This window comes from Bolinopsis microptera, chromosome 10, assembly GCF_026151205.1.
Source record: "Bolinopsis microptera isolate Bmic1 chromosome 10, MBARI_Bmic_1.0, whole genome shotgun sequence".
In the NCBI taxonomy this organism is placed as follows: Eukaryota; Metazoa; Ctenophora; class Tentaculata; order Lobata; family Bolinopsidae; genus Bolinopsis; species Bolinopsis microptera.
In genome coordinates this window covers 12,764,239-12,836,327 of record NC_087081.1, presented here as the reverse complement: position 1 = coordinate 12,836,327, position 72,089 = coordinate 12,764,239, and the positions used below count along the sequence as shown (strand labels likewise).

The 72,089-nt window shown below is 39.0% G+C and overlaps 3 protein-coding genes and 3 non-coding genes across 6 annotated transcripts; 4 read left to right on the top strand and 2 right to left on the bottom strand.

Moving 5' to 3' along the window:
• Positions 1–14,169: 14,169 nt before the first annotated feature.
• LOC134821635 (uncharacterized) lies at positions 14,170–40,641 on the bottom strand. Its single transcript, XM_063832337.1, has 6 exons — positions 40,580–40,641; positions 40,047–40,173; positions 34,578–36,516; positions 14,791–14,860; positions 14,452–14,527; positions 14,170–14,253 (listed from the first exon to the last, which is right to left on the bottom strand). The coding sequence occupies exons 1-6, from the start codon at positions 40,639–40,641 to the stop codon at positions 14,170–14,172; spliced, it is 2,358 nt and encodes a 785-aa protein (XP_063688407.1).
• A 6,012-nt stretch (positions 40,642–46,653) lies between these two features.
• Positions 46,654–70,767, bottom strand: LOC134822417 (anaphase-promoting complex subunit 7-like). The gene is made up of 14 exons (XM_063833469.1): positions 70,615–70,767; positions 70,151–70,245; positions 69,901–69,980; positions 65,462–65,592; positions 65,093–65,207; positions 64,767–64,945; positions 64,429–64,625; positions 64,113–64,290; positions 53,971–54,134; positions 53,632–53,720; positions 53,284–53,394; positions 51,898–51,979; positions 51,471–51,512; positions 46,654–48,204 (listed from the first exon to the last, which is right to left on the bottom strand). Exons 1-10 carry the CDS (start codon positions 70,697–70,699, stop codon positions 53,661–53,663), a joined length of 1,284 nt encoding a protein of 427 aa, XP_063689539.1. The 5' UTR covers positions 70,700–70,767; the 3' UTR covers positions 46,654–48,204; positions 51,471–51,512; positions 51,898–51,979; positions 53,284–53,394; positions 53,632–53,660.
• Positions 60,145–61,968, top strand: LOC134822272 (uncharacterized). The gene is made up of 4 exons (XM_063833179.1): positions 60,145–60,258; positions 60,488–60,546; positions 60,824–60,973; positions 61,080–61,968. The coding sequence occupies exons 1-4, from the start codon at positions 60,156–60,158 to the stop codon at positions 61,875–61,877; spliced, it is 1,110 nt and encodes a 369-aa protein (XP_063689249.1). The 5' UTR covers positions 60,145–60,155; the 3' UTR covers positions 61,878–61,968.
• Positions 63,111–63,222, top strand: Trnal-caa (transfer RNA leucine (anticodon CAA)). The gene is made up of 2 exons: positions 63,111–63,148; positions 63,177–63,222. It is a non-coding gene; the product is annotated as a tRNA-Leu (tRNA).
• Trnal-caa (transfer RNA leucine (anticodon CAA)) lies at positions 63,747–63,858 on the top strand. Its single transcript has 2 exons — positions 63,747–63,784; positions 63,813–63,858. It is a non-coding gene; the product is annotated as a tRNA-Leu (tRNA).
• Trnal-caa (transfer RNA leucine (anticodon CAA)) lies at positions 68,955–69,066 on the top strand. The gene is made up of 2 exons: positions 68,955–68,992; positions 69,021–69,066. It is a non-coding gene; the product is annotated as a tRNA-Leu (tRNA).
• Positions 70,768–72,089: the final 1,322 nt, after the last annotated feature.

Here is a 72,089-nt window from a genome sequence, read left to right as displayed (position 1 = left end):
GTGTCCCTCAAGTTAATTAGAAAGTTAGGACAGCTCTAGTGCTGAGATGCTAATTTATTTACCAAGTAACATCGCTATAACTGATAAACATTACTTTGCTGTGTGAATTAGGAGACCTTGTGCGCTGTAACTGGTTAATTTGTCCCTGTAAAGCTGTAAGAAGCTCTGAATTAAATTAATAAAAGATAATCGTGCAAAGTGGAATACAGAGGTGAAAGAAAATAATAAAAATCATGAAATTGACAAGTTTCTCCTTGTCTGCCAGCTGGGTCATGGGTGGGACATATGGTGATCTTCATTCATGGTCCGGCAGTCGTTTTCTACGTCGTTCAAGAGATGTGTGTGATGCAGGCCACTCCAACGACTAGAAGGACACCTATTCATGTAGCATGTATGTAGCATCACAGTGTCCCACATTCCAATCTTACCAACAAAATCACAGCACTGTGTAATATATCCAATCAGCTGTTCATAGTAAGATCCCAAACAGTATTTACTTCCTCTACAACCCGTGGCACCCGCCACCCTGCAGGCTGCATGTGGCATTACATTTTACAGCAACTGCTTAGCCACCCAGCTGCTACCTGTTTGCTGTGCACGACATGGCGTCAACTCCGAATGAGTAAATCCTTTATCATATGGCGCTAAAATTACAGTTAACGGCATGCTTCACGTACGCGCGCGCCAATATAATAAATTTGGTTCACACAAATTCTTGTTGTTACCATAATTTTAGTCGCAAATTTTTCGACTTTTCGAGACCATTTTCAATTCCATTAACCTAAAGAACGACAAATTTAGTCTGCCCCATCTGAGCATTACAGATTAAGCTGCAATGCGTTTTAAGGTGGGAAAAGCCGGCTTCGACGGTTTTGGTCATATTATATGTGACATGCGTGTATTAGACGGATAATCTGTGCGAGTTAGCCATTAGCGCTAAATGGCGATAACAAGAGCTGGATGGCGCTAGCTTTTGCGTTTACACTATCGCAACAGAACCAATTTTGAATATCAAAACGTCGTATTAATTTTTGTAGGACTGTGCGACAGCCTAGCGCTCTCACTGAATGAAAATATGAGAACAGATGTAGTCTACTTTGATTTTGCCAAAGCATTTGACTCGGTTAACCATGATCTTATATTATTTAAGCTAAAGAGCAAATTTGGTATTGATGGGAGGCTACTGAAATTCATCACTGATTATCTAAGAGACAGGCAACAACAGGTCTTGATAAGTGGCAAGTTTTCTTCTATGAGAAACGCCCAGTCTGGTGTACCTCAAGGGTCAATTCTGGGACCATTGCTGTTCATTATGTTCATTGATGATATATCAGTGGGGATTTCACCAGGCACACAACTGTCACTGTATGCCGATGATACTAAAATTTGGCGTAAGATTGTTTCGGAGTCTGATATCCTGCGACTGCAGAAGGACATTGATTATCTCCATGACTGGTCACTTTCTAATAAAATGAGATTTCATCCCGACAAATGTAAGGTCCTCACCGTCGCAGGAAGGATATCCGAAACAGTTTCCCTCCTTAGTGTCCTACCACTCTTTAACTTTGTATACTCCATGGGAAGAATCACACTTGACTATGTTGATCATGAAAAGGATCTGGGTGTAATTGTGACATCAAATCTCGATTGGAAAGATCAGTGCTCCAAAGTCCTTTCTAAGGCAAACCAAAAATTAGGCATGGCGAGAAGAAATTGTTATTTTGTCCAAGACGTAAATCGTCGTAGAGTACTGTATCTCACTTTAGTGAGGAGCCTATTTGAGCATTGCTCGGTTATATGGAGACCAGTCACAAAATCCCAGATAAGCAAGCTGGAGGGCCTCCAAAAGCGTGCTATTAAGTGGATTCTTCACGAGGAGTATATGAGTTATCCACCATCCACATACATTCAAAAATGCAGACAGCTGAAGATTATGCCGATTGAAGACCGCTTTGACTTCTTGGATCTCATCTTCTTCTTTAAAATTGTGAAGCAACATATACCTGTCACTTTACCCTCATATTTGCAACCATTTCAAGGCCACTCAAGGCTCAGAAATAGTCACATGGACTCTCTATGTTTTGTAAGCTCTATCTCACCTCGAGCAAGCTCCAACGCTTTTGCCAAGAATTTCTTCTATAGGACCCACACTAAGTGGAATCACATTCCTCTAGATATCCGTGAGATAGAGAGTATCACTGATTTTAAAAGTAAACTTTCCACTTACATGTGGGGGAAAATTATCCCGGTGGATTCGGACTCTGAACTTGACTATTCAATAGAAACAAATCCGTAAAATAGTTTATTCAAGATTATCTATTCTTGCTGTCTGCATTCACATATTTCTCAATTTCATCTCACAGCACAATATTTTATGAATTGATTGAATGGGTGTGTGATTTTGTTTAAAGTAACTTATTACAATTTTATAAGGGCCCATGCTTGTGCAGGAGCTGCATTTGCACTCAATATCTGTGTTTTGGTGACCCTCAGGTCCTTTGGTTACATACATTTTGTCCGAGACAATTTCAACTTTGACAATCCATGCTTAGAGGACAATATTATATTTAACTAATTCATTGTGTAAACTTGTATGTAATTGACTGATTTGAAAGATTTCAATAAAAAAAAAAAAATGCAAATGTAACTTTTATCTAAATCTTTTCAAACAATACATAATTATACATAATTGAATGCTTCTAAATAAACTCAGATATAAAAGGAGAAAACAAATATAGCCCGAATATCTAGTATCTGGTATCCCAGTATATCGAAACCCAAATTATTTATTGAAAGAGGGGTAACCAAAACACGGTAGTGTGCAGTAAGAAATACTACACCCGCATTAACATTGGGCCCTAGCAAAAAACTAATTAATCAATGAATAAAAACATATAATACTGTATTTATAGAAAATATATAACTCTCAAGGCTCCTTCTCTGAGCTAACAACTCTAAAGTTCCTGATTACATGAACTTTGTCAGGCTCTGCTGTCCTTTTATTGAGTAGCTGGTCGACAACTGTAGTGTAAAATATAATCCTGTATCTGGCTGGAAAGCCGCACAATGTTTTGAGTATAGAAAGTTTGTGATGTTATTTGGGTCTATTGGGGTCTGTAGATCAAAAAAAATTTGGGTAGACAAAAAGTTATGTGTCTTTAAAGTCTGTGGCCACGCCCTTTTGACGACCGTGGGAAAATTTAAACTTTAATTATTATAAATTCGTAATCATACCATTGCAGCAAGTGGGGTATCGAAACCAATGTTTTTTGACCCAAGGAATCGAATGGTGATGTCTATTCGACTCTTAGACCACGCCCATATCCGATAACCACGCCCATATTGAAAATTGATCACTAAAATTCCCGGAAACAAATACCGTTTTTGTAGGACAAGTGAGGTGTTGAATCCAATGTTTTTTGACCCAAGGAATCAAATTGCGATGTCTATTTGAATCTCAGACCACGCCCAGACAAGATAGCCACGCCCATATTGATAATTGAGCACCAAAAATCCCGAAAAGATGTTGTTGGACAAGTGGGTTGTCAAAACCTATGTTGTTTGACTCAAGAAATCGATTGGTGATGTCTATTTAACTCTCAGAACTCATACAGATAAGATAGCCACGCCCTTATTGATATTTGAGCAACAAATTTCCCAAAAAATTACGTAATTTCTTGAATTACACCTTTTTTGCACAAAAAGTTCGATTGGGGATATCGAATTTACTTTAAAATCATGCCCAGGCACGATAGAATCGACCAAATAACTTCACATATCCCAGGAATTATAATTAAATCCACGAAAACTAAGCAAGAACTAAATTCAAAAATATTTTTACGAGAAAGGGCCTGTTAATGACTATTGATATGTCAAAAAACTGTTCTGAAAACTGCCAAACAAAGGCAAAAGTTGGTGTATTTTGATCCTTCCGCTTTCGAACAAAATTAATGCTTAATTTCCCCTCTGTTCTGCAACGACAAGTGTTGCGAAGTTGGATCTAGGTCCGAATAACTCCAATTATCTCTCACCATTATATATATCCTTGTCGTGTATCGGAGTCGTCATTCTTCTTTAGAGTTTGTTTTCACTCAGTAACATAGATAATTGGAGTAAATAATATAGTAGAGCTGTATGTATTCCATCATAACTTCATAATATGACACAATGCGTACGATATAAGGCCCTACATCCTAATAGTATACATAAGACGCTTGACAGGTTATTCGAGGGGCTACAGATATCAGGGATTAAGGGATTGGGAATTGCAATCATGTGAACCTCTCTATTACGTGTTTCTTTTCTACACCGTACACTTTTTGTTTCCCTCGAGATGCCCGGTAGATCAAACCAACTATAATAACCTCAATTCTCTAGTCTTTTCAGACGCAGAATCATCCACACTATCTGACTTCTGATGTCTGAGACTTACGACCCCAGATGTAGCTTTAAACGACGTTTTATGAGCCCAACGGTCAGCTGTTCATCAGGATTACACTGGGCCAGGTCTTTCAGCCAGTTGCCAGTTGTCAATCCAGGTCTTGTTGTAGCGAATAAACCTAATAGTTAAGATGCTTTGAGGGACACTGCTGCAATGGTATGTATTCAGTGCCCTCCTCTTCTTATCCCGGTTGATGTTAAGGAAGTTGAATATTCGTGGTAGTGATAAGTGGTAGAACCCACGACACCCAACTTCTACCGTGAAGATATCCCCTTTACTGGCTGAGAGTGAGAGAATTCTACTCGGAGCAAGAACTTAAAAGCACAGTTGACGATGTCCGTAGATTTCAAAGCAATGCCTTCTGCAAAGTCCACGTCGGTGATGATCTTGGGCCCCACTCTTCTGCTGTTTCTAGTTTATTCTAGTTTATTGGCCAAAGTCACTCCTCGTCATCACCTATGGCTTTTTTCATACAGTAGACAAGGACTATAATTGCAAGTCACGTGGTAAATTATCACCCTGTAGCAAGCCTGCTTTCACCCCAACAATTCTGGAGATAGGACTTCGATTATTGTCTTCTCATACCTGACCAGTGGGGGCTCAACGATCTTTAAAGTTTAAGGGGATGTAGCCTATAGGCTACCAATACCTTGAACATTACATACTTACCTACAGTGCAGTGTAAACTGTACGTTATCAAACGCTTTCTTGAAACTTATATACCAGAACAGTTCCCGCCTTTCAGTAGTGCATGGTTACAGAAGTCTAAGGGGCCATCTACTTAGGACGTCCGCCATAATCGCAGATTTTCAGACCCCCTCCCTTCTAAGTGCCATTAAACGTATTTTGGGTGAAAATACTACAGGAAACATCTCCTGGACCTGAGGCAACAAAATGACCTAGAAGGGGTCTATTATAGCCAGCCCCCCCCCCCCCCCCCCCCCCCCCCTTCGCGGACCACTGTGCCCTGTCCGGGTGCCCTGTCCGGACGTCCGGTTTTCCAGCTACTTTTAAGAGTACAAATAAAACCAACTCAAATTCATTGTCAAAGAGTTGAAATTAATGAGACTTTTTCGTTAATTCTGCCAAAATTTCCGGACGTCCAGATTTTCAGAAACCACCCCCCTCCCCTGTCCGGATTTGTCCGAAATTCCAAAACCACCCCCTCCCTATTTGCTGGACGTCCTAAGTAGATGGCCCCTAATACAATTTGATCAAGATCGCATCATTTTAAGACTACCCAGGCTATCAAGGTTGTTAAATACGTCAAATTTTCGTGAAAGAATACGACGTATTCGGTTCTAATAAAGAATACGTCGTAATACGCCGTAATACGGTAATTTCTATGGATTGTTAAATACGTCCACGAATACGCCATAATACGCCGTAATACGCTGATTTGCCACCCTCATCATCGATCATGCATTAAAGGAGTGCAGTTATACATGATAACTTAAATTTGTAATAAAATTTCATGGATAATCCGATAAGCTAACATTTTTTGCGAAATTAATGTTAGCTTATCGAAATTTTCGTAATACGTCAATTTTCGAGGATTAATACGTATTCGTATTCCAATACGTATTCCCTCCTAATACGTATTTAACAACCTTGCAGGCTATGTGGTTGTCACAGCATGCTTTCTCTTCCTTGATATTGGAGTTTACTATCCTGTGTGTGTAATACTCAAATATGAACATATCTGTGCTGATATTCAGAAATTATTGGACAAGATCAATCTCCTCTACCACGGTCCACGAGTGTAAGCTCGTACCTGATCGATTATTTACCGGTTTTTTTGCTGGCTTTTGCCGGACTACTCATCAGTCATCATGATAGTTGTAATACCAGGAAAAGTGGCCAATCCATGGCATCGTCCTCTTGTCATGTAAATAGTCTTTTTTTCAATCAGCTGAATAATGTCTTTTTGTGCTAAACAATACCAACCCAACCAGTAGACGCCCCATTACTGGTTTTGCGGCCGAAGAAGGGATGAGATAACAGCTACAGAGATATCGATAATTTATTTCAGCAATGTGTACAGTCCAGTTCGGTTCTCCTGAATACTCATCGTTATTTCTACCTTTCTTAAGATGTTTTTACGGCAATTTCAAATTGCGAAACGTTCTGTTAAATCATCAGGGAAACACGAATTCGTTCTACGGTTAAATCTAAAATAAATTAGTAATTAATATCAATAAGTTAAGGACGTGGCTATTTTATCAATATAATTCCGGGGATATATGTTATTCCGGGGATTTAGGTTATTTGGTCGATTCTATCGTGCCTGGGCATCATTTTAAAGTAAATTCGATATCCCCAATCGAACTTTTTGTGCAAAAAGGTGTAATTCAAGAAATTATGTAATTTTTTAGGAAATTTGTTGCTCAAATATCAATAAGGGCGTGGCTATCTTATCTGTAGGAGATCTGAGAGTTAAACAGACATCACCAATCGATTTCTTGAGTCAAACAACATAGGTTTTGACAACCCACTTGTCCAACAACATTTTTTCGGGAGTTTTGGTGCTCAATTATCAATATGGGCGTGGCTATCTTGTCTGGGCGTGGTCTGAGATTCAAATAGACATCACCATTTGATTCCTTGGGTCAAAAAACATTGGATTCAACACCTCACTTGTCCTACAAAAGCGGTATTTGTTTCCGGGAATTTTAGTGATCAATTTTCAATATGGGCGTGGTTATCGGAGCTGGGCGTGGTCTAAGAGCCGAATAGACATCACCATTCGATTCCTTGGGTCAAAAGACATTGGTTTCGATACCCCACTTGCTGCAATGGTATGATTACGAATTTATAATAATTAAAGTTTAAATTTTCCCACGGTCGTCAAAAGGGCGTGGCCACAGACTTTAAAGACACATAACTTTTTGTCTACCCAAATTTTTTTTGATCTACAGACCCCAATAGACCCAAATAAAATCACAAACCTTCTATACTCAAAACATTGTGCGGCTTTCCAGCCAGATACTTGATTAATAAGGTGGGCAACCAGACCAGTCCTCCCGAGGCGTACCAATGGTATACAGTGCCTGCTCACAAGTCTCTCACTACACACTATACTCTCAGTCGTTGTAGCGACTGACAACTGCAATAACTCACAATAACTAAGTATTGAACTCTACGTTAATACGACAATCACGATAACTTTTATTGCCAATTACTCTGATATGACTACTACATACATGCAACTAAGTGCGGTGCTGTGAATCAAACGGTTCAAATGCTACAATTCGGTCCTAAGCTAGAGTTGAACAAAGGAAACAGTTGAATCGAGTAATAACGTTCGAATGATGAATATTAAGATATTATCAACAATCACAACTTAAACTGTGGCAAGACGGGCCACGTTTGGCGTTCTAGATCAGCGGTTAACACTTTGATTAAACACGTCACCTAAAGAGCTTTTCCAGAACTAATCCTAACGTGTCCAGAAATGCGTTATCGACACGCGCCACGTGATACCACGTGGTCACTTAACTACCTAAATCTACACTCATTACTAACGGTCATATTAATCACTAAATTACAATCTACACAACTGCTAAAACTACTCTAAAACTGCTGCAACCAGCCTACATATTACACTATATCCCCCGGGAAAATTTAATCGATTTCGTCAATATCTCCAGGAGGTATTGACAAATTCGACTAAATCCCCCCTACCTACTAAATCCTTAAAAAAATCCTAAAACTCCCTCTTAAACAACACCCTAAAAATAAAGATACCAACAAAATCCCCGTGATGCAACTCACGCGAAAAAAATACCCTTTAAAAAATTTACACGTGCTACAAAAATATAAAATTTAAAAAATACGTGTACCATCACGTACCAAATCTGAATAATTAAAACTACACGTGAAATCTCACGTGACACAATACAAATAAATTATAAAAACTAACGTGATACACTTCACGTTACAAACTTCAACTACTTCAAAATATTTACAAAACTTGCTACCCTACTAACTGTCCTTCTCCTAAACTGTCCATCCTACTTCCCTTACTTCTTCTGCTGTTCTGTCGAAGTCGTAGCACCGTCTACCATCCACCGTCTCTGTCCACACCACCCGTTGTTGAACACGTCCTCCACATCCATACTCCTAATCCAGGTACCGTACATCTAGGCACGAACCTACACTTACACAATTATCTCCGTACACCTAGTTACGAACATAACTTACACAATTATCTCCGTACACCTAGTTACGAACATAACTTACACCATTATCTCCGTACACCTAGTTACGAACATAACTTACACAATTATCTCCGTACACCTAGTTACGAACATAACTTACACAATTATCTCCGTACACCTAGTTACGAACATAACGTATACAATTATCTCCGTACACCTAGTTACGAACTTCACATAAGTCACTGCAGACCGTCATATTTATAGATATGAAGTCAAATCATCTAGATTAAACCTTATCGGCACATGATAAATCCAGTCATCTAAAGGCAAACCTAGGCATCAGGAGCGATGCTCTACCGGAACTCAAGGTGACTCACGCTCTACTCTTCTCCACGGTTCAATCAACTACTCCACCTCTAGCAAACTCTCCACTCTCCAGGGTAGCAAGCCCTTCAAAATAAAAACCAGACATCACTAACAATATCAACTGATATCAAGGACACCAGGCCTACCCTAAGCACGGCGGGAGATAAGAAATGCAACGATGACCACCTTCCACAGGTACCAGGTAGTCTGCAAAACATGACAACAATCGTCGTATCTGCCCGAGCAACAGGTTAACTGGCATCCCTTGACCAGCAATCCTCTAAAAACCAAGTAAACAGTCCTTCACCCCTTTCAAAACAACACTAATCTTCGACACCGGTCTATAGTAATCCGGCCTCTTTAACTGAGCTCTATTTCTTAGAGAACGTACTCCACTGGCTACAGGGGTACTCTGTTCATCAGGTGAGTAAGCTAGTGTACTGTTGCTCTCCCCCAGTATGACAGGACTCAAACTATTCTTCCAGCCATGTGCTCCATCACCGATTACTATCTCGCTCCCACTACTACACACTCTGCTGTTCTCTCCCATACCGCACATGACATTATCTGCGTTACTCATCACACTAAAACTATTCTCAGAGGATTCACTAACGGAATAAGCGTTGTGATCACCTGTAATATTACTAGAGGATTCACTAACGGCTGAAGCGTTGTGATCACGTGTAACATTACTAGAGGATTCACTAACGGAAGATGCGTTGTGATCACGTGTAACATTACTAGAGGATTCACTAACGGCTGAAGCGTTGTGATCACGTGTAACATTACTAGAGGATTCACTAACGGAAGATGCGTTGTGATCATGTGTAACATTACTAGAGGATTCACTAACGGCTGAAGCGTTGTGATCACGTGTAACATTACTAGAGGATTCACTAACGGAAGATGCGTTGTGATCATATGTAACATTACTAGAGGATTCACTAACGGCTGAAGCGTTGTGACTCGGAATGGTATTGACACCCACAGACCTGGTAAACTCTTCTCCGCCCGATCTCTCATCTAGAATGACCTCTGTCTGGCACGATGCTTCCGCAAAACTTCTTCTGAATGGAACTCTGCTTCGTCTGTCCTCCTCAGCATTAGACATTGTCGCCTTTATCATGTTCAGCCCGTGACTCTCAAACAACTCATTCTGAGTCCATCTCTCACCACTGAACTTTTCTGCCTGACCCCTGTTCTCCTGAGCCTGTCTATCAATCGCAGTCCCTCTAACACCGATATCGTGACTTCTGATCCTCTGCACGCCGTGTATAAATTTCTTACCGCCTACAGGTTTCAATAGTGCGACGATCTTGTTCTTGCGGATTGTTATTGGCTCATCAGTAGAGTTAACACACTTTATCGGGACCAATCTTTTATCAGAGTGCACAACTGCATGAGCGAATGAAATGCCCGTGTCCCCAATACCTTGCTTGTACTGTGGCTTAATCACACCTTTAAAATTCACTCCTTTCGCCTGTAACTTTCCCCTGATGTACTGCACCGTGTTAGGAGGAATAATTGTGACCTTGCTACATCTAACTTTTATCTGCTGCTTCACATTCTCCGGCTTCTCCGTGAATGGTACACTATCTCCATTAGTCAGCACCAGTCTGCACTTGCTGTAGTCCAGAGTTACCCTATTTGACCTCAAGAAATCATCTCCAATCAGGAATTCTGTGTCTAACAGATCAGTTACCACGAAGGTGTGTACAAATCTATTGCCAGCAACTACCACCTGTAGCTCTAACTCTCCCCTGATTTGTATCTTGTCTTGAGAAAATGACTTCAATGTCATGTCACACGGTCGGATCCCGCTCTCTACACCCAGTTCTCTCACAAAACCCGTGGACACAATACTCACAGCCGACCCGCTGTCAACAAAAAGGTAGGCTTCCACTCCTCTGCAACTCCCAGCCACCAAGATGTGCTCCCAGTTTACTGCATTTACCTCCTTCTGCTCCCCAGATGATTTAGATTGCGATTGACGGGGAATCAATTTCGTCCAGTCGCACGCCCGTTTAAATGGTCTCTCATTCCATACTGTTCAGTCTCTGTGGGTCTGTACTGCCCTCCTCGTCCTCCAGATCGCCCTCTGTCGACGTTGCAGAATCTTTGAATGTGACCCTCACCGTGACAATTATAACAAATCAACGGCCTGCGACTCTCTCCTCTACTCGCATCTCTACTCGCACCTCTACTCGCCTCTCTGCTACTCTGCTCAACCGGACTCACTCTACTCCTGCAAACACTGGCAACATGCCCTTTACCTTCACACAGCTGGCACACAATATTGCTCCAACACGAGTCATCCTTGTGACCCATCTTCCCACACATCTGACAGTCATTCTCATCCTTTTCTCTCTCACCTTGCCTGCCAACACCGTAAGTAGGTGCCGAGAATTCCAGTGTAGTCATCGGATCACTGTCCATATCTCCCTCTACTGCCTTGGATATGTGCTCCTCCTGTATAGCTAACCGGATCACGCTATCAAAATCTGTCTCCGTGTTCATCTGAAGGAGCCGTCTTTTAATAGCGGGGTCTCTCACGCCCTGTATCAACACAGTGATACCTGCACTCTCTCTCCACAGCTCTCGGGTAGATCTTCTCAGCAGTATCCCGTATTCTCTCTGCGAACTGCTCCACGCTCTCCAACACTTCCTGCTTCATCTTATGGAACGTTGTCCTCATTATTCTTGCATCAGTAGCGGGATATATCTCTCTTTTCACCGCACCAATCAGCATCTTCACGTCACCTCTCTCATCACTGGATAGCCGGATGTTCTTCACTTTCTTGAACTTTGCATCGTCTTCTATCTGATTTGCAAGCCTCAAGTCGAGATTGTCCTTTACTCCGCATAACAGGACCCACTGCTCGAATCTCTGCAGAAATGTACAGAAATCATCATTTTTCCTGTACCTCGGCGCCTTACATTTCATCGTGTACTCTCCCTTATCTCTCTCTGTATTTCCGGGTTGCAGATTCTCGCTCTCAGTCGTTCTCGCTCTTTCTTGAAATAAGTTGCTCGTGTTCTCCAACTTTACTTCTGGTTCCCTCATCAATCTCTCTCGCTCAAGCTCTGCTTCTTCTCTCCACCTGTTCATATCTCTCTCCAACTCTCTCACTCTGCTCAAACACTCCTCTCTCTTCTCGCTCAAATCAAACAACTCCACTTTGCTCTCTTTTATCTCCGCCTCTTTCTCACTTGTGTCCCAAGACTTCATTTCCATTTTCACCTCCACTATCTGGTCCACAATCCGTTTTTCCTCCTCTACTAGTTCCTTCATCTCCTGCTCCATTCCTGCGAGTCCAGACATGGTACCACTTTCCTAGGTTCTCCAGATAGTGTAAAATAAGGTGGGCAACCAGACCAGTCCTCCCGAGGCGTACCAATGGTATACAGTGCCTGCTCACAAGTCTCTCACTACACACTATACTCTCAGTCGTTGTAGCGACTGACAACTGCAATAACTCACAATAACTAAGTATTGAACTCTACGTTAATACGACAATCACGATAACTTGTATTGCCAATTACTCTGATATGACTACTACATACATGCAACTAAGTGCGGTGCTGTGAATCAAACGGTTCAAATGCTACAATTCGGTCCTAAGCTAGAGTTGAACAAAGGAAACAGTTGAATCGAGTAATAACGTTCGAATGATGAATATTAAGATATTATCAACAATCACAACTTAAACTGTGGCAAGACGGGCCACGTTTGGCGTTCTAGATCAGCGGTTAACACTTTGATTAAACACGTCACCTAAAGAGCTTTTCCAGAACTAATCCTAACGTGTCCAGAAATGCGTTATCGACACGCGCCACGTGATACCACGTGGTCACTTAACTACCTAAATCTACACTCATTACTAACGGTCATATTAATCACTAAATTACAATCTACACAACTGCTAAAACTACTCTAAAACTGCTGCAAACAGCCTACATATTACACTATATGTCTTGTAGCTTTGTAGGCAATCCTGTCTGCAGCTGATCTATCAGGAGTGATATAAACTTAGCTAAACCCCTCAACATGTCTTAATAGCTTAGTCTTGCTCAAGATGGTACGAGCTTGATCTGAACTATACAAAGTGAATTTCACTGGCTTGACTTGCTCAGTTGTACTTGTGTCCTTTCCAACTCGTTTACAGCTCAAGATTTTCGGTACTTCGTTGAGATGGTCCAACAGAATACCCGATACCTTAGCATGCAAGTTCTCCTCAGTCTCCGGAAGCCCAAAGATTATCAGACTTTTATTTCGATCTTCTTCGATGGCAACCCTTTTCACTGCAGCTTGGATCTTCTTCGGTGCAAAGGCGTTTTTGTACGTGTTTTTCTAAAGAGACGAAAAGGTTTTGATCTCTTTCTGAGCTGCACTTTTCACAGTTCCAATCTCATCATCCTTCTTCATAGCTAACTTCTCCTGCTAATCACTAATTTTTGCCATGTCTTCTTCTTGCTTGGACAGTAATCTTTCTTGTAGTTCTATGATTTTAGTTGTATCTGCTATTTTTTCTTTCCTGAACGTTCGGTTGTTGGTAGCTGTTTCCTCGGCGGATTGTAACAATGGACCACAATAATTGTTCAGCATACAGTACACTACTTTTAACCACTCTGACAACCTTCCTCTATGCGCACCTCTCTGGTTCAATCACACATCATCGTTGTGTTGAACACCGATTTTACTTTTTATCTCCTTGAAAATACTGTCAGTCGCCATGTGTATCTGATTCACATATTCCGTAAGGAACTCGCCATTCTCAATCATAGCATCATCTACCATATCCAAGTATTCAATTTCATTCTGTAGCGGAAAAGGCATCGTACACGATGTACAGAAAATGTACAAACAATGTATTCAAATCTACAAAGCCAGAGAGAGATAATTCAACGCGCACACAAAACTACTGATAAAAACTGCCTATAACTATAAGAATTCTATTATTATAAGAATCTCTATTTTGCTAGTACTTAAGTAAAGTTTTTCAAAACTGTTCCACATTCAAACGACGATTTGGCGTCAAAGTACAAATTCGGACTTTTGATGGTTTCGAATTCGAGTATTCATGTCAATGTCCGCGCTCACAATTATGTCCGTTCACGTAATGTCCGGTCAAATAAGGTCCGATAAGGTAGGTGTTAATCAATTTAAGCTGCATTATGGGTGCTGAATCAAGTTCATTTTCTTCAGAAGCACACAGCTCGAACAATCTCTGCGTAGCTAAGTTTACCGTCCTTATCAGCATCCATACAATCCAACAGTTCCAGAATCTAGAAAGAAAATACGAGAGTGAGACCCTAAAGCCATCTTCGTCGAACAAGCTACAGGTAAGCAACAAAAATCGTGCCCTATAATTATACTGAGATGAAAGATGGGTGTACCTGATCATGACTACCTCCCTCAGGAATAATACAACGACTCTAACCATTATGCAGTATTAACTTCAGATGTGTAATATGTTGTCTCACCTGCTCTTTCTTATGATTATCAGTATCACACCCTTCTAACAAATCCCCCAGTTCTTGTTGATCTAGTGACCCTGATCTACAGTCACAGAGATAAAGTGTGATAACATGTTTTATAAACTATCAGTGAACAAACGGCAAAGATTTTCAATATTTTGTATAGGTCAACATGGGGTGGATAAGATTAAATGAAATCAAACGACAAGTTAGTGGAGAACTTATAGTTATATCGAATAAGCGTGGTCTTTTATTTTTACTAGATATTATGGTGTCTTAAATCGTTTATAAACATTTAAAAAAAGTTCCCAGCAATTGTATTGTTGATATTAAAGAGAAACTAGCCGGTCTTTGTCGAGTTTAATAAAGTTCTCCCGAACCGCTGATTCAATTGGGTCTCCCAATGCCATCGAGACTGCCTGAAATACCAGTAATTAAGTAATTAGGGGTCGTTCACATATTGATATTACGTAATCAGCCGAGGGGGGAGGGGGTTTCCAAATGATTACGCTAGTGTAATTTTGACACAATAGCTATGTGTAAAACTGATTACGGAGGGGGGACGGGGACCCGGGGTAAACATTGTTCAAAAAGTGATTACGTAATGTGAATTACGTATGTGAACGACCCCTTAAAACAGCGGAATTCAATTTGAACGTCCAGAGATTGATGGCCGTCCGCGGTAGGGGCAGAAGTAAGAATGCAGTTCGGCCTTAACCGCTTCAGAGAACGGATTATGTTATCAGTTATGGCGCGAACTATATCTCCACAGAAGGCACATACAATTTGAAACATATGAAATAGTTCTTCTACTCGCTTGATTCTGCACTATTAGTAACGTGTTAAAGTTAACGTGTTTCGACCAAAATTGAGAGGGGAAACGTTTAAGAATACTGCACTTTCGAGGCACCTCGACATTGTGCTTTTCACGGAGAAATAAGACAGTAGTGTTTTTTGAATATGCTATTTTATCTTTGAAAAGTATTTTGAGTGATTTGTGTACGTGCATATATTGATTCTTAATGCATTGCAAAAGATTTGATCTCAATTCATGAAGTTTGAACTATCTTTTTGAGACTCTGACGTTACGAATAGCATGACGTCACTGAGAGGGAACTTGTGACGTCACTGAGAGGTAACTTGTGACGTCACTGAGAGGGAACTTGTTAAGCCGTGGGAACTGGGAGCAATTGTCGGTACGCCCTCTAAAGAACCTCTAAATCTGTAAATTGAGTAGCAAAATTGCACCATGCCCCCTCAAGATATAAGAGATGGGTTATCATATAACTATGAGAAAGATGATAAGCCTGAAACCCCTTAAATTCACAAAATTGATAGCTCATTTTCCTTCTTGTCGCTCATTCAAAAGTTTTTAATTTTTAAAATACTTGAATATGACAACAACCCAATACTATCATGAGGACAGTAACCAAACTGCTTACGGCATTAAAAGTGATGCTATAAGATACACTTGGGCAGGATACTATCTATTCGTCATTGCCTCATCTTTAATAGGAGACATAACCATTCTGATAGCATCAATAAAGTACAAAGCCTTTAGACTTCACCGAGTCATCATTGTCATCATCCAGCACATGGCATTCTGTGACCTGATGGTATCTGCTACCTACGTTTTCCCAAAGATGGTTTCTGTTATCTCTGATAGGTGGATGCTAGGAAAACTATTCTGCTACTTCTACTCATATGCACAGTTCTATTCAAATCTGACGAGTGCGCTGCTCATCTGTATCATGACAACCAGCAAACTGCTCCTCATCAAATATCCCCTCCAATTTGGAACAGCCACTCGGAAGAAAGCACACTTGATCTGCGTGGCATGCTGGTTGTTAGCTTTCACCTTACCGGTCATATTCCTTCTCGGAGATAAAGATGATGTTTTCTTTTCGTATAAGGGCTATCTATGTGATTATGGTTTCTCGTCGGAGATTTGGAACTATCTGAGGCCTTTTGTTGCAGTTCTATTTGGATTTATTCCAACATGCCTGGTTGTGTCAACCACCCTCTATTTGCTGATTGAAGCCAGACAAGTCGTTTACCGGAGCAGGGAAAGTTTGAAGTGGCAGGGAATCCTGACAACAGTTCTTACAGCAACTGTTTACTGTGTATCTATCCTACCATACGTTGCTTACCATATTGTGGAATCTATCATGAAACTAGAGGACAAGAGCAAGAGTTCATTCCATTTCCAAGTCACGTTTTTTAGAGCTGCAATCTCGCTGATGTCTTTAAACACCATGAGCAACTTCTACATCTATTGTCTGACCGTTTCTAGCTTCAGAGCATTTATCCGGTCGAAGATGCAGCTGTCTTATCAGCACATTACCAACGTGGAAACTTCTATAAATCGTGGTAAATGTTCAATGTTCATAGATAAATATTAATACTATCGATATTTATTTATCAACCTTATCATAGTCTTATGACAGCAGAATTTTAATCGAATCGCTTGATCTGATATTTTACATTAACAATAAAGGTTTTGTACAAATTTTTTCAGGAGGCCGAGGAAGGACGATCATTGGCACAGAAGCGGACGCTATTGAAGATATTGAACAAACAACAGTTTGATTGTGATATAATAGTGACCCAGAATATTCTTAGAGATGCAAAATACGAAATTTCAAGAACAATTTCAAGTTTTGATATATGGAATGGTTCTAAAACACTTCTAACTTTGAATTTAATTAATTTTTAAAAATAATTACAGATAAAATTAGTACAAAATATGTTGTAAATTTTTCCACAAAAACGATGAGCCCCATTATGCCATTATATAATGTGTTAATTAAATAATAACATTTAATTGTGCTTTGTTCTTTAAATACAATTTTATAGTGTCTTATCATTTTTAAAGTATCTAAGGCTCATGGTAGTCGGGTGGCGCGCACGAGCGATAAGACTTATGGCTCGGTCGACCGAGCGATAAGTAGCTCCTTATCGCTCGTGCGCGTCGTCACTTCAAGCACAGTTGCGCGTCGTATCGTACTCGATGCTTGCCAAAGAGCTTTAATACTTTGGTTTTGGCGTGTTACATCTGAAGTCCAGAAGATGAATCCGAAATTGTGGAACCAGATGATACGGTTTTTGAGGCATTTTGATACGGTCATTTCAGTCTTTTAAAGTAGTTTCAGAGTGCTGGAAATGGTTGAACGGTGTAGGGGGATGTGTTTACTAACTATTTTGACGTCAAAATAGTCGCCAGAGGCTCCCTGAGTCATGGAATGAACGGAATGAACAAAAATGAAATTGTTTCTAAAACTCGTCGGATTGCCCCAAAACAGGTCGGAATCGTTTGGTATTGACCCTTATAGTGTTCCTACAAAGTTTGGTGGCCCTAGCACTCCCAGAACGCCCACTAGAGACTTAATTCCATTTCCGTATCAAAAAGCTGGAGTATCCGATATTGATACGGTCATTTCAGTCTGTTAAAGGGGCTGCAGAGTGCTGGAGATGATTGTACGGTGTAGGGGGATGTGTTTACTAACTATTTTGACGTCAAAATAGTCGCCCAAGACTCCCTGAGTCATGGAATGAACGGAATGAACAAAAATTAAATTTTTTCTAAAACTCGTCGGATTGCCCCAAAACAGGTCGGAATCGTTTGGTATTGACCCTTATAGTGTTCCTACCAAGTTTGGTGGCCCTAGCACTCCCAGAACGCCCACTAGAGACTTAATTCCATTTCCGTATCAAAAAGCTGGTTCCTGAGTATCCGATATTGATACGGTCATTTCAGTCTGTTAAAGGGGCTGCAGAGTGCTGGAGATGATTGTACGGTGTAGGGGGATGTGTTTACTAACTATTTTGACGTCAAAATAGTCGCCCAAGACTCCCTGAGTCATGGAATGAACGGAATGAACAAAAATGAAATTGTTTCTAAAACTCGTCGGATGGCCCCAAAACAGGTAGGAATCGTTTGGTATTGACCCTAATAGTGTTCCCACAAAGTTTGGTGGCCCTAGCACTCCCAGAACACCCATTATACCCTTGGCTGGATTCAAGAATTTAGAACCAGTTGAGCAGATAAAACGGATTTTGAGAAATTTTGTCTGCTTGTGTTGTTGCAGAGAGTTGAATTTGGTTCAACAGTATTCAAACAAGATGTGTTCCAACTTAGTTTTGTAGCCCTACCAGTTTCATAACGTCCACTAGAATCCGGTTCCATTTTCTTCCAAGAAGCTGTAGACAAGGTTGTTTGAAATTTAAATTTAACCTCTCTGGTAATACAACTTTTTACTTGGATGGATTTCAATAATTAAAGAGAGCAGATTGTTACTTTGTTATTTTTGAGATTTGATTTTTTGATATCATGTGTATAAATGTATAAATCAGTTTCTACAAATTGTAACAGCAATTGGCAGTAATAAAGCGGTAGTAATAGTTTTGCACAACATCAATCATAATATCATTCAATACTTCAATACCTTCAAAATAATTTAACTCGGTTATAATAATTTAAACGCAGATCTAAAAGAACTAAGCACAGTAGTAGGATGAACTTCCAGGCAAGGTTGGAGGAAGGTAGAGGTGAAGCTGTGGGTAAGGATAGTAGGCTGGGAAGGATCCATTTCTGATCCAGAGCTGATGATTTGGGTTGAACTGATGATTTAGGTGGTACAGATGATTTGGGTTGAGCTGATGATTTGGGTTGAGTTGATGATTTGGGTTGAACTGATGATTTGGGTTGAGCTGATGATTTTGGTTGAGCTGAAGATTTGGGTTGAGCTGATGATTTGGGTTGAACTGATGATTTGGGTTGAGCTGATGATTTGGGTAGAACTGATGACTTGGGTTGGGCTGATGATTTGGGTTGAACTGATGATTTAGGTGGTACAGATGATTTGGGTTGAGCTGATGATTTGGGTTGAGTTGATGATTTGGGTTGAATTGATGATTTGGGTTGAGCTGATGATTTTGGTTGAGCTGATGATTTGGGTTGAGCTGATGATTTGGGTGGTACAGATGAGTTGGGTGGTACAGATGAGTTGGGTGGTACAGATGAGTTGGGTGGTACAGATGAGTTGGGTGGTACAGATGAGTTGGGTGGTACAGATGAGTTGGGTGGTACAGATGATTTGGATGAGGGACGAGAGGAAGACAGTTCCTTAATACAATCTAGACTATGTTTGGAAATAGATGGATCAATCTTTACATAATCAGAAAACTTAGGCAAATCTATATCTGAACGTTTCAACTTCTTACTCTTAAACTTAGGTGCTTGCTCGAAATCCTCGTCTGAGTCGACAGAGGGTTTGACTGAATGTTTACGTGACTGATTATCTAACTTGGCACCTAGTTCCTTCCTATTCTGGAGTACCTGTTCGGCAGAACAAATCATAACAGAGTACGACTTGTCTGCCCGAACTTCCTCAACAGAATGAAACAACTGGTCAGAGTATCTAACTAAAATCTTAGAACTTATGGAGGTGTGGAAACTTGCAACTATTCCATCTAATACTTTCTGGCTCTCCAAGAAATTAAACTTAAGAGACCTATCAGTTATTATGCAGCTATATAAATTTAAGAGAGCCTCTACAGAGCCATCCTTATCTAGTGAGCAGTGTTCAGAACATTCATATACATCTAAAGTGTGCTTACAGGGGAAAAAGTGCTTAAAGAACTGTTGCAACTTATCAGATAAAGGAAACATGAGCTGAACTAAGGAACTACAAAACAATCTAACGTGGGGTATCTTAGGACCTGACTTAAGATCAGAAATGAACACATAAGAACCACACTCTAACCGCAGTACTACAGAGGAGCACACGGTCAGGGGGTCAGAATAAGCATGTGATAAAGGAGGCAAAGCATCCTGCATATTATGATAATATACACCTAAAGATGAATCGAACTTGTGGGAGTCACGAATGAGCTCAACCACGGCATTTACCTGAGATGTATCCATAGGGAGTAGTCGTGTTGACTGAGTTAGCTGTAAAAAACAGCCAATAAGTAAAACTCAGATAGGGAGAAGTGTAGTCAAAGAACTGGTTGTAGGAAACAACACAGTCCAAATAGGAGTAGGAAGGGAGGACTCAGAACTACTTGTAGAAAACAACGTAGTTTAGAGTAAAGTAGGCAAAGAAGACAGGCACGTAGCGTAAACTACAAAATAAAAATGTGTATTTGAAAGATAGAGCTTAAAGTTGAAATGTCAAAAGATTGTACTCAGTGTGTGAAATAGTAAACTGAAACCGGGTGAGCTATATTTCACGAGGGTATTTATACCCGCTTCATCGTGACAGGGATAACGAGCCAATTGTTTACAAACAAGCAGCAAGCATGTGAATCCTTCTTGATAAGGTTCAGATCACGTTTGATCGCATGCAGGGTTCTTGTCTCCGATAGATCAGATCATCACCAAATATCAACAGAGAAGCCTCAACTAATATATGTACATCTCGGCATCAATGATATACACAAAGGAGAGGACATCACCAAAATCGTTGACAACTTCAAGATCTTCAATGAAATGCTAGAACTAGTATCTCCCACCACCAGACTGATCATCTCTTGCCCCCTACTAAACGGAAACACCTATCAGAACCGACATGTCTTTTCCTTGAGGAGATCCCTGTCCATATTGGTCAATCAGCAGCAAAACGAGGACCCTAAAACAAAAAGGATTTTCCTTCAGAGAAATGACAAGTTCTTCATTAACACGCAGTCCACTCCTAAGCAGAACTCGATGTACTTCCGTGATAATCTCCATCTATCAGACAGAGGAATGCGTGCAATCACCAACACCATGAGAGACACCCTCGACAAGATCTTCAGAGAGTTTGAGCTTCCTGTCTAAATTTTAGTCTTCAAACCACCAACCCAACCTCTTGAAAAAACTATGAATTTACAATCTAAAATTATAAGCTGGAACATCCAATCAACAAATACAACTTTTGGCTCTAAGTTTGATGACCCCCAATTTTGTGCCGTTTTTGACAAGTTTCCTTTTGTCTGCCTTCAAGAAATAAGACAACCGGTCAAACACTCGGGTTTCAGGTCCTTTAATAAAACCCGCCGGGACAAAAAACATGGTGGCGTATGCATCATGGTCCAAAACGAAATAGCCAAAGGCGTAAAACTTGAAAAATCCACAATTGAAGATGTTGTTGCCTGTAAACTCGAAAAAAATTACTTTGGCGTAGATAATGATATATTCATTGTTAACTCATACATTAAACCAGCTAACACTTCCTCTAAAAACTCAGATATTTCGGGCTTTGACACCATCCGAGAACTGGACCAATTTCTTAATGTTCTTTTAAGTAAAGGTGATGTAATTACCTGTGGTGACTTCAACTCGCGTATCGGCCATGATATTGACTTCATCAAAGGAGACAAATGTGGCTACGAGAGCTTCATTCCCCTGCCAGAAGACTACAACCCCCAAGAACTCCCAACCAGGAACTCAAAGGACAAAAAGTCGAACAATTACAAAAGACCCTTCCTAGAAATGCTTGTCAATAATGAACTCCATATTCTCAATGGGAGAACTTTAGGAGACTCATATGGTGACTTCACTTGTATTCAGACCAGCGGTGCCAGCGTTGTTGACTACTTTATTATATCCCCAAACTGCAGTAAGTATTTATGTCATATGACAATCCAGCCGTTCACTTGCTTTTCTGATCATAAACCACTACTCCTGGCACTCAACTTCTCTCCGTCCAACACTCTTGTAAATACAAAGGCACTCCATGAAACTTACGCTCGGGCCCCACTTCGTTACAAAATAACTCCTGATAGCCTTTCAAGCTTACGGGATACTTTGATGGACCCACTTGTGGAAGAATGTTCCAAAACCCTCTTAGAAACAGACTATCCCGAAGATCCCTTAGGTACATACAAATTGAACGAAGATATCACAGTTCACTTGAACAAAATAGCAGACAAATGTCTCCAAAAGACCAAACATCCCAAAATAACCAAAAAGGGATCCATAAATAAACAACCCTGGTTCACACAAGCCACTAGAGAAGCTAAAATATCTTGTACTCGTGCAGCTCGAATTGTTTCCGATTTCCCCAATAGCGACTATCTTCGAAAAAATTTTTACAAAGTAAAAAATACCTATAAAAGTTTGATTGACCGTACCAAAAACAAATATCTTGACAAACTGAATACAGATATCGAATCTGGTAAAATTCTAAACTGGAAACAATTCAAAAAACTGAAAAAATTTAAAGGAAGTGTTGACAAATTTGATTGTCATGACATGGAAAACTTTCAAAAATTCTTCGGTAAACTTTATGCCAATGCCCATAGCACCATAACTGTAGAGAATAAGGAAGAAATGCTTCAAAATGCAGAGGCTATTAACAATAATTGCCAACCATCCCCTGCACAATCAATACTCAATGGCCAGATCTCTGTGGATGAAATATCTACTGCGCTCTCTTCACTCAAAAACGGCAAAAGTTCCTCGGAGGATATGATATGCAATGAAATACTGAAGACCTTGTCCACAACAAATACACAACTCCTTTGCAAAGTCTTTAACCGCTGTTTAGACACTGGAACTTACCCGTGGAACAACAGCATTATTACACCCCTACACAAAAAAGGCGACAAAGATAATCCCGATAACTACAGAGCAATTGCTGTGAGTAGTACAATCGGGAAACTATTCTCGACCATTATGCTAAACAGGATAATCAAGTTCAAAAATGAATACAACCCGGACCCCATAAATCAACTTGGCTTCGCTAAAGGAGCTCAAACATACGACCACATACTCACACTCAACACCATTACGTCTAAATACAAAAAGCTCAAGGTTCCCGTTTATGCTGTTTTCGTGGACTTCCGGAAAGCCTTCGACTCTGTTTGCCGTGAAGCTCTTTTCTTAAAATTAGCTAAACTAGGTATCACTGGCAAAACTTTTAATGTTCTTAAACATATGTACAAAAATTCCACTGGCCAGATAAAACTATCTGGATTTGTCAGCGAAAAATTTGATATCAGTAAAGGAACTGAACAGGGTCATCCACTTTCCCCTGATCTTTTTAAGATATACATCAGAGATCTTTCCCCTCGACTAGAATATGATAACTGTCCAAAACTAATGAACCAACTTATCAGTCACTTACTATGGGCAGATGATCTGATACTCTTGGCACTCGACCCCAAAACCCTCCAAAAGCAACTCGATGCTTTGAACAATTTCTGCTTGGAATGGGGCGTCGAAATTAATGCAGATAAAACTAAACTCATGAAATTTAATGCCCGTTTTGACAATTATCAGCCGGTTCCCCTCAAAATTGGTAATCACCTGTTAGAAGAAGTCGAATCATACTGTTATCTAGGAATCGAAATACACAAATCCGGCTCATTCACAAATGCCCGAACTGAGCTCAAAAAGAAAGCCATGCGTGCACTTTATGGCATGAAAAGCTCAGTAAACAAATCCAAATTATCATTCCGCTCTCTAACAACACTCTTTGATGGTCTTATTAAACCTATCGTTCTTTACGGAGCGCCTATTTACACACCTAATATGGCTATCATAAAACACATCTCAAAACAAGTCGATCTTAATATGGATCCCGACACAAAAACAAAATTTCACACTAGTATCCTCAAGAAAATTAGCCTTCTGAACAGCGAAAAAGTTCACCTTAAATGGTCACTGGGTGTAAACCGTAAAGCCAGCAACGCAGGCGTCTGGGGTGAGTCAGGCCGCTACCCATTGATCTATGAATGCATTAACCTTACTCTCAAATATAGCCAACGCTTGAAAAATCTCAAAGATAACTCCCTTGTCTCATTAGCCTTCAAGGAACAGATGAACATGAAATTGGACTGGTACAGAGGTCTGGAGCCTGTCCTCGCGCTAGACCCATGTTTCTCTACCGATCATGTCACAGCCTACCGCACACTCAAAAACGATCACTCCAAGTTAATTTCTGAAAGAAACCCGAATATCGCAAAACCACCAAAAGAGGACTTTCTTATTCACAACGGTTTCAAGAAACGAATTCCTCCGCAATCAACACAACCCATCGGGAGTAAAATATTCACACCCCACGTCATTACTAAAAGTTTGAAATGTAGCTTTAGAGAATATTGGGGGTCCTGTATCAACACTTCTCGGAAATTAGAATTTTATCGTGACCTAAAATCCAAATTCAACAAAGAATATTACCTAGACAGTGTCATTAAATATGCCGACCGTGCTAATATCACAAGACTACGGATCAGTGCACATCGACTCGAAATTGAACTTGGCCGATATAATCAAACTCCTCGCGACGAGCGAATATGCTCTTGGTGCAATATAGTCTTAGGTTCTGGTATTATTGAGAGTGAAGATCACTTCCTTAACCATTGTGATCTTAACGCTGCATCGAGGCGAAAAGTCCTAGACAAGATCCAGTCAATCATATCAAATCCAAACAAACCATTTGCGACATCTTATCCTGTTCACGCTGTCATCCCTGGATCAAACGTTCTCAAACTCATCAGCAACAACAGTGAAATCATTGAATTAATCACGAACGAAAGTCAAGTCCACCTCACGAGAGTCGTTGCTAGATTTGCCACTACGTGTTTTAACAACCGCAAGAAATTCGTCGACTCTCTGGCCAGTACATGAATATTAAACATCACTGTACCAGCGCTGTTTCTTTTCGCGCAACAATGAGTGCAGAGTGACCTGGCTCAAGCATTACAGCACTACCAAGGCGACTGTAAACAAAATATTTATTGTCAAAATCCTTATTTTTCACTTTGGTTTAAGTTATATAATATAATAAATTTAAATCATATGATATTGTTATTATCTTAACAGTTACTATTGTAACTAAAGATTTTAAATTTGTATTCCTTGTATTCCTTGTATTCCTTGTATTCCTTGTATTCCTTGTCTTCTAAGAAGATCATATCCTCGTTCTTGCCCCCTCTGGCTCCAGTGGATCTCATCATTACTCGATAAGCATCGGATCAAATGATTGCCTCAAAAACCGTATCATCTGGTTCCACAATCTCGGATACTCAGGAACCAGCTTTTTGATACGGAAATTGAACCAAGTCTCTAGTGGGCGTTCTGGGAGTGCTAGGGCCACCAAACTTAGGCATCCAATCTTTGCAGTTGTTTCTTTCATGGTAGTTGCGAGCGTCTATACTTTCAGTCTTTAGCTTGCTCATTTTGTATTTACATCATTTGTACAAGACTAGATGGTAGTCATGTTCTGTGTCCTAAACCTAACTTTAGTGTGCATGTTATCTATTATGTTGGTCTCAGTTTAAACCTGAAAGCCATTGAATATGTTTGCCACTGCTTCTCAGCTGATCATAAATAATTTAAAATAGGGTTCAGTGTTCTGACCATTTGTGTATGTAGATGAAGCAAGGTCAGGAACCCAGCACGGTGAAGGATTAGGCCGGTTATCTAGCAAAGATCTCTGTCACTATACTTTTGTTGCTCAGTATCATTAGTATCATCATTGAAGATTGTGCATACACAACTTTATTAAAGTAAATGTTAGACAGTGTTATTTCGAATACATCCCAGCACAAATATTATCAGCTTCATCAATCTTGATATCTTAACGATGACCCTGGTCAAACAATTTAAAACTTCTGTAATTTCATTTCTAGTATGCGTATAGGAAATCGATAAGGCTTTAAAATGATATGTTCGGCGACCTTTTAGCTCAATCACGAGACTCAGTAGGAGTGATTGAACTGCAAGGGACAATTGAGGCTAACGAATTAGCAGTTTCAAGTTAAGTTTAATATAATAACGAATTAATTATAATAACCAATGAATTATACAGGTTGTACGTACACACTACACGCCACAGAATTAAAAACGTTCTGATCGAGCTGCACTTGCACTGATGAGCTGAACGTTTGCGGAGTTAAAATCGCAAGCTACCAACGCGATACTTCCGAATATAGTTGCGCGGCTTATTAATAAAATTAAAAATTAGCTTTCCAATGTTTATTGTTTATTTTGATTTTGTTGCATATTGTTTTGAATTAAATTATATCTTATTTACAATTTATAAATAAAATGTATACTGAATACAACAATTTTTTAAAAATCTAATTATAGTCTGAAGCTAATTTTTAATTTTACCTATAAGCCGCGCAATTGCCTTTTGAAAGTTTCGCGTTTGTAGCTCGCGATTGTAACTCCGCAAACGTTCAGCTCATCAATGCAAGTGCAGCTCGATCAGAACGTTTTTAATTCTGTGGCGTGTACGTACAACCTGTATAATTCATTGGTTATTATAATTAATTCGTTATTATATTAAACTTAACTTGAAACTGCTAATTCGTTAGCCTCAATTGTCCCTTGCAGTTCAATCACTCCTACTGAGTCTCGTGATTGAGCTAAAAGGTCGCCGAACATATCATTTTGAAGCCTTATCGATTTCCTATACGCATACTAGAAATGAAATTACAGAAGTTTTAAATTGTTTGACCAGGGTCATCGTTAAGATATCAAGATTGATGAAGCTGATAATATTTGTGCTGGGATGTATTCGAAATAACACTGTCTAACATTTACTTTAATAAAGTTGTGTATGCACAATCTTCAATGATGATACTAATGATACTGAGCAACAAAAGTATAGTGACAGAGATCTTTGCTAGATAACCGGCCTAATCCTTCACCGTGCTGGGTTCCTGACCTTGCTTCATCTACATACACAAATGGTCAGAACACTGAACCCTATTTTAAATTATTTATGATCAGCTGAGAAGCAGTGGCAAACATATTCAATGGCTTTCAGGTTTAAACTGAGACCAACATAATAAATAACATGCACACTAAAGTTAGGTTTAGGACACAGAACATGGCTACAATCTAGTCTTGTACAAATGATGTAAATACAAAATGAGCAAGCTAAAGACTGAAAGTATAGACGCTCGCAACTACCATGAAAGAAACAACTGCAAAGATTGGATGCCTAAGTTTGGTGGCCCTAGCACTCCCAGAACGCCCACTAGAGACTTGGTTCCATTTCCGTATCAAAAAGCTGGTTCCTGAGTATCCGAGATTGTGGAACCAGATGATACGGTTTTTGAGGCATTTTGATACAGTCATTTCAGTCTGTTAAAGTAGTTTCAGAGTGCTGGAAATGGTTGAACGGTGTAGGGGGATGTGTTTACTAACTATTTTGACGTCAAAATTGTCGCCAGAGGCTCCCTGAGTCATGGAATGAACGGAATGAACAAAAATGAAATCTTTTCTAAACTCGTCGGATTGCCCCAAAACAGATCGGAATCGTTTGGTATTGACCCTAATAGTGTTCCTGCAAAGTTTGGTGGCCCTAGCACTCCCAGAACGCCCACTAGAGACTTGGTTCCATTTCCGTATTAAAAAGCTGGTTCCTGAGTATACGAGATTGTGGAACCAGATGATACGGTTTTTGAGGCAATCATTTGATCCGATGCTTATCGAGTAATGATGAGATCCACTGGAGCCAGAGGGGGCAAGAACGAGGATATGATCTTCTTAGAAGACAATGATCTGATCTATCGGAGACAAGAACCCTGCATGCGATCAAACGTGATCTGAACCTTATCAAGAAGGATTCACATGCTTGCTGCTTGTTTGTAAACAATTGGCTCGTTATCCCTGTCACGATTACACAGGATTACACAGGATTACACAGGATTAAAATTAAATTATAGATCCATTATCATGGACCGTCATAATTGTACAGAGATTAATGAAAACATTCATCTTTCCTTGAAGTCAGGGCCAGGGTTATCCTTAAATCTTAATTATGACTAATTCGCGAGGTTCTCACCAAGTTGATAGTAAAATTGTTTAAGTTTCGTGCATTTGAATTACGTTGACGCATATCTTCGGTGAAGCTATTTCGCTCTTCGGAGCAGCGAAGGAAATAAGTGCACACACAGTTGACAGCATAGGAGCGCCTTTCTTGAAATTGAATATACTGTGGGGTGTTTGGTTGAATATTAAGTGAACGGTGGCAGTGAATATGGAGGCTCTGGTGATTTTGAGGAATTACAGTTGAGTTAGGAGACAAAATTTCCATAAGATGGACTTTGAGATTTGTTTCATTGATATTGCTTGAGTCAGTGATTTCAGTGCTTATTTCAATGGGTGGCATTTGAGAAAGATTTTTGACTAATTTCGACCTCTGTTTTGAATACAAGTCACATATATAGAGAACATGTGACTCATCTTCGATGGTCTCGACACCCATACTTGATTGACACCAAGCACATAGTCTTTGCTCACGGGGTGTGTTGGAGTATCTGCCTTTTTCAATATGGAGATCATGGGCGCTGATTCTAAGTTTTGTGGTGCTATAACGACGAGAGAAGCCTTTGCATAAGTGTAAGTAGGGCTCTCGTTTAAAGGTGTGTTTGATTGAGTGATAGAATGAGAGTTTAGAAGAAGTAGATTTCTGATATTCCCAACATTTTTTGAATTGATTGGTTAGAGCTTCGATGATGTTAGGAATTCTATACTTTTTGCTGGATAGTGGTTTGATACATTGACTAAAATTTGACTGATTTTTGAGGGAGTCTTTTAATAATTTGTGATCACTTACAGGGTTGGGCTCGGCTTTGTTGGCTGCATTTGTATTGAGAATTCGGTGCGCGGTTACGTGATCTAGTTTGTAAATTTCATCTAGTTCAAGGAGGGGTTTTATGTATCGATACCAAGGTAAGTTTAGTGATTTTTGTTCTTTTACGGCTGCAGTTACAAACGAATTCGACTTTGATTTTGTATTTAGCCTTTTGAAGTAATTTAATGTTAAGCGAATTGATTGATAAATCAGAGGAATTCTTCCTGTCTCTCCCCATACACCTACATTTGATGCTTTACGATGGACTCCCAATGCCCATTTTAGGAATGAAATATGCACTCTTTCTTGCAGAGAGGCGCTGATTTTTTTAAGTAAGTTAGTAGCGGTTGCTTCTGTCGAGTTAATCGTTTTGCAAAGAGATTTGTTGATCGTACTAGTGGGTGTCCATATTGGAGCACCATATAATAAAATGGGCTTGATGAGAGAGTCGAACAGTGTAAGGAGTGCTTTAAAAGATAACTTTGATCGCATGACAACCCTTTTCAGGCCAAAAAATGCACGCATTGCTTTGGTTTTAAGGTTTTGTTGAGCGATCTGCACTTGACCCGATTGATGAAGTTCAAATCCAAGGTAACAATAACTGTCGACAATTTCAAGATTAGATCCGTTGAGTGTAAATTTGATGTTTTGTACGTCCTGTTTTAACGCTTTCTTACCAAAGATGACTGCTTGAGTTTTGAGTTCATTGATTTCAATGCCCCACTCCTTACAAAAATTACCGAGAATATTAAGTTGCATTTGAGTGGTTTCCTGGTCGAGTGAAAGGAGTATAAGGTCATCCGCCCACAGCAGGTGGCTAACAGTAATATTTGAAAGTACGGGGCAATTTGGAAAGTCTAGGAGGCAGGACATATCACTGAGAAAAACTTTAAAAAGGTCAGGTGAGAGTGGGTGACCTTGTTCTGTACCTTTACGTATCTGAAAGCGTTTACTGAGATGACCAGATAATTTTATGTAAGCGTACGAGTTTGAGTACATATTTTTAAGGACATTGTAGAAGTTTCCAGTTATGCCATTTTTTGCGAGTTTGAGGAAAAGGGCTTGACGGCAGACTGAGTCGAATGCTTTTTTAAAATCAACAAATACTGCATATACAGGTTTCCCCAAAAGTTTATATTTTGATGCTATAGTTTTCATGGTTAGTATGTGATCGTATGTTTGAGCTTTCTTTGTGAAGCCTAGTTGGTTAGGTGGATCAGGGCAGTTTTCAGAGCGGAAGTGAATGAGTCGTTCTAAGAGAATAGTTGAGAAGAGTTTTCCTATGACACTGCTCACAGCAACTGCACGGTAGTTGTCAGGATCCGATTTATTTCCCTTTTTATGAAGTGGAGATATGATGCTGACGTTCCAGGGATAAATTCCTTGTGAGAAGCAGGCGTTAAAGAGGTTCAACATAATTAATTTATGATTGGTATCCAGAGATTTTATAATTTCATTATTAATCATGTCGAGCGAGGAAGCTTTACCATTTTTGAGGGATTTTATACTAGAGTCAAGTTCTGTTGTGGTGATTAAGCTGTTGAGTGACTCAGGATGAGTTGCACCTTGATTTATCAAGTCAGCTTGATCAATCATAGAAACTTTTTTATTTTCATTTATTGTATTGTGTTTATCAGAATATAGGTTACCAAAAAAAGACTCGAATCTATTCATATCATGGCTGTCAAAATTTAAAGTTTCCTTTTTCTGATTTTTTAGTTTTTTGAAAGATTGCCAGTTGAGAATTTTCCCCCCCCTCTATATCCTCATTCATACGTGCGAAGAATTCGTTTTTGGCAGAGTTCTTCAAACGCTTATAGCTACCCTTGACAAGATAATAGTTTTCACGTATAAGGTTGTTTGACGGGAATTTTGAGGTTGCATCTGTAGCTTTACGAAATTCTCTTTTACCTAATCTCGTTTTCCAGTTAAACCAAGGTTTGTTTGAGGTGTGAGATTTTTTGGGTGGTTTGGTGATGAAGCGGGTATAAATACCCTCGTGAAATATAGCTCACCCGGTTTCAGTTTACTATTTCACACACTGAGTACAATCTTTTGACATTTCAACTTTAAGCTCTATCTTTCAAATACACATTTTTATTTTGTAGTTTACGCTACGTGCCTGTCTTTTTTTTGCCTACTTTACTCTAAACTACGTTGTTTTCTACAACTAGTTCTGAGTCCTCCCTTCCTACTCCTATCTGGACTGTGTTGTTTCCTACAACCAGTTCTTTGACTACACTTCTCCCTATCTGAGTTTTACTTATTGGCTGTTTTTTACAGCTAACTCAGTCAACACGACTACTCCCTATGGATACATCTCAGGTAAATGCCGTGGTTGAGCTCATTCGTGACTCCCACAAGTTCGATTCATCTTTAGGTGTATATTATCATAATATGCAGGATGCTTTGCCTCCTTTATCACATGCTTATTCTGACCCCCTGACCGTGTGCTCCTCTGTAGTACTGCGGTTAGAGTGTGGTTCTTATGTGTTCATTTCTGATCTTAAGTCAGGTCCTAAGATACCCCACGTTAGATTGTTTGGTAGTTCCTTAGTTCAGCTCATGTTTCCTTTATCTGATAAGTTGCAACAGTTCTTTAAGCACTTTTTCCCCTGTAAGCACACTTTAGATGTATATGAATGTTCTGACCACTGCTCACTAGATAAGGATGGCTCTGTAGAGGCTCTCTTAAATTTTTATAGCTGCATAATAACTGATAGGTCTCTTAAGTTTAATCTCTTGGAGAGCCAGAAAGTATTAGATGGAATAGTTGCAAGTTTCCACACCTCCATAAGTTCTAAGATTTTAGTTAGATACTCTGACCAGTTGTTTCATTCTGTTGAGGAAGTTCGGGCAGACAAGTCGTACTCTGTTATGATTTGTTCTGCCGAACAGGTACTCCAGAATAGGAAGGAACTAGGTGCCAAGTTAGATAATCAGTCACGTAAACATTCAGTCAAACCCTCTGTCGACTCAGACGAGGATTTCGAGCAAGCACCTAAGTTTAAGAGTAAGAAGTTGAAACGTTCAGATATAGATTTGCCTAAGTTTTCTGATTATGTAAAGATTGATCCATCTATTTCCAAACATAGTCTAGATTGTATTAAGGAACTGTCTTCCTCTCGTCCCTCATCCAAATCATCTGCACCACCCAACTGATCTGTACCACCCAACTCATCTGTACCACCCAACTCATCTGTACCACCCAAATCATCAGCTCAACCCAAATCATCAGCTCAACCCAAATCATCAGCTCAACCCAAATCATCAGTTCAACCCAAATCATCAGCTCAACCCAAATCATCAGCTCAACCCAAATCATCAGTTCAACCCAAATCATCTGTACCACCCAACTCATCTGTACCACCCAACTCATCTGTACCACCCAACTCATCTGTACCACCCAACTCATCTGTACCACCCAAATCATCAGCTCAACCCAAATCATCAGCTCAACCCAAATCATCAGCTCAACCCAAATCATCTGTACCACCTAAATCATCAGTTCAACCCAAATCATCAGCCCAACCCAAGTCATCAGTTCTACCCAAATCATCAGCTCAACCCAAATCATCAGTTCAACCCAAATCATCAGCTCAACCCAAATCATCAGTTCAACCCAAATCATCAGCTCAACCCAAATCATCAGTTCAACCCAAATCATCAGCTCAACCCAAATCTTCAGCTCAACCAAAATCATCAGCTCAACCCAAATCATCAGTTCAACCCAAATCATCAACTCAACCCAAATCATCAGCTCAACCCAAATCATCTGTACCACCTAAATCATCAGTTCAACCCAAATCATCAGCTCTGGATCAGAAATGGATCCTTCCCAGCCTACTATCCTTACCCACAGCTTCACCTCTACCTTCCTCCAACCTTGCCTGGAAGTTCATCCTACTACTGTGCTTAGTTCTTTTAGATCTGCGTTTAAATTATTATAACCGAGTTAAATTATTTTGAAGGTATTGAAGTATTGAATGATATTATGATTGATGTTGTGCAAAACTATTACTACCGCTTTATTACTGCCAATTGCTGTTACAATTTGTAGAAACTGATTTATACATTTATACATATGATATCAAAAATCAAATCTCAAAAATAACAAAGTAACAATCTGCTCTCTTTAAATATTGAAATCCATCCAAGTAAAAAGTTGTATTACCAGAGAGGTTAAATTTAGATTTCAAACAACCTTGTCTACAGCTTCTTGGAAGAAAATGGAACCGGATTCTAGTGGATGTTCTGAAACTGGTAGGGCTACAAAACTAAGTTGGAACACATCTTGTTTGAATACTGTTGAACCAAATTCAACTCTCTGCAACAACACAAGCAGACAAAATTTCTCAAAATCCGTTTTATCTGCTCAACTGGTTCTAAATTCTTGAATCCAGCCAAGGGTATAATGGGTGTTCTGGGAGTGCTAGGGCCACCAAACTTTGTGGGAACACTATTAGGGTCAATACCAAACGATTCCTACCTGTTTTGGGGCCATCCGACGAGTTTTAGAAAAAATTTCATTTTTGTTCATTCCGTTCATTCCAAGACTCAGGGAGTCTTGGGCGACTATTTTGACGTCAAAATAGGTAGTAAACACATCCCCCTACACCGTACAATCATCTCCAGCACTCTGCAGCCCCTTTAACAGACTGAAATGACCGTATCAATATCGGATACTCAGGAACCAGCTTTTTGATACGGAAATGGAATTAAGTCTCTAGTGGGCGTTCTGGGAGTGCTAGGGCCACCAAACGTTGTAGGAACACTATAAGGGTCAATACCAAACGATTCCGACCTGTTTTGGGGCAATCCGACGAGTTTTAGAAAAAATTTAATTTTTGTTCATTCCGTTCATTCCATGACTCAGGGAGTCTTGGGCGACTATTTTGACGTCAAAATAGTTAGTAAACACATCCCCCTACACCGTACAATCATCTCCAGCACTCTGCAGCCCCTTTAACAGACTGAAATGACCGTATCAATATCGGATACTCAGAAACCAGCTTTTTGATACGGAAATGGAATTAAGTCTCTAGTGGGTCTGAGTGGAGTTGGGTTAAAAACATATAAGAGATACGATGATTTAACTTGTAGAAGCTTTCAATAAACATGTGTTAATCGTCGTCAGCTGAATGTGATGTGGTGGACAATGCTTATATGTGAATGAGTGGTGTCAGGGATGGAGGGTGGGGGAGGTGTGGGTGGAAAGTGAAAATTACAGTACAATGTCAATAAAAATTTAGTCTTCTGTTGAGGTTGAGAAGGAAATGCCAGATGGTCTGGACTTTAAGGATTTGGCAATTTTAGGAAGAATGGGGTCCCAGAGGGAACTACATTTGGGTGCGCGGTCTGTTCTGTTCATAGCTGGTTGTCGTATTTGTATAGCTGCGTGTTCTGTGAGGTCAAGTTGGGAGCGTGAGGTGAGGGATTTGAGGACTTCGATGTTGTTCCAGGAGATGGTGTGGCCGGTGGTCAGGGCATGATGTGCAGGGGCTGATTTGATTCTGTCTGTGGATTCGTCGATGGCGTTGTTGAGTCTGTAACATCGTTCGTGTTCTTTCATGCGGTGGACCAAGGGTCTGTAGGTCTGTCCGGCGTATTTGGAGGGGCACTGTGAGCAGGAAATTTCGTAGATGGTGTTGGGAGTGAGGTGAGTAGGGGGTGTGGTCTTCGTTTTGGTGAGGAGGTTGCGGAGGGAGGTAGCAGAGGAGTGGGTGACTTTGATGTCGTGTTGTCCGAGTATCTTGGAGATGGGTTTGGATAGGGAGGGATGGAAAGGAAGAGAAACAGTAAGGGCATGTTCACGGGTCTGTCGGTTGAATGAGGCTAGGGATTGGTGGCGAGAGGGGTTGGTGAATTTCCGTTGTACTTCGTCCATGATGGTGGTGATGCGGTGAGGAGGGAAGCCGTTCTGGAGGCAAACGTGTCGTACTGTCTGGAGTTCGTCGTCAAGGTGTTGGGGTGAGCAGATGTTGTGGGCTCTTCTGGTCAGTGATCGGATGACTGCGTTCTTAGATGAGTTGGTGGTGCAGGAGGAGTACTTGGTGTAGAGGTTGGTGTGGGTGGGTTTTCTGTAGACTGATGTGGATTTGTCAGGGTGGATGAGAACGTCAAGGAAGGGTATAGTTCCGTCTGTAGAGGGATGTTCTTGGGTAAAGTTGAGGTCTTCAGTAAGGGAGTTAAGGAATGTAAGGAAGGATTCTGCGTGGTTTCTGTCTCTGAAAGATCCAAGGCCGTCGTCAACGAAATGGGAGTAAGTGTTCGGAGGGTCAGGACATGAGGATAAAGCTAAGGTCTCGATTTCAGCAAGACGGATTTCAGCTAGTTCAACAATGAGGGGGGATCCCATTGTACCACCTTCGTCTTCGGAGTAGAAGGAGCCGTTGAATTCAAGGTATGAGTTGTCAAGGCAAAAGTTGATAAGGGAGCCTATGGTGGTGGTGGTGACATTGGAGGGAAGACGAGAGGGGTTCTGTTCAAAGGAGGAGATGACAGTTTTGAGGGCTAGGCGCATGTCACAGGAGGTGTACAAGGATTGGACGTCTAAGGAGGCGTGGTAGTGGAAGGAGGGATTGAGAGAGGAGTCGAAGCGATGTTTGAAGTCGGAAGAGTCTTTGAGGCGTAAGGGGTTCTGGGCTAGGGGTTTGAGGAAAGATGCGAGGACTTTGTGGAGGGCTTGGAGGGGGGTGTTGTAGAAGCTGACTACGGGACGGATAGGTGCGCCGGGTTTGTGTATCTTAGGTTGTCCGTAAAGTTGAGGCCATCTAGGATGTAGGTTGCGCATCTTGTGGTATAGGTCGGTCGTGATCTTCTTGTCGGTGTGTAGTTTCTTGAGGACTTTCTGTAGTTTAGTGGTAACGGATTGAGTGGGGTCTTTCGTTAAGAGGGTGTAACTACCTGAGGATAAGTGGTCGGTAACTTTGGTTATGTATTGATCGTGAGTCAGTACAACAGTGGCGTTGCCCTTATCAGCAGGAAGAAATTTCAATTCAGATTTCTTAGATTTTAAAGATTTAAGAGCGGTACGTTGTTGTGGAGTCAAATTGTCGGTGGTCATGTCACGTTTATTGTCAAATTTAGATAATACAGAGGTGACCTGATATGTGGCTGAGGCTTCCATGCCTTCTCCTAGTTGTTTAGTGATATTCTGTATGAGGGGAGCCAGGTCGGGGGTAGGATCTGAGGTGGGTGTCGGGACGAACTTCAGTCCAAGGGAGAGGACGTCAGTTTCAGCTGTGGAGAGGGTCTGTCCAGAGAGGTTGATCACTGTTTTGGCTGTGGTGTCTTTCTTGGGGGTAGGTGAGGTCTTGAGGAGGGGACCATGAAATGTGGGAGAGGGTATGTCGAGCGTTTTAAGAGTGTCGTAGGGTGAGAGGAACGGGGTGTCGTATTCTGAGAGTAGTACCGCGAACTTCTTTTGGTGAGTAAGGAGTTGTTTTCTGTGGGTGTATGAGGATTTTTTGGTGTTGAGGTGTCCTAGTTTCTGAAAATATTGAGGGGTTATGAGTGATTCTATGTGTCTGAGGTTGTGCTCATAAGTGCGTTTGTGTTGTGCATATTTGAGGCGATAGTGGTTGAGTCTTTCAGTGATGAGGAGGTTAGATGCGTGAGTGAGGACTTCAGTTGAGCGTTTGGTGGATAGTGGGTTGGTGAGTCTGAGTCCCTTAGGGATGAGTGAGTGATCACGGCAGGCTTTCAGGAATGATATGTGACATGAGTTAATGGCCATGTGTTCTATGCTGTGAGAGGTGGTTTTGGCCAGTGTGGGTGTTCTGGGAGTGCTAGGGCCCCCAAACTTTGTAGGAACACTATAAGGGTCAATACCAAACGATTCCGACCTGTTTTGGGGCAATCCGACGAGTTTTAGAAAAAATTTCATTTTTGTTCATTCCGTTCATTCCATGACTCAGGGAGTCTTGGGCGACTATTTTGACGTCAAAATAGTTAGTAAACACATCCCCCTACACCGTACAATCATCTCCAGCACTCTGCAGCCCCTTTAACAGACTGAAATGACCGTATCAATATCGGATACTCAGAAACCAGCTTTTTGATACGGAAATGGAATTAAGTCTCTAGTGGGCGTTCTGGGAGTGCTAGGGCCACCAAACTTTGTAGGAACACTATAAGGGTCAATACCAAACGATTCCGACCTGTTTTGGGGCAATCCGACGAGTTTTAGAAAAAATTTCATTTTTGTTCATTCCGTTCATTCCATGACTCAGGGAGTCTTGGGCGACTATTTTGACGTCAAAATAGTTAGTAAACACATCCCCCTACACCGTACAATCATCTCCAGCACTCTGCAGCCCCTTTAACAGACTGAAATGACCGTATCAATATCGGACACTCAGGAACCAGCTTTTTGATACGGAAATGGAATTAAGTCTCTAGTGGGCGTTCTGGGAGTGCTAGGGCCACCAAACTTTGTGGGAACACTATTAGGGTCAATACCAAACGATTCCTACCTGTTTTGGGGCCATCCGACGAGTTTTAGAAACAATTTCATTTTTGTTCATTCCGTTCATTCCAAGACTCAGGGAGTCTTGGGCGACTATTTTGACGTCAAAATAGGTAGTAAACACATCCCCCTACACCGTTCAACCATTTCCAGCACTCTGAAACTACTTTAAAAGACTGAAATGACCGTATCAAAATGCCTCAAAAACCGTATCATCAGGTTCCACAATCTCGGATTCATCTTCTGGACTTCAGATGTAACACGCCAAAACCAAAGTATTAAAGCTCTTTGGCAAGCATCGAGTACGATACGACGCGCAATTGTGCTTGAAGTGACGACGCGCACGAGCGATAAGGAGCTACTTATCGCTCGATCGACCGAGCGATAAGTCCGCGCGGCACCCGACTACCATGAGCCTTATTATGTTTGAATATAAAAGCTTTTCTATTGTCTATCGTAATCAATATTCCAATATTTGCCCAGCTAAATCACAAACGGTTATGGTGTATGTCCGGATGTCCCCTTAATAATTTAATACAATAACTCAAATATAAGAAACAAAAAAATGAGAAAAAATTAAGAAAAATAAATAAAAAACTTTAAATTAGAAAAAAAAATTAAAATTTATGAAAATAAAAAACAAAAATAGGCATTTTAAGGCATATGTTGCATCATAAGCTGTAAATAAATAAAGCTATTGCAAGTCATTTGCATGATACCTTAGCACAAAATCGTGCACGATATCAGATGTGAAAAACGTGTATCACCTGTTTTTCACATTGTGGGAAATCAGTTATTTACTCAAAAAGTAAGCATTTTAGGGCAAGTAAAAATAGCATTACTGCCGGTCTGAAATAAACAGATAGGCCTATAAGATATATATATATATATATATTTCATGGCTGGACTTCTACACAATAAAAGAAAGCGGTTGTGATTAGATCATCGAAAGTCTTTGCATCATTTATTTACATCAATTCTGAGAAATTATATCATTAAAGTAACTACAACAAATACGAATCATATACAAATTGAGGAATAAATACAACTAAAAAGCAGTGGGGAAATCTTGATGAACTGAAATTTAAAAAAGAAACTGAAAGCCGTTAAAAATGTACTCTTATCTTATCTCTTATCTAAATACTGATAACTGATTCTCGGAAAATCACTTAAAATCACAACAAAAAACCTGTAAAATTAATACTTAAGTAAAAAATGTAGTATGCACGTCTCTGGAATAATGGTATAACTAAATAAAATCTACAAATATACTAAAACTAAAACTAAGCTCCGGCAGATTTAAAAAGTATATGGTACTATCAAGGGTGTTCATACCCCCAAACCGTTCAAGGGTTTTTCAATTGGTCTAGGTAGAACCCCTCTCTAAGCTTCCATAGCTTTTCTTGTCTGCTTTACTATATTAGGATCAAATACTTAAAGCGTCTACTATAATGACAGAAAGGTGCTTACTAAGTGAGGAATTTATAGGAGGCTATGGTACTAAAATCTAAATCATGATCAATTCTAAAAATGGTTAACTAATTTACAACTTCTTATACCTTTCTTTATGTGACTCTTACTGGTTAGAGAAATCTTAGGGAGATTTGACGGTAGTATATCCTACATACGACTGTTTACACGTCTTACACCTCCATAAAATAAATGAGGTTATAACTCTGACAAGATATATACTTAGTTATAGGGAAAAAAACTTGTTTAGAATGGTGACTACTAAAGTTGGAACAGCGGGGACAGGAAATTTTGCTTCCAAACATAGCATTTACCACAAGCTTGGCACCCCTGGGTCGACAGCCCCGGGAACCGCCCTTAGACTTTCGGAGGTCTGGTTCCTGGGATCTGACTTGCAGTTGTTTCTCTCTCATTGTCACAGTTTAAAGTTCACTGGCACGGTAATTATTGTGTACAGATTGCCACCGATAGTTTGATTCTTTCGATGACTCACGAATACACTGTCCGCACGTACCAGCTTCTTCAGGGCCGGATCAAGGTTGAGCAGGTGAATTATACTTATGGATAATGCCCCCCCATGTTGGGAAGTGCTGGATTTTGATCCATCACCCATGGGTATTAAACAGGCAGTCGACTCATCCTTGTCTTTAAGGGGTATACAAGTTTTTCCCTATTAGCTATATCACTAAATTTGTTAAAGGCATCTTCCTATAATACTGGAATGATAACCTCGGGCTAGAAGGTAACGTGTATAGACTCTCTCTGCTCCAAAGAAAGTTAGTGTCTCACTGTTGTTCTGTCTCCACCCGCATCGCCACTCCAAAAGGTATGTTTTTTACAACATGGTTCCTATGGCATGACGTGGGGATAAGGTAGCAGTGGGTGTCATAGGTTTAGAGTAGAGTTTGGTGTGGACAACATCACCAACGCATAGACATAGGTGTCTAGAAACTCAACGCCGTCCCTAGAGTAGTCGTAAGTAAACAAAAGGTTTGGGTGGATACTATTGAGCCATTCCATGAATTGTAATAGTTATTCAACAGTACCGGGCCAAGCCATATAAATGTCATCACGTAATCTACCCCAGAATGCTGGTCTATGAGGCGGGCATATTCTAGATCTCCTTCGTTAACTAAGATATCAATCTTATCCATAGCACAATCAGCATACTCACATGAGTTCTTAGGACCCATCGCTGCTCCCACGCTCCTGGCGGTATGTTATACCGTTAAATGAAGCAATGTTGTAATCAAGAGTAATTTCTAGTGCACTTATAATGCATTCTGTACTAAACAATTGATCACCACTACTCCTTTTCATTCAGGGTGCTTAGTGCATTGTTGGATCCCCATTTCCCTAGGGAATGTTGGTAAAATGTTAGATATATCGATGGCATCATGTATACCTCCTTTCCCAACAATATGCTAGACTCGTTCAGGCTATCAATCTTCCTCAGAAAGTGAGGGGTATCGATAATTCTATAATTCAAAGTAGCCTCTTCAAATTCATACGCAGTCAAGGCAGAAATGGTTTTCTCAATGTATGAACCACAGCCGGTGGTAATCATCCTCCCAGGGATACAAAGGTGGTTTGTGTGCCTTGGGATTCACGGTACATGTTTCCAGGCTGGTTAAGCTCAGCACATGGAATAACCCACTCCTTGACCTTCTTGGACATACCTAATTCATCTTTAAACTCAATCGTCCAATTCGAAATTTTATCAATCAATTCTACAACTAAATCATCTACATTATTTACAATACTATATACAGATCTATCATTTAAATGTACACCTATTCGTTGAATATAATCTTCTTCACTAAGAAGGAAGAATCCTACTCCTTATATCGAATGGTCTGATATACAATGTCTTTCCAACCTTTGACTTCTTTGAGAAGTGCTCTGATGGGCGCAGCCGATGTTATCTGGTGAGACGAATTTCTGAGTTGGCCTGTGGAGGTCTACTTCTGCTCTGCAGCATTTTATAAACGCCTCAAGTGCAGGGTTTTTACAAGATTCGAAAGAACGTGATGCATCAGTCATTATAAGACAACGTTCCATGTCAGTAACTCTTCTTATCTGCTTTGTTGGGTCCACATTTAAAGCCTATCAAATACAACTTTAGCTCTCATTTTAGAAAACCATCTACACAAAATCGTTCTCGAAGCGGCTTAGATCTGGTAGGGGAGGTGTAGGTGCAAACTAGTGAGACAAGAAAAAAGACATAGAGTTGCTCTTTACTAAGTCTTTGTCTGTAAGATTTACAACTGATCTGGACATGTTTTCCATTGACAAGTCTTCAACCTTGGGAAGAGTACCTTTGATTAACGTCCTCTGATGTCATGTGGGATGTGGTACGATTAATCTTTTTTCTCTCCTTCTTCTCCTCTTCTTCGCAGGTTTAGCATTATCCAACTATGAAGGCTGCAACATAAATAGCATAGTCCTTATCTCTCTTCAACTTAGATTCATGACGCCTTGGTTAGTTCAATGTTCTCCTTGTGCATTAATTAGATAAATGATTCTCTAAATTTTCATGATCTGATGGGGGAAGTGCAGATTTGATGCAGTTTTTGAAACTATAAAAGCTTTTACGCAAAGTCTGAGACCTGATTATATAAATATATAATGATTTTTTAGGGTTTTAATAAACCCATTTTAAGTGAAAAAAAGGGAGTTTAAAATAACTGAATATAAAATTTAGGTTAAAGTAATGTTAATTTCCGGCAGTAGATTGCAAAACCCTTGAGGCCCCTTTCTGTTGATTTAGTTTTTTCCCCTGGTGTTCGAAAAAATTTTGCAAACGTTTATTTTTAAAAAGAAAAGGGTTTAAAATAATTTGGGTTTTATCTCTCCTCCAAACCAAAAAGATAGTCTGCAAAATGTTTAAAACTATTTTTTTTTTCCCCCCGAAAATTGGCGAAAAAATAGTCCTCTTTGGGGAAAAATTTCCTTCCCTTTAAACTGTAAACCCTTTTTTTTGTAGAATTTTTATCTTCCTTTTTCCGCATCAGAGTCAGAAAATAACACATTCAGCAGTTTTGGGGTATATACGGGTGATTTAAAAATAGTGTGTGGGAAGAAAAAATCGATAATTTTTTTTTATGAAGGGGGAAAAATTTTTAAAAGATGTTTTGCTACAGTTCAAAAACGTTAAAAAATTTTCTTTTCTTGCCTTCTTTTTGATTCTAACTTAATTTGGGTTTGATTTTTGGCATTTTTCCCAAAAAATTCGAAAATTGGCCAAGGGGGTTTTCTCAAATCGCTTTGAAATTGAAATCGAGTTAAAAATCTATCTCGGTTTCCTAAAATTTTTTTGAGCAATAAACCCTGAAAAACGTCAGGATTGTTTTTGGGTTTTTCATTTAGAGGATGGCCGGGGCAGAAGTTTGAGGAGGCCTTAAAAAAATTTTTTTATCCGTTTTAAAAATTCGAAAAGACCTCAAAAAAACCATAAAAAAAAACGGGGGCCAAGTTTTAAAAATCGGTTTAATAAAATTTTTTAAAGGGCCCCAAATCTAAAAAATCCTGTCGAGTCATCTCTTTTAAAGATCCCTAAAAACTTACCCGGGGGAAAGTTTCGGGGGTATTGCCCCAAAAAATGTAGGAGGAGATAGATTTTTAGACTCGTTTTTTCAGGGCCGCGATAAAAAATCGCTCGTCCCAATCAAAAAACCACAACGCGCTGCCTTTGCCCGGTTTTTAATTTCGGCTTGCTCTAGGAACCGATTTTTTTTTTTTCCAGGGGATCAAAAGAATCGATAGTTTTTGTATATTACCCCCCTCTATCAGAAATTTACAAAAAAAGTCGATTTTGAAAAACTTTCCACCCCCCCCCCCCCCCCCCCCCCCCCAACCCCCCCCCCCCCCCCCCCCCCCCCCCCCCCCCCCCCCCCCCCCCCCCCCCCCCCCCCCCCCCCCCCCCCCCACCCCCCCCCCCCCCCCCCCCCCCCCCCCCCCCCCCCCCCCCCCCCCCCCCCCCCCCCCCCCCCCCCCCCCCCCCCCCCCCCCCCCCCCCCCCCCCCCCCCCCCCCCCCCCCCCCCCCCCCCCCCCCCCCCCCTCCCCCTTTTAATCAGGTAAAAGTCGGCTAAGAAAATTGCCCTAAACGAAAAATAAAACATGTCCTAGCAAATTTAAAGGGCCCGAGGGGTTGACCCAAATTTTTTTATTTTAAAGGATTTTTTTTATGTTTGTATATTTTAAAAGCCAAAGAAGGGAATTTTTTAAAATTTTTAGAAAGTAGCTTTTGATTGTTGCATTATTGCTTGGGGCGCCTAATGAGTTTTGACAAATTTTTTTAAAATTTTAATTTAGGAAAATTTTGGGCCCACAATCGTGTTTAATCTCAAAAATAATCTCACAATGGGGGGTCTGTCTGTCTGTCTTTTAGGTCTGTCTGTCTGTCTGTTGTCGTCTGTCGTCGGTTGTCTGTCGGTCTTTTGGGTTGTGGTTGTCTCTGTCTGTCTTTTTCTGTCTGTTTTGCTGTCTGATGTCTGTCTGTCTGTTGTCTGTCTGTCTGTTTTGCGGTCTGTTTTGTATGTCTGTATGTCTGTCTGTCGGTCTGTTGTCTGCCCTGTCTGTCGTCTGTCTGTCTTTTTCTGTCTGTTTGTCTGTCTGTCGGTTTTGTCTGTCGGGCGTCTGTCTGTCTGTCTGTCTGTCTGTCTGTCTTCGGGTCTGTCTGTCTGTTGTCTGTTTTGTCTGTCTGTCTGTTGTCTTATGTCTGTCTGTCTGTGCGCGTTTCTTTTTCCCGAGCGGCTTAAATCAAGAAAACGGTTAGGTTTTTGGGTGGGGATTTTTGGGGTTTTTTAAACCGTTACTTCAGCTTTTTTTAAAGTTTCGAAAAAACTTGACAAACCCAATAACCCAATTTTTTTTAATGGGCCGGTGGTAAGGGGTTTTAATTTTTTGGTTTTGAAACCCCCAAATGTGGCATTAAAATGGATCACGTTTTCCCCTCCTCCCCTTCTTTCCCATTGGCATTATGCTTATTATTTTGCTTTGGGTTTTCTTAAATCTTTTTTAGGTTTAAAATAACCGAAAGATGGGCTTTTTTTATGTAATATATAAGTAAAAAGTTTAAATTGGGGGTTTACATTTCATGGCGGTTTTTTGGGAAACTTTGGCCCTCAGTCGGAGGGGTTTACTTTCATACGTAATGTAATGTGTACTTTTTCAAATATAATAGGCGGGTTTCCGTTTAAATTTTTTCTTTTGTTTTAAAAACGGCTTTATAGTGGGGGGCCCGTGGCGTAGGCACGGGTTACATATTATTTTTAGTATTACAGAATTGATGAGCTTAGAGCCTATAATCCCTTTATCGGATATTTTGCCCGGACTTTAAAATGAACGGCCCCATGATTTTTGACCCAACGGCTTTAAAATTTAACGATCGAAGGCATTCAAAAACCATAAAAAAATAAAAAATGTGTATTTTTTTTTTTGGGCTTTTTTTTAAATTTTTTAGCAGATAAGCTAGATACTTAGAAAATTAAATTATTAATAAAAAGAGCAAAAAAGGGCAGTCTTTTAAAGCAGTAAAAATGTCAAAATATCTGTAGTTCTTCTTCTTTAAATTTTTTTTAAAAAAAAGGGTTTTGAAAAAAAACAACAGATACGATTATGCCCAAACAAATGCAGATTTGTTTTTTCCAAAATACGGGTTTTCATCTTCCTCAAATTGAAATGGGTTATCGTGAAATTAAAAATACCCAGGGTTTTAACTTAAAGCTTTATCGAAATTACCTGTTTTTTTTAAAAAAAAATTTTTTTTTGGGCCCACCTCCGCCTGGGCCCCTCCCATTTCGGAAAACTTTTACACGAGTGGAGGTAATAAAAAATTGTTTAAAAAATCGTTTTTTTTGGGATCAAATGATTTTAGTTTTTTTTTTCCCGAAAAATCCGAATCCGTTTTTTTAAAATACGATTGAGGGAAAAAAAAAAGTTGTCTTATTTTAAAAAAAATGAGTTCGCGGGTGGAAAAATTTTTGGGAAAAATTTTCTTAACGGATTTTAAAATTTAAACCCGGAAAAAGGGGCCCTTTTTTGAAGGGAAATTTATTTGAAGGGAAACTTTTGGGATGAACGCTAGGACCCCCAAGCGTTAAATTTAATGTGTTAAAAAAGGCCCGTTTAAGGAAAAGTATGAACTACTAGTACCCCCTTTTTCTTGTCTCAAAAAAAATTGCTAAAAACCCGGACGACATTTTTTAGCTAAAAGTGGGGTTTCCGCCCCGTTTAGATGAACTTGAAGTAAATTTTCCCAATAATAATGAAAAAATTTGAAAAACCTTATCTGAAATTCAAAAAAATTTGAGTTTAGATTAAAAAAAGCGAAAACTTTTTTTACAATTCCTAAAAAATTTAATTTGTAAAATTTGGGGGTTGCAAAATCTTGATAATGAAAAATTATTTTTTTATTTTTGGAATAAAAGGGTAAGAATATGTGGTTGTGCCAATTTGGGCAAAGATTTCGGGCTGGGGAATGTAAAAGCATTTTTAACAGTGAACTTCATTTGGGGGGGATCAAAAAAATTAGTTGGTCATTTTTTGCCCCATTTGCACATTAACCTGCTTTTTATAGTTGTATAGTATTTAAAGGGGGGACAATTTTTTGACCCCTCTCGGGGTTTTTTAAGAACCAAAACAGATTTAACCCCCCCCCATTTGTATTATTTTTAAAGTTAAAATATCTAGCTTTGGCGGGGGCCCCTTGGGGCGGGGAAAAATAACTGCGGGGCCCAAATTTAGGTACCCCCAACAAAAAAATATACCTTTTCGGCCCTTTTTTTGGCGGACATTAAATAAACGGAAAAATTTATGAATGGCCCATTAATATAAAACGCTGAAGTAAAAGGGCTTAAAAAACCTAAAAATTCCTTTTATTTTTTTTTTGCAAATGATTTTTTTAAAAAAAAGCAGCTTTTAAGCAGTAAAAATGTTAAAATATGTTTTCATGTCAGTGTTAATAAAAATAACCCCCTTAGCTTCAACAAAGGGGTTTTTCGTGCTGAACAGTCCATGTTTAAAAAAGCATCAGTAAATTTTTAGCTTTTTTTTAAACAAAACCATTTCCTGCTTTTTCAGTGTTAACTTTTAAAAGCCATTCGGCGTGAAAGGGGTTTTTCTTAGAAAACCTTTGGGTTTTAACCTTAACATCAGGGGAAAGTTTTCCTTGCACGTTTTTTTACCCCCCCGAGTAATTTGAACAACAACGTCGGAAAAATGTCCTTGGAAAAACACGATTTACCGTAATATTAGGGGCTGGAAAAGTTTTTTGGGCAAAATGAATGTTTTCACTGTGAAATTTAAAAAATAAAAAAACTGAAGCGGATAGGATGGGCGCAAAGGGGACAAAATCCCTGAAAAAAAAATAAACAAAAAATTTAGGGACAGGAATTGCCTCGCCCATTTTCATGCTTTCATTTGAAATTGTGTGTGGGTGTGCAAAAACCCAAAAATTTGGAAAGGCTTTGCATGGGGGCCCTCAGAAAAGGCAAAGGACGGGAAAACTTTTGTTTTTTAAAGTTATCGAGTTTGTTTATTTTTTAAAAAAACTTTTGAAAACTTTTAAAAATAAAAAAAGTTCTTAAAACCCCAATTTGTAAATAAAAAGGGGTTTATCAATTTTGTTTCTCAAGTTTTTGGGGGGGCAGTTTAAATTGAAAATTTTTTTAGAGCTTTATTTTCCTTTGTAAGCTTTGTTATAATAATGACAAAAACAATGCTTTTTTTTCAAACCCGATTCTTTAATCAAGAAAAAAAACCACAACTGTTTCTTTTAAATTTAAACATCAAATATCATTCCCTTTGCTGGTACTTTGAAATTTGTACAGAAAATAATATAAAATACGCGTTTTAAAAAAATGAAACCCCGTCGGGGTTTTTAAACCCCTAGAAAAAATAACATTAACATTGCCTTTTCCCCTTTTTCTATAGCCCGACATTCTTTAAGATAAAAATCAAGAAAAAGAAGTTTTTTTGGATTTTTACATTTCACTGGGGTAAAAATTTTTGAAAAGAAAATTTTAAAAACCCCCAAAAAAACAAAAAATTTTTTTTCCCCTTTTTAAAAATTTTAAAACCCAGAGTGAAAAAATGTAAAACCTGATTTTAGGAAAAAACCGGGGATTTCAAAAAAAATTTCAAAAATTTTTTTTCCTTTTAACATTAAAAGAAAATTGTACATAAAAGATGTACCAGCAAAAAAAATTTAAAAAAAAAGGGTTAAAACGTTCTCAAGTTCAAAAAAACCCCTTGGTTAAAAATCGATTAAAGCAGAATTGTAGATTAGCGGAGAAAAAAACCGTCCTTTTTTTTATAGATCTAGTTTTTAAAGGTACGCTTTTTATAAAAAATATTTACCACTCCCAAACCCCTTTATTTCATCCCAAACGACTATTTAAACCGATTTAACCGGTCTAAAGGTTTTGGGGCTGCTAAACCCGGAAAAAAAACGGGTTGGGATACAATATATTTTTCATTTTTCCCCTGTTTGTAGACCAGAACCGAGGGGCAAAAAGGGAAAATTTTAAAATTTTTTTTACTGAAAGGTTATGAAATTTCAAACCCGGGGGTTTTGTAGATGTCAAAAAAATTGTTTTATCTCCCTTTGAACCCCCCTTTGAACAAGTTGATCCTTTGAGGGGGGCCCCGAAAATAGCCTTTGGGTTTCACAACCCAAAAAATTATTTGTCAAAAATAGATTTAGCGCCCTGGACTTAGTTCGACCTTTCCCAAAGTTCGACAGGGGTGATATCGGGCCCCAAAATTTAAAGTTGTAAACCCTATAGTGCGGTTGAACTAAAAGTACGTAAAATGATAATCAAATAAAAAAATTGGGGGCCCATAAAAAGTTAAAAGTCGGCTGTTCGTTTATCACAAACCCCTAACCCCAAAACCCAAGCTTTGGGCCCCCTTATCTTTTCATAATTGCTGTAAAAAAACAATTTTTAAAACCCCAAAAAGGAAAAATGGGCCTTTGTCTTTTTAAAAACTCAAAAATTTCCCTTTTAACCCCCAAATTAAACCAAAAGAAAAACTTTATAGCCCCTTTTTAAATGATTGAAACAAATTTTCCCGTTTTTCTTCTTTTTTAAACATTACAAGGAGGGGCCTTTGGGTTTTTTAAAAAACGTGTTTTTATCCTTTGTTGTTTAAACGTGTTGTACCCAGTGTTGTATCACGTGTTGTATTTGGGTTGATCGGGACGAACTGTGGGCCCGGGGGTTTGATTTTCATATCTGGGAAAAAGGGTTCATTAGTTTCGAATGATTTTTTAGCTGAAACTAATATTCAGAGGTTCGCAAAAAGTTTCGTTTTGGGGTTTAAAAAAATGTCCAGTTTTCATTTAATTTACTCGGATTTACTTGGATGAGATATTGCTTTGATATTTAGCCTCAGCTTATGGTTTTAAGTAAATACATTTCTTTAAATTCGGTATGCCCATTGCCGGGGGGCTGAAAAGGAGGGCGAGGTTTATTTTTTTTTGGACTTCTGGGAATTTTTTCACATCGTTTTCAGGGGAAATTTTTATTACTCGTTTTTATTTAAAAAAAAAAAAAAAAATTTGTAGGGTAGGACACCCACGATGATAAGACAAATTTGATTGACAAAGGTTTAGAAAAAACCCAAATTTTGAGGGAAACCGGGTGGAATCACTTAAAATTTTGGGGTTAAAATACAGAAATTTTTGAGAAAAATTTATTCGTGTTTGTTTTATAGTTCCCGAATTTTAATTCGATTTTAAATTTTAGGGGAAAGTTTTTAATTTGACTACATATATAAGAGTTTAAAATTGTAAATTTATTTTTATAAATCAAACAGGGCCAAAAATAGATAAATCAGGGAACCTTTTTTAAGGGACCTTTTAAAATTTTTTTAAATTTGGGTTTTTCATGGGGCATACAAAAACCCATTTATAACCAAAAAATTAGCACTAAAAAGTTTAAAAAGGGTCCCATTTTAATCTTTTTAAGATAATTTAAAAAAATCTCCCTTAATTTTTGGGCCCTTCCCCTTCGTTTTTTATATATTTTTTAATCGTTGGGGGTCGTTTTTTTTCCATGCAATCTTTTAATTGCCTTCCATTTAATCTTCTTCCAAATTATGATTTCACTCTGTCAAAAATCCAAAAAAAAAATTGGGGTTTTTTTATACTTTAAATCTAAAACAGGTTGTCCCGAGTAGTAAAATCTGATTGTACGGGAAAAGGGAGGCGGTTTACTTCCCGGGTGAGGTTCAAAAGGGGCCCTTTGAAGGGGATTAAACCAGGCCCCGGCGGGGGGGGAGGGGGGGAGGGGAAATGGTCCAGCTTGATGACTCAGGAAGGGACGTAGGGAACCCCCGACTCCAGACACTGAGGGGTGGATTCCTTTCCCAAATGAATGGCTACCCACTTTGGGCCCCAGGGGTTTATTCCTTTTCCCCCAATTTAAAGGTTTAGTACCCAAACATTTTTAAAATTCCCCGGGTCTCTTTTGGAAAAAGTGGTAAAAATTTGCAGGGTACCCTTTTTGTACGGGCCCGGTTTAAAACCCCCAAACCAAAAATGTCGTTTTGCACCAAACTTTGGGCCTTGTGTGTCCCCAAAAAGCAGTATAATAAAAACCCGGCTTAGTTTTGTCCCCCCTAAAGTGGGGCTACAAGTGTAAAAAACGAGGGGTCAAAAGTTTGTAAACTCATGGTCCTCCAGCCCCTCTTTTTGGTTTGAAAAAAGAAAACCCCCGGGAAAAAGGTGGCCCTTTCCAGGTTTGGGGCGTCGCAAAAATTTGTAAATTTTTTTCACGGGGGTCTTTTGTCATTATCGGATCGTCGTAAAACACCAAAAACCCCCTCTCCATTGCAAGGTAGATTTTTTCTTGTTAAAAACGGGCATCACGCGAGGCCCCTTGCACTGCAAACCAAAAGAAAAAAATTTTTTTCATAAAAGATAACTTTATAATTTGAAAATTTTAAAAAAAAATCTAAAAAATTGGTTTCCCTAGAAAATAATTTTTCCCCAAAAAAGAGCGATGCATCTCCCCCGTTTTTTTTTTTATATTTTTCTTTATCGTAGATCTGCATCCTGGATCGCCCAATGTGGATGGATGTGTGGGTTTTTGGTGTAGAGCAGGGCCCCCGGCCCGACCTCAGGTTTTTTTGCTGATGGGAAAAAGGGGTAGGTGTGGAGGGGGGGGGAGGGGGGGTGTTGTAAAAAATGCCCCCCTTTTCCCCGACATTTCTTTTATCATTTGGGCGTTAGTTTCCGAAGGGAAGATTGTTTCCCCTTCCAACCCCAATTGTTTCCCCAATTTTTATGATTTTGTAACTGCCTCCTTTTTCCAAAAGTTTCCAGGGTTTTTTTTACTTCAACAGCGCAAGTTCCGTCGAGTTTTAAAAATTTTGTCTTCGTCCCCTTTCTGGGTTTAAATTTTTTGATTTTCCCGGTACTTTACGGAAGTCCCGTTTAGCCCTTCCCTTTACCGCTTTTGGGGGGCTCCCGGGTCACTGAAAATCACATTTAAAATTTTTCCCCCTAAAACAAGGAAACTTGTTTAAAAAATTTAAAAAGCTCATGACCTTTATCCACCAATGCTTTTTGGGGTTCCCCAAACAAAGGGTTTCACCCAGCCTGGATCTCCCGGGTTTTGAAAAAGGGAAAAGCAAGAGGGACAGGACACGTTGTTTCCGTAAGCAGAGGGTCCAGGTTTGCAAGATAAGATAAGGAAAGCGACAGCCTCAGAGTCCAGAGAAGAACAGCGTATCGAATCATGTCTGAAAGTGAGTGATACCCGCAGATACAATTCAGAAGAATTGGAATACGGATTTCCATCACTAGGTCACTTATCATGCATTAGCAGCGGATTTAGAGTTCAATACGAAAGAGAAGTTAGAATGAAAATGTCTCAAAATAACTTAACTCCAACTAATTTTGAGTCAAATGAGAGGGAAACATTTGAAACCTAGCTCTGTCCCTAAAATTAACATGCTCCTAAATTGTTTGGACACATACCATCCCATTCCTATAATGGAACATAACATGCATATCATGTGACCAATAATAAGTATAACAATACGGTGGAGCGGCGACAGCTTTAAACAATATCAACCAAATCCATCCTTCTTGATACGTCAATATAGTTATTTATCGTTTTTTTTGTGGGTTTTTAATTTTTAAAACCTTTGTTCGGTTTGATGAAAAAAACTCAATAGGGATTTAATTAAATTAAAAGGAAAAAAATCTCGAGGTTTACGGGAAAAAAAACCCGGGATTATTAAAAACGTTTCAAAATTTTCTCTATTTATCTTTATTTTAACCTATTTTTTTCTCTTTTTATTTTTTTTTACCCCCCAAAACGTCATCACTCTGCCACCCAAAAAATATAATTTAAAAAAATTATTGAAAAAATTATTATTTTTAAATTTTTAAAATTTAAAATTTTTCAGAGGTCGGAGGGTTTTAAAATTTTTGAGTGTAAAATTTTTTTGATATTTTCAAAACTTAACAGTCATATAAAAAGAAACTTACATTTATCCAACTTGTATGAGGCGTAGCTGGAGCGAATTCGTTCTGAAACAATGAGTTATTTAACTTTTACCACATAGGTACACTGCACAGTCATTAATTAAAACCCCTTTTTAAAATTTTCCAAAAGATACCCCAGGGGGGAGTAATTTTCAAAAAAGGAGGGGGTAAAAAGGGGAAAATCAGTGGGGTTTCCCGGTTTGAAAAACCCCAATATGAACTTTTGTTTTTACCAGGCGTTAGTTTACGGATTTGTGCCGGGTATGAATTTAAAGTATTCATCAAAAAGGCGCGTCATAAGGGTTTTTTAAAAAGCTAAAAAAAATTTTTGTAATTTTAAAAAAAAAAATTATTTTATTCTCAGTGCAATAATTGCATCGAATTAAATATCATGTAACTAAATTTAAAATAAGTCTTATATTTAAATCACCTCAGCGTTCTCTAGATTTTCACCATGTTCGAGTATCTGTAAAAACCCTTTAAGCTCGAAAGGGAGTTTCCCCGGGTTTAGCCTGAGGAAATTTGGGGAAGTTTTTTTTAAAATGTTAATTTTACAGTTATTTGAGTAATAATTTTTGCCCGTTTAAAAAAATGATAAAGGGATTTGTAATAAGATCCCCGTTTTGGTGAAAATCAAATGAGAACATCCATGCTTTAATTGGGCGGAACCCCAAAATTTCCCAATTTGCCCAAAAAAATTTTTTTCCCCCCCTTTTTAGGCTCAGATTTTGATATTTGGGTTTTAAAAAAAATCCCCCCATGGGTTTGTAGTAAAAATTAAAGACCGATTTACGGGAAAAATTTTAAATTTTTTTCTGAACGATTTCCCTTTAAAGTATTATGGGAATCCTTTTCAGGGTGGGTCGTTGGGAAAAAAATTGTTTCCGGTTTTTAAAAAGATTGAGATGTTTTGGTTTTTTTTTTAAATAAATTCAAAATTTTTTGCGTTTTTTTAAAAGATTCCAAAAAACGAATCGGGGATAATGTGTTCCTTTTTCCCCTAACGAAATTTTTAGCGGTGTTAAAGGGCCCCCGGATAATATCAAAAGATGTTTTTAATTTAGAAAAAACGTACGCGGCCAAAAAAAGATTTGATATTTTAGGCGTTTTAAGTAGATTTAAAAAACATGGGATCCTCCAACATTTATGCCTCACTGTCGCGCTTGATTGCTCCCAGGATTCAATAATCAACAAATAACAACTTGTTAGATTTCTTTACCTCATCATTGGACATGAACTTAATTTAATAATTTTATTGCTGTTATATAAGTGTTTAAAAAGTAATTAAAATCAAGTCTTTTGTAAGAGTTTATCACAATATCTTTAAAAAACGGCCCTTTTTCCTTCCCAGGGTTTAATAGAGGTAAATTTTAAAAAGTTAAACCCGTCCCTTTTCAGGTACGAGATTAGATTTTTTTCGGTATTTTTTTGGATTCTATTGAGCCCCCCAAATTTAAAATTTTCGCCCAAAAATTTTTCCCGGGTTTTTTTTCCAAGGGTTAAAAATCCCAAAAATTTTAGATTTTTTTTAAAGATAGTTTTTTATTCTAATTTACTTCCTCTTTGGTGCGCTTTAAGTTGTATTTTTAAAGTAAAACAATTTCAAAGTTTCCCTTTTAAATTTAAAATTGTGTTTTTTACTCACTTAGTAAATTCATTTAAAATGCTGATTTTTTTTCACTTTGTGCCAAATTTAAAGTGCTATTTACTCACTTTTTAGGCTTTTAAAAAAGGTGATGTTTATAAATTAGTTTCTTCAAAATTTAAAATCCCCGAAGTTAACCCTCATTTTTATATTTTAAAAATTAAATTTTACTCACTCTATATTAAAACATTTTTCTCAAAACTAACCTTTTTTATAAAACTCCCCAAATTTATTTTCATATTTTCACAAAAAATTTTTATTTTACCCTTCCTTCCCTTTTTTCTTAAATTACCAAAAAATTTAAAAAATTATTTCTAAAAAAAAGGACCCCCCTTTCCAAAAGGAAAGTATTCGAAAAAATGTGTAGTCCCAAAATTTATGGGTTTTCAAGGACCCAAGTTTACGCCAAAACCCTAAATATCCCTTTTATACCTCCCTTTCCCTATCTAATCGGGTTCCAAATAAACAAACTAAATTAATTCAATAAAAAAAAAAAAAATTAGGGGTAAAAAAAGGTACCCGTATGTAAAAAGGTGGCGGAAAGGGTTTCACAAAAACTTTTCCCCCCGAGGAAGGGGCCCGTGTGAGAGCTTTCCCGATAGAAAAACCTGAGTAAATGTGCTAATTTAAATTTATTTTAATTTAGAAAAAAATAACTAAATTTTTTTTTGATTTTTTTGTGATTTTTATTTCCCCACGAAAATTTAAAATACTCTCGAAATTTGAGTTTTAGAGCATTATATACAATGTGATGTACTGAGCAGCTCCTCCTACATTACTAAAACTAATATTTTCACACGCAAATTGTCCAGAAGTATCCTCACGGGGGGGGGGGGGGGGAGGGGGGGGCATCCTCACCTTAGCACGTTCCCGCAACTTGCTCGACTCCTCTGGGTATCTGCTGGTAGCGTGAGCTATAAGCAGGAAAGTTCTAGCTTGTCCAGGACACTGTTTAACACTCTCCTTAGCTGCTATCACTGCTTCCTTGTGTCGCTCAAATCTTAGTAGCGCCATCACCATACCTGCAGGATAAGAGGGGTTAAGAGGGATTTGGTCACTGTACCCCTCTCTGATTACGAGGAAGTTGGTCACTGTACCCCTCTCTGATTACGAGGAAGTTGGTCACTGTACCTCTCTCTGATTACGAGGAAGTTGGTCACTGTACCCCTCCCTGATTGTGAGGGAGTTAGTCAATGTACCCCTCCCTGATTGTGAGGGAGTTAGTCAATGTACCCCTCCCTGATTGTGAGGGAGTTAGTCAATGTACCCCTCCCTGATTGTGAGGGAGTTAGTCAATGTACCCCTCCCTGATTGTGAGGGAGTTAATCAATGTACCCCTCCCTGATTGTGACGAATTTGGTCAATGTACCCCTCCCTGATTGTGACGAATTTGGTCAATGTAACCCTCTCTGATTGTGAGGGAGTTGATCAATTTACTCCTCTCTGATTGTGAGGGATTTGGTAACTGTACCCCTCTCTGATTGTGAGGGATTTGGTCACAGTACCCCTCTCTGATTATGAGGAAGTTGGTCACTTACCCCTCCCTGATTGTGAGGGAGTTAGTCAATGTACCCCTCCCTGATTGTGAGGGAGTTAGTCAATGTACCCCTCCCTGATTGTGACGAGGGGTCAATGTACCCCTCTCTGATTGTGAGGGAGTTGGTCAATGTACCCCTCTCTGATTGTGAGGGATTTGGTCACTGTACCACTCTCTGATTGTGAGGGATTTGGTCACTGTACCCCTCTCTGATTGCGAGGAAGTTGGTCACTGTACCCCTCCCTGATTGGGAGGGAGTTGGTCACTGTACCCCTCTCTGATTGCGAGGAAGTTGGTCACTGTACCCCTCTCTGATTGTGAGGGATTTGGTCACTGTACCCCTCTCTGATTGCGAGGAAGTTGGTCACTGTACCCATCCCTGATTGGGAGGGAGTTGGTCACTGTACCCCTCTCTGATTGTGAGGGATTTGGTCACTGTACCCCTCTCTGATTGCGAGGAAGTTGGTCACTGTACCCCTCCCTGATTGGGAGGGAGTTGGTCACTGTCCTTACCACTGCTCTCCTCTCCCCTACGCTACTCAATAGTCAATACTCATAGTACGGGATGTTAAAAATATATCTTTATGTTAAAGTTTATATGTGTGACGAGTCAAATGCTGAACAGTTACACAAATATTTATTATCTCCGATATAATACCACTGATATTAACAATATATAATATCATGTGCAGTGCATGTGATCAAACAGAACCACACGAAACTTTGAAATAGGTGTGGATCTCATTGTCCATCATATTTGGGAGAAGGCCACATCTAATATTCAAGAACTTGTTTATTTTGTTACGTCTCTTAATTGCTCTTACGTTTCTCAGTGTATACCACTATGTGGGAAGAAGAAGAAGCTCATTGGCTGTTGAGCACATGTTTAGTTGCCTCAGCTCATGTAATTAGTTCATTGAAATTCAGTTGTTTTACAACCGGCTCGGAGCCGGAGCCGGCTCAAAACCAGTTGTTAACCACTCCTGAACGATGACCGGTCACGGTCGATCTATCGTACGGTCTATTGTACGGTCTATTGTACGGTCGATGTACAGTCTATGTATTGACTACAGCTGATATACTACAACAATTTTACCAATTATGATTTCCATGACGATATTTAATAAGCTAACATATTACTAGCTTTGTAATGAGCCGTCTATTTGCTTGTACAGACTACTTATATAAATATCTGATTCTCTGTGTGGGTCAGAGGTCCAATCATGCAGCTAACTGGATTAAGGCAGTAATTACATAAATAACTAAATAAGTATATACATATCTAAATATCAGATCTAGTTAGTCCGTCTTATAATAGGAATTTGTTTTAGTTTACGGACTACCAATTTATAGACAGCCTTGATGAGAAATAAGGGAGTATAATACTTTAAACGTATTATCATTGCTGTAGGTCTAGCCTGTATATAGCAGTTCGCCACAGACTGCCTCCAGTATTAGTTACTGAAATCAGCTACATTTGTATTTTATAATATGTTGTTTTAACTTATTTTTTGTTGTTTAAATATTCTGTTCTATCAATATGCTAAACTAAGGTTTAGTAAGCAGCTACACAAGTATAGTATTAAGTATAGTGAAGCTAACTCGCATAAATTCCAGCAAAAGCTTGAAGGATTTCAAATTTCAAATTAAAATTCCATGAAGGGTACAGTGATGGAGTTGCCCCGAACTAAGCTCACTTTTAACACAATGGTATACACTACAGTTCAAGTCACTTAATACCCGTGCCATCACACACCACACTATATTGAATATTTGGAATACTTTTCTACCAAATCAACCAATAAGAGAGCTGTATTTAGGTCACCTGACTCAAAGTAACCAACTAGAGCCCTGGGCAGGACTTTCTTACCATGACGTTAAAGAAGCCTTTAGGAATATTTTAATTGGTTACCATCATCAAATGACGTTCATGTTAAAACTTTAGGATTACTCAAAGGGAGGGTTCACATAACCATTACTTGCCAAGATTCAATTCATCTGTTGAGTACCTACGTCCCACACTCCTACAGGGTGTCAAAAGTGTTGCAAGGATTTAATTCATTAAAATAAGAGAAGTCTATTGGAGTGAATTAGCAAATATTTCACGTCTTCTTTGGACCGTAGGTTTGAAATTCCAGTAAATTAATATAAAACTACTTGTGTGTTCAATAGAGATAACGCTCAATTTTTATTCAGTAACCAGTAAGGTATGTATTTAGCTTGTGAAGTTTCAGTACCTTTGTGATAATATTACCCCTTTACAGTATGCTTCTCGTCCCACCTGGAATACCATGATAACGAGCTAAGTAGATGCCATCGTAATGTTATATTAAATATTTACATTTATTAATATTCAGTTAACCTTATTAATATGAATATTATGCAGCGTTATTTGTACAACACGTATCTTATTATTCTTACTGTTTAATAATTTATCAATTGAGCTTAGGATTACTGATCACTCTCTTTCAATAAAAGAATTTGAGCTAGTTCCGAAAAATGCAGGATTCAAATTATCCGCTAAAAGAATACTTATTTCCGTCAATGTCCGTCAATGTCCGTCAATGTCCACCTTACCCTTTGAGGACATTAGTGAACACTGAACATGTCAACCATCCTCCCGCCCCTCGTAACATGTTTACTAATTTACAATTTATAATTGCTTAAAGTTAATGAGCTTATGATTAGTATATTAGTTATGATTAGATATGATTACTGATCACTATCTTTGTACACAAGGCTGTTTAGTGCTCAATTAATAATTCAATAATCTGGGAGAGGTACATTTCTGCACTACACTGTCCGAAAGGCTTTGAACTTACCCCGCATTTTCACATCAGTTGAATCGTTCGACTAAACTTTACTACTTCAAGATCATTACAACAACCTAGCTTATGAATGTATTCAACATTTAGGATTCTCATAAGCGGGTACGGGGGTTAAATTACCATACAAACAAAGCCCTGGATCAGACTAGACGGCCAGATCAGGAGACATTATAATACATTGAGGTCTGACATTTGGCGCCAACCCAATATAACAAATCTACAGTCAGTCATAACACAAATAAGTTGTTCTGTATTGGTCACATAACCTGACATATTCGTGAGTGCAGGTTATGGTACATGCGTCAAGGCATGTTTAACTTTTATAAATGACAAGTTTTCATTGAGGTAGCTGAGCTGATGAAAGTTAATAACCAACATACCCTGAATCAGATTTCATGTTTATTTGGTGCAACTAGTTGATACAGTTATAAACAGTTATACTAATTAACTGTTAGTTAAGACACTACTCTCAGTCTCACAATTACGTAGTTACTCATTTACTCCGCAATCATTCCAGGCAGGAAACCTAGGATCAACACATGTCTTTTAAGGAATGTTAACGCTATTTTTCGAGCAACCTCACAACTGTGTTATAGTCAAGAGAACACACGTCATCTTTTATTAGCATGTGTTTTCACTGCTCTGCTTCTCTTTATTCTCGCTCAGTAAACGGCTCATTTAATTGGTTAGTTTGAGTCACGTGACTAGAATTCAGCTCTTTAATTGGTTAGTTTTTGTCACGTGACTAGAATACAGCTGGGTGTTTGGCTCTCAAGAATTTTAGTTACTAACGTAGCTGTCAAAAAGCCAGGGCGAACCACTTACATATGTGGGAATTCACCACCGACACTTGAAAACCAACATTTACAATTTACATTCTAACTTTCTCAGTTGTAAACCTCAGCTTTATGACTAGAGTGCAGCTTTTAATTGGTCAGTTTGAGTCACGTGACTAGAATACAGCTCTCTGATTGGTTTGTTTGAGCTGCAGTTACATTCTAAGCAGTAAACCTCGACACTGATTGTGTACGTGGACTGCGGAGCAGTAATCGTTTACTTGTAAGATAGAAAATGCTCATATGTAATAAAAATTATAAAATATAACATGACATAATATGCACACGTTAATAAATAATAAACATGCTTATCAATAGCATAAAATAATAATACAGCGCTGGGTAAGTCTACACTTTACTGAGAAGGTTTAGCTAGTTCGCTTAAACTTTGTCGGGCATTTTTTTGCTTCCCCCGAGTAAGCTTTTAAACGTTGTGCAGCGCCTCACGACAAAAGGGTTTCTGTTGAATATCCCAAAATAGCCACCAGAAATAGCTGCCGCTGCAGTAAGGATAGTAAGACATCGTTTGTTTGGGTTTGTTTGGACCCTGCCGATAGTGCCGCGATATTTTGCTGAGTTGACCGCTGAATGACAACTAGGCCTAATTATTTCAGGTTCCCACACTTTGACAGGGGGTCACGTAGGTAGTCACGCGACTTGATTTGTCATGTGACAATCAGAAAAATTTCTGAACGACAACTATGTCTAATCTTTAAAACAAATCTTCGGACAAATATTTGAGAGAATTTATTTGCAGATCAACTTGTCGAACATCAAGTTTTGCCGTCAACTTGATGTGTTGTTAATATTTTAATGGCGCAGGAATGAAAGTTGGGGAAGGTTGGATTGCTAGTTGGTAGCAGAAATAGACGTTGTCACACAAACGCTCGCATTCTTTGCGGTGCACAAATGATACGAATTAGTTAATTGATTTTGCTACATTCTGCTTAAAGGGTATTTAAAATACACAATACATCCACATGTATATCAGATAACTCCATAATATGTCAAGGAAACTTAGTAACCCTACTTTAATTTCATGACGCACGGAAACAGAACGTGATATCGTTCATTTGACTATTGTACCATGTTGCACGATAATATATGCTTCCAACTGTTACGTGTTATTCTTGGCGGCATAGTCCGACAGTTAATAGGTTCGGCTGATGTTTCTTTTACTTTCTAGTTGTGTTATAGAAGGCCTTCCAAGCTTGGGAAAGATGCACTGTTTTATGTTTACTGCTTTTTAGATGTTACTTTTGTACGATTCAGTAAATTTATCAGGGGTGTAGGAATAAATTTCTTCGTGGGGGGGGGGGGCAAAATTATAGAGTTTTTAAAATGTAGTGCGCTGTGCGCCAGAATGTCAAAACAGCGACACATTCAGTGTCAACCATGCCTGCAAAAGTTTAATGTTTATGACAGGACCGCCGAGAGCAGCATCCTGAGCGACCCCCCCCCCCCCCCCCCCCCCCCCCGTTATGACGTCAGACCCCCTTGCCATCTTAACTCCTTTACTGAATACTTACCCCCTCCCGTCAGCCAGCGAGGGGGTATAGAAATGCTGACTGGTGTAGACAGTGAAAATTTGTATGCGACTGATTTAGAGTTCAGTTCACCGAAGTACTAATAAGGAAATTAGCAAAGTTTTATTGTTAATAAAATTGATTTAAACAAAAATGTTTGCCAAAATTCACGTTACATTTCTGCTGACGTCAGCAAGGCCCTCTCTTCCTACACCCCTGAAATTTATGATAAGTAAGAAATCTAACCTTTAGTTCCCAAGTGATTTGTAACAAATATAAACTTTTGCCCACAAGTGATTAATTACTCTCAGCAGGTATGTTCACAGTTAACAAGACTTCCCTCTCCGTTCCTCTACCCCTACTCTCCCTCAGCTCTACCTACATATTAATATCTTACTTAGTCGCTACTGTTATTTTAGGTAACGTTATTCTACGAAATACTGACTCGTTGTCGATTTTATCAACGGCCTAGCACATGTTGATTACAGCCTATATAAACTAAGTTAATTACATGACCTGTTGAAATCGCAACAAATCTTTTACTAAGGAACTTGTACCAAGAACGGCTCGCCCTTTTACAGAAGATCACATGATTACTAATTAATGACCTATTATTCTAATTGGGTAATCATCGGTTAATTACTCCAGGTATCGCGTGTAACTGTGCAATTCTCCACGGGTTAGTGTTCCGAGACGCCCTAAAACAGGTAATTATTATTAAATTTATTTCCGTGTTTATGATAAACATTAAAATATGCGTTTACTAATTGTTGTGGCAAGTTATTTACAGAGTAACTGTAAGCATAACTTACGCATTAGTTATTACTTATGTAAGTCATTTTCTCTTTTTTTACGTAGTCAACATGTTAACATGTATTATCAATAAGTATAAATGTATAATAAATATTGGCCATTACTGATATAAATCATAAAATCTCCTGAGTTACTGATATACTCTATTACTGATAATACTCTGACACGCAGGATAGAATCAGCAGAGTGTTGACCACAAACTTTGCAATAACAGATATCCTCATCACTCTGTCCCTGAACCTTCCTGTCCTGGTTACAGTCGTCAATAAGGGCTGGGACCTGGGGCCTGTTCTCTGCAGTTTCACTCACTACTTCTACCAGGTTATTATTACTTGCACTTTCACTTTTACTTTTACTTGCAATGACTCCTTTCTGTCAATGCTAATTGCTAATAGTACTGTCTAACTGATAACAACTATCATGTCAGGTATTAGTAATCAACAAGCTCTGGGTAATGGTCATAGTATCAGCGTACCGTGTTTGGATGGTCAGACAACCCGCGTCCGTCCGAGAAATCATCGAAAAGAAACCGTGGGTGAAGATATGTGGTGGAGTAGCTGCTGGATCTGGTGTGGTGGTGGTCATCTTGGAGGGGGTCAGTGCTCGAAACAACGTCTTCTTTGATCCCAACAGACTGTCCTGTTACGGTGGCAACTTCTACGGAGAGAGAGCACTTTACTCTCTGCTAGTCCTCACTCCCTTTTACCTGGCCCCCATTGTCATGACACTGGAACTACTCCTCCAGCTACTCATTATTATTACTGTTCAGGCCAGGGCCGCCAGAATCAGGGACTGCCAACTGCTCAATGAGAAGCAGGGTAGACGACTCTTAATAGGATCTGCGTTACGAATCCTAGTCGTGTCAGCCCACTGTCTACCTATGATTTCTATGTTTGCCGACTATGTTCACTATGGGAGGAGACGGCAGAGGGTGGTTACTGATGGGGACGGTCATGATAGTGTCCTTCAAGCTCTGGGGTGGACTTTCGTTCTGTTACCCTTAAACTGCACCAGCCCTCTTATATACCTTACTGTAAATCAACAGTTCAGAGACTATATCAGTGATATTTCTGAGGAGACGGTCGGCTGGGTTCACGAGGTTATGGGTAGAGTGACACGAAACAGAGACTTTCACTTTCACTTTCCCTTTCACAGACTTAACTCTGCCAATGCTAGTGCGAGTGATGATTTACAGCCAGATTGTGCTGATGTCGCGAAATTATGATATTTACAAATTTCAGTGGGTATTTGCATTTACTAGGTTATTTAGTTCATTTTATTGCATTTAACCGAATTTATTACTTCAATTTTCATCATATCGATTTCAATTAGTTATAACTAATAAATACTTAATTTATCGCTGCCAAATCCTCAAAGTCAATACCTGATTGCGATTTTATTTGTTGTTAATGCAAAACTTCATGTGTAACTAGTATTTGAGAATACTAACAGTATACTTATTGATCCCAGTAGCACCAAATACTCTCCAGCAACATTCTTTTGTTCTTTTGTCATGTTCCAGGTCAGATGGTATTAGAAACACTATGTCCGCATGATGCTTCCTCTCCTATCCAGTATGAAATCTCCTTGAAGTTGGCGTACGGAAGTATTACCGTCAGGAATTTAAGCTCCTCGTTAACCCTCAATCACGGTCGACGGCTGCTTAGATTCAATAGAGTCCTCGGTTCATCCAGGGATTGAGGGCATATGACGGGGACCTGCAACCCAACAATTACACGAAATTTAATACAGCTACCCATAACTCACAGGACCCCCCCGCAATTGACTACTGTAAACGGTGAAGTGACGAGGCTTTATTTAGCCTTATATAAAGCGTACAAATTCAAGTAATTATGTGCCAGGATGGCCGAGTGGTCTAAGGCGCCAGAGTGGCTGTATGACTATGTCTACGAACGAGCATTCTGGTCCACGCATGTGGGCGTGGGTTCAAATCCCACTCCTGGGCCCTGGCACACAAAACAGATGCGGCCCAAAAGATACCAATACAATCGCTCGCTCACCATGGGTCACCTATATTCCACCATAATCCTCAATCAAGTTACCCGATGATTCGACTGTGGGGGCTGCTTAGATTGAGTCCTTCGTTCACCTCTTGGTGGCACATGACATGAATTGAAACTACAACCCACTTACTACAAAGTGTACAAGCTACCACTACACCACCAGCACCAACCCCCTACTTCTAAAAGATCGATGGTCCGTAAACTTAAACGCAGTGTTTGATGATAATATTGCAATGTTGTTAAACGCACTGGTACTGCCACTTTACATTTGTTATATAATAGCATGATGTCCTTATATATTATAATATTACCGCTACATGAAATGCAATACAGCTACTCATAACTCACATGACCAGTGACCGTATGGTTGCTACGGAGAAGTGACGAGGCTTTATTTAGCGTTATATAAAGAGTAAGAATTCATATAATAGTATGTCAGGATGGCCGAGTGGTCTAAGGCGCCAGACTCAAGAGTAATCTTGCATTCGTACGAATGAGCATTCTGGTCCACGAATGTGGGCGTGGGTTCAAATCCCACTTCTGACACTTTTGCTTGTTAAGCAGTCGCGACCCAAAAAATAACAATACAATCGCTCGGTCACCGTAGGTCACCTAAATTCCACCCTGATCCTCAATCAATGCTACCCGAAGATTCGACTGAGTCGACTGTGGGGGCTGCTTGGATTCAATTAGTTCACTCCTTAATGGCACATTACAGGAATCGAACCTGCAACCTCACGACTACAAAGTGTATAAGCTACCACTACGCCACCAACCCCCTACCTCGATATTTCGTTAAATTAAACGCCGCCTGCTTTTTTAAAAAGCCATGTTATTAGTAGTTTTCATGTAAGCATTTTGCAATGTTGTGAAACGTGCTGGTAATGCCATTTTACGTTTGTTATATAATAGCATGATGTTATTATATTAAAACATTATTGCAACGTGAAAAACAATACAGCTACTCATAACTCGACCCCTCACATGACCAGTGACCGTATGGTTGTTACGGTGAAGTGACGAGGCTTTATTTAGCTTTATATAAAGAGTAAGAATTCATATAATAGTATGTCAGGATGGCCGAGTGGTCTAAGGCGCCAGACTCAAGAGTAATCTTGCATTCGTACGAATGAGCATTCTGGTCCACGAATGTGGGCGTGGGTTCAAATCCCACTTCTGACACTTTTGCTTGTTAAGCAAGTGCGACCCAAAAGATACCAATACAATCGCTCGGTCACAGTAGGTCACCTAAATTCCACCCTGATCCTCAATCAAGTTACCCGATGATTCGACTGAGTCGACTTTGGGGGCTGCTTAGATTCAATCAGTTCACCCCCTGATGGCACATCACACATGACAGGAATCGAAGCTACCACTCACCATCAATCCCTTGAAAAATAATCTGTGGTACTGGTCGGTAAACACTGAACACTGACCTTTGTGAGCCTCGAAACAGTTGGACTTCATGCTGAGAATGCTCCTGAAAGTAATCATCGCTGATGTGGTCTTGTTGCTGAGCATCTCACTGCAGCCTCGCGCTATTAGTGATGGTATGTAGCGCGGCGCAATGTGACAAGCACGTTCTGATAACGTCGTTGCACGAGTAAAGTCCTCCTGGAAACATTTGGAGTTAGAAAATAGAGTTCATTATATCATTCATCATAAAGATTATAGAGTCATTGTTAACTGAAATGTGTAAGTTTCAACAGCATTTTCATGCTAAATCTACTAAATTTGTCAAACATAACGAACCTTCATCAGCGCCAAGTAACAATGAGCAATGTAACTCTCAACTTGATTATCTTCTGACAAATGCTCGCAAAATTTCTCCAATTCTTGTTCGCTGTCAAGTTGCGCTAGAAGACTCGCATACGTGCCCGCGTAAGTTGTAAGGTTTGGTTCTAGGCTGTATGCTTCTTCGAATGTTGACACTGCTTTTTTATATGCTCCTGTGAATTTGGTGATAAGAAGGTAGCGTTACGAGAGTTTCACCAGCTCTATGATAATTAAATACTATGATGGAACCGAACTTGTAAAACAAAAAAATTTACTAGAAACCCCTCCACTTTCTGAAACATAACCGTTCTTACCAATAGAATTGTAAGATATGGCTATTCTGACGAGCACGTGTGCACTTGGTCCATTGACACTAAGCAAGCGCTGATATCTGGCAATAGCACGAGGGTGCTCGTTGCGAACACTGTACGAGCAGCCCTCAATCCAGTCAACTAGCCAGTCAAACCTGCCTGCCATCGTCTCGGAGGTTAAACTGAGGGGGAGTTGTATTACAGTCTTATTTATTAAATACTCGTTACTCTTGGAACTATACAGTGCAAACATGTCTAAAAAAATTGTAGGAATCAGCCCTGAGCCCTGTGCTGGTTCTTTTCTTAATTTTAGAATCATCGAAGAATACCTGATTATTTCTTTAGTTATTTGCCCAAGCTCCATCAATGATTCGATAGCTTCCAAAGCAAGCGGATGAGTTTTTAGCACTTCTTTGTAGCAGGCAACTGCTGATCTTTCCACGCCTGGGAGGATGTAACAAATAACAATTACATCAACTATCAAGTCAGGTAACATATTCGGTATTTAACAATTCGTGTGCAACTCAAAAGGTACTAGGTATAAAGGACACTCATCGTGTGAATAACAGTTACCCAGAGTACACACTCAGAGCAGTGGCGTAACGTTGCCTGTTGGGCCCTTCGTTACGCCACTGACTCAGAGGACAGCTAAACACAATTAAAATGCAAGAAACAGTAAGAACTGTTTTAGTGTCTACCGGTCTGTTTGTAAAGATTTCCAAGAGCCATGTAATAACGAACAGTCCTCGATTTCGGTCCGATACACTCTAGAGCGTACAGTGCGTTCTCGTAGTCACACAGTGAATGGTAGCACTGATACATCAGCCATCTGGAGGGTTTTCAATTACTATTTATATTCAGAAGTGTAATGCTGAAAACATTCATATCTAATATTCATATCTAGTATTTTATTTTGGTTGAATTGATATTTGTTTTGACTTTATTCCCGCGCGCGGCATGACTGTAACTTGCGCGAAATTAACTTTACTTTGTCCATAGTTGTGTCGGTTGGTATTAGCGTTCCCTGGATAAATTTGGACTTTTGGCACAATTAGAAAATCCAAACATGCAGACTCAACGCTGTCCGTGGCGCATTTTTTAGAGGAGAAATCAGTAGACTTCATCCTGGAACATAATTTAGACACAACAAGATCAGCGAACTGGACGCCTCCTCTCCCTATTAAAGTAGAAAGGTAAAATTTTACAAATTAGATATTCACAAGGATAGTAAACCTACCTACCTACTGAACCTATTAATGAACCACAGTAAGTTGAACAAATTCTAGTGACTTTTTATTTATACCTTGAAAATTGCAATTTATAGATTTGTGGAACAATAACTAAAATAGACTAAAAAAACAAATCATTCGCTACGAGAACTAGTAATATGGGGGTTTTTCGGTTTTCTAAAAGTATTCTTGAATCCCGAATTCTAATTTTAAGCCCAGAGCAAATTACGCAATCATGAGGTATTTAATAATTTGGAAACTTTGGACAAAATTGGTCCAAATCCTTAGCATAACTTAGTAAAGTGTGAATTCTACGTTTATCCTGTTTGTGTATCTAAGTCGTGCGTTATTGAGTCTTATTTGATGATTATTTCAAGAAAATTTCTGATTTTTCTGAATAGACTCAGTGATGAGAATGTTCTAATAAAGGTGAATAGATAAATAGATAATTCACGTACCTATCGACATATCTACATTATACTCATTGTTTGGTTGCATGTACTTTCTGTAGAGCGGTTGTTATAGTTAAAACGGTGGCCAATTTTCCGACAGAATATCCAGTTACATTACATCTCTTACAGTATTTCTGGTAAACCAAGCTACTCAATGTTAACTTCGTGAAGGAAATCCGATAATAGATAAATCTTTTTCTTTGTACTCTGAATAAACGCTTGGTTTTGCTACCACGATAACTTTGTAGCACTTCAGTTTTGAAAACTTTCTTTCTCACTATTAGTATACCCAAAACCTGGCAAATATACCAAACAATGACGTCAGCTAACTCTACTACTATACTACCACCGGTCACTGGATATTAGGAAGACTTCTTCGAATATTTGTCCCCCATAAATCTGACCCTTGCAGTTTACATCATCATCCAGAACTCAATGATAATCTATCATTACTGGAAAGACTGGAAAAGACTGTCCTCCCTCATATTCATTCTCGTCGCTGCTGCCGACATTGGAAGTGCTTGTTCAGCAATAGTCCGGGGATCAATAGCACTACTGTGCTTGAACAATGAACAACTGCCGTTGCCATCATGGTTGTACGTGACAAACACTTTGTAACCTGTGCTTCGTCACCTTCACATTCCTCGTATTGGTTTTGACGATTGTTAAAACGATCAATATAATAAATCCATTCTACAGGATCCAAGAAAGGGCTTTGAAGTTCTGCCTTGCTTTATTTCTATCTTTAGGCCTAGTTTTGAGTTTGGTCGACATGTGGTATTTGAACAGATCATATAACTCCACTTGTGTATCACGGCGTGGTATGTGGAATTTATTGAAGAATTTACGCTTGGTTGGCGAGGTCACCTTGATAGAAATCTTACTCAACTTAAATGGAATAACGTTTAGATATAAATATATAATAACAGATTTATGTTTGATTCTGCTTTCCTTTAAAATATTTTTACCTAGTATAGTTGTGCTTATTTGTATGTTTTTACAAATGTTTTACATCAAGCGTTCTCTTGGGCAAAGTGCAGACCCGCGACAAAATACTGCAAACCGAGCTAATCTCATTTTACTCTTACTTAACAGTCGCTGGTATTTTTAATTTGGGATTTACAATTTTTTTTGACTATAGCAAGTTCATTTTACCACTGATTAACGCAGCACTGTTCCCAACCATACTGATCCTCGGATCCTCCGTAATCCGGAGCTGAGAGCAACTTACAGAGGTTACATATCCACAGTTGTACATCTGCCAGTCACGGTGTTCTGTAACATTCGTCACAGAGTCAGTGGGTACACAGACATTTAGTACAAAAACTATCGAGGATAAAGGAGTGCACAGACATTTACTACAAAAAACTATCCAAAGAGTAATCCGTATGGAAACGAACTTTTGTCAAACATAAAAAATAAGGGAAAAAAGAGTGATGTATTTTAGATTTTGTGAAAGATAAAATGACAAAAAAAGACAAAATAAAAGACAAAATAACAAAAATTAATGTTTTAAAAGTTTCATAAACATGAGATAAATCTGTGATTATATGTTAAAAGGATGAAAATTGTAATGCTTTGCGTGTTTGATAGTGTTAAACTCTGATTGATTTAGAAATTTTTCAGATAGGAAGAAAATAACGGATTATTCTAGTACAGAAATTTTAAAAAAGACAAAATAACAAAATACCGAAAAATCATTTTATAAAAGTTTCATGAATGTGAGATTAATCTGTGATCGATTATTAAAAAAATAATTTGCTAACCTTTCTATAAGATTGTAAGATTATGAGATGATTTCATTAATTTGCTTAAGGCTCTATTCACTATTAAATTTATTACTTTGATAATAATATAATAATTAATATAAAATTAATTACTGAAAAATTGTGTTTTAATTTATTCAGTATAACGAAAAATATCCTAAAACTAACACTAAAAACATGGTATTATTATTTAAGATTTGCTTTGTTGTGATAAAACTGCTACAAGATAAACTCGTTAATTCAAATGGCTACTATATGTAATGTATACCAGACTTTCTTCGCCCGAGGGTCCGTTTAAATTCCTTATTAACCCTCAATCACAGTTGATGGCTGCTAAGATTCAATGGAGTGCTAAGTTCACACAAGGATTGAGGGTATATGATGGGATCGAACCTGCAACTCAACAATTACAAAGTGTACAAGCTACCACTACACCACCAATCATCCTTCCTCTAAAAACTCAATGGTTGGTGAAATTAAACGACGTCTGCTTTTAAAACAAACCATGTTTGATGACAATTCTGCAATGTTGTTAAACGCGCTGCTACTGCCACTTTACGTTTGTTATGTAATAGCATGATGTTTTAAATATAATATAATAATATTACCGCTACATGAAAAACAATACAGCTACTCATAACTCGACCCCTCACATGACCAGTGCAGTGACCGTATGGTTGTTACGGTGAAATGACGAGGCTTTATTTAGCGTTATACAAAGATTAAGAATTTATGTAATAATATGTCAGGATGGCCGAGTGGTCTAAGGCGCCAGACTCAAGAGTAATCTTGCATTCGTACGAATGAGCATTCTGGTCCACGAATGTGGGCGTGGGTTCAAATCCCACTTCTGACACTTTTGCTTGTTAAGCAGTCGCGACCCAAAAAATAACAATACAATCGCTCGGTCACAGTGGGTCACCTAAATTTCACCCTGATCCTCAATCAAGTTACCCGAAGATTCGACTCAGCCGACTGTGGGGGCTGCTTAGATTCAATTAGTTCACTCCTTAATGGCACATGACAGGAATCGAACCTGCAACCTCACGACTACAAAGTGTACCAGCTACCACTACACCACCAACCCCCTACCTCGAAGTTACGTTAAATTAAACGCCGTCAAAAACGCAGTTTTCAAAACAAGCCATGTTATTGGTATTTTTCAGATAAAAATTTTGCAATGTTGTCAAACGCACTGGTACTGCCACTTTACGTTTGTTATATATAATAGCATGATGTTCTTATATTAAAACATTATCGCAAAGTGAAATACAATACAGCTACTCATAACTCACATGACCAGTGACCGTATGGTTGTTACGGTGAAGTGACGAGGCTTTATTTAGCGTTATATAAAGAGTAAGAATTAATATAATAGTATGTCAAGATGGCCGAGTGGTCTAAGGCGCCAGACTCAAGAGTAATCTTGCATTCGTACGAATGAGCATTCTGGTCCACGAATGTGGGCGTGGGTTCAAATCCCACTTCTGACACTTTTGATGTGCTACCTGGAACCCCCTACCTGGAACCCCCCTACCTGGAACCCCCCTACCTTGAACCCCCCCTATACTACCTGGAACCCCTCTACCTGGAACCCCCCCTACCTAGAACCCCCCTATACTACCTCGATCCCCACTTTAGACTTAAAGCATGTGAAAACAATCCAGAAATAATTAAAAGAGTTTCAAACCTAATATCACACTCTGTAATAGTGAGCTGCTGATTCTGTTTCTCTTTATCGAATAGTAACAATGCTTGCTGCAGCTTCTCCTGGATCAAGGCATTACGTTTATATCATTTGGGAGTTTTACTCAAATTGTTATTACAAATAAGAGAATCTTCCATGGCATTTATACAATTTTATCATTTTCATTGATTTTCAATCAGTTTGTGTTGCAGAAAAAATTGTAAATTTCTGATAATTTAAAACAGTAACATACCACAGCCTGTGTGTACAGTTTCATTTGCTGGAAAGCAGCCGCTAAATAGAAGAGACTTGTAACAGAGGTGACCTGCTTTTGTGGCAACACGCTACCTGTAAAAGATGTGCTGTGAAATTAAATTAATTGAAGTAGCTGAGTGGACATTTACAAAACTATCGTGTAAAATCAGGCGTGTCTCAATATAATTTTGTTGGCTACAATCTTGATTAAACTAACATAAAAAATCAATTAATTTAATTAAATTAATTAAATTATCAGGCGATTAAGTTGTTATAAAATAAAACACATATTTCACAGTTACTTGAGCTCTGAAAATGCACTTGAATGTGGCACAGAAATGGAGCTACAATAAGATAAGAATAGTATTCTCGTACGTAATGTACTGCTCACATGATGTATAAATAAGTCACATGATTTGTAAATAAGTCACATAATTCACTGTGACAACTAAAGATAGTTACCCAAAAGTTCGGCGCTTCTATAAAGTCCTGCTTCATACAAGCTTTGTACGTGATCTCTGTTTGCCTTGACGCACAACATTGGCATCAGCTATAATCGTGACATGGTTATAATTATATTTAGTTATATAATTATAGTTAGTGATATATTATAGCAGGATTGTGATTGAGCATGTTTAACATATGATCAAATATGTATCAATATTCAATACGATGAAATATTATATCATGTCGATATCAATATCATTCAAAACAACAGTGTAGCTGAAGATAAATCTGCCAAATTTTGTCGATCAACTGACTTTTTCTTGAAGTAAAGCTCAGACAAAATTCATTGTTGAAATGATAAACGTTTAGTTGGAATATATAGTATGCAGGGAGGTATACAGTAAACACCGATCAGTCATTAATCATATCGACATGTCCGGGACAGTTGGTTCTGCTGATGTTGGTAAATACTACATTTAATCCATTTATTTTTGTTTGCTAATATCATGACTTTATGGTTGTTGGAGTATATAATGCAGATGAAATCAATTGTGTAGTCTTAATAACATTATCCAAAACAACAATGACCCGATATCGGTGACTGCACTATCTGCGTTGTGAGTCAATGTCATCTCATCCATGTCTATAAATTAATAAATTTTAAATTTGTACCACGTCTCGACAATTAAAAAATGCCCTTAAAAAGATACATTGAAGCGTGTCTCTTAAAAGTTTCTCTCATTAGAGTCTCTACCAGCTACCTACATATTGCAGTCGTTTCAAACTCTCGTACTAGAAAAACCACTTAGGTGATCAAAGTTATGTTTGTTTCTTTGTTGTCAGACTAAGGAACTGTGACGTCACAGAGCTCTTTCAGCAGTTGGCTATGCCAACGCCCAACAGTTTTTTTATGTTGCAGTGGAGCTATCCTTCGTATTGGTGCTACTAATACCAGTCAGTGATCTCGAAACGAATATAAAAAGCTTTTTCTGCAAAATGTCAGGCCCACCGGTCACCAAACCACAATGACTTGATTTCAGTGTCTTATGCATTTGTTTTTATTTTATAACGTATATGGTAGATATGGATGCAAAGATATCAAAAATATGACACCTGCGCTATCCTATTCAATAAACGACTTACCAAACACCTTAGCTTGAAAAACTCCTCCCCCCCCCCCCCCCCCCCCTTCTACACTTTCTAGTATTTAAGCAGAAAGCTTTCTACAAATTTTATTATAGCTCATCTCCTGACAGTATGTTTAGGATCTCTATCTTTGCGATAGTTCTGTGGTTACCAGTCGAATCACAGCAACAAGCTGATCTGATTGTGCCCCGGAATTTCTCAGATGTGTTTGTCAAACTCGGTTCGTCTACATACATGTTCTCCACTGGCATACAAGTGGGGAATTGTTACGATGTAGCAAATTTTCTACTGAAATCAAATCTCTCTCATCACAATTGGAAGAATCTAGGCGAAGACTTCCAGAA

Bases quoted from the DNA above. Each gene is read 5' to 3' on its own strand.
- LOC134821635 (XM_063832337.1), bottom strand. From the start codon at position 40,641: ATGTCCAAGAAGGTCAAGGAGTGGGTTATTCCATGTGCTGAGCTTAAC. The intron at 36,517-40,046 runs GTAGATTACGTG...CAATATTTTCAG, and splicing joins TCATAGACCAGCATTCTGGG to AAACTAGGACACCTCAACAC. The intron at 14,861-34,577 runs GTTACAGACTCA...TATTTCAGGCAG, and splicing joins CATGAAAGAACACGAACGAT to TCTCGATGGCATTGGGAGAC.
- LOC134822272 (XM_063833179.1), top strand. From the start codon at position 60,156: ATGTTCACAGTTAACAAGACTTCCCTCTCCGTTCCTCTACCCCTACTC. The intron at 60,547-60,823 runs GTAATTATTATT...TCTGACACGCAG, and splicing joins TCCGAGACGCCCTAAAACAG to GATAGAATCAGCAGAGTGTT. The intron at 60,974-61,079 runs GTTATTATTACT...CTATCATGTCAG, and splicing joins TCACTCACTACTTCTACCAG to GTATTAGTAATCAACAAGCT.
- LOC134822417 (XM_063833469.1), bottom strand. From the start codon at position 70,699: ATGCCAATGTTGTGCGTCAAGGCAAACAGAGATCACGTACAAAGCTTG. The intron at 70,246-70,614 runs GTAACTATCTTT...CATCTTTTACAG, and splicing joins TAGAAGCGCCGAACTTTTGG to GTAGCGTGTTGCCACAAAAG. The intron at 65,208-65,461 runs GTAGACACTAAA...ACATCCTCCCAG, and splicing joins AAATCTTTACAAACAGACCG to GCGTGGAAAGATCAGCAGTT.